The sequence below is a fragment of the Trichomycterus rosablanca genome, chromosome 8 (assembly GCF_030014385.1).
Source record: "Trichomycterus rosablanca isolate fTriRos1 chromosome 8, fTriRos1.hap1, whole genome shotgun sequence".
NCBI lineage: Eukaryota > Metazoa > Chordata > Actinopteri > Siluriformes > Trichomycteridae > Trichomycterus > Trichomycterus rosablanca.
In genome coordinates this window covers 20,608,106-20,680,194 of record NC_085995.1, presented here as the reverse complement: position 1 = coordinate 20,680,194, position 72,089 = coordinate 20,608,106, and the positions used below count along the sequence as shown (strand labels likewise).

The 72,089-nt window shown below is 40.0% G+C and overlaps 2 protein-coding genes across 2 annotated transcripts; both read left to right on the top strand.

Annotated features, from left to right (window-relative positions):
* Positions 1–10,234: 10,234 nt before the first annotated feature.
* Positions 10,235–15,609, top strand: il12ba (interleukin 12Ba). Its single transcript, XM_062999620.1, has 6 exons — positions 10,235–10,331; positions 10,439–10,708; positions 10,793–10,895; positions 14,223–14,401; positions 15,254–15,420; positions 15,496–15,609. Exons 1-6 carry the CDS (start codon positions 10,235–10,237, stop codon positions 15,607–15,609), a joined length of 930 nt encoding a protein of 309 aa, XP_062855690.1.
* Positions 15,610–24,303: 8,694 nt separating this feature from the next.
* rnf145a (ring finger protein 145a) lies at positions 24,304–71,395 on the top strand. Its single transcript, XM_062999913.1, has 11 exons — positions 24,304–24,417; positions 34,367–34,569; positions 42,154–42,262; positions 44,732–44,823; positions 53,095–53,330; positions 53,523–53,698; positions 56,273–56,413; positions 58,798–58,980; positions 60,771–60,918; positions 62,917–63,273; positions 69,894–71,395. Exons 2-11 carry the CDS (start codon positions 34,386–34,388, stop codon positions 70,170–70,172), a joined length of 1,905 nt encoding a protein of 634 aa, XP_062855983.1. The 5' UTR covers positions 24,304–24,417; positions 34,367–34,385; the 3' UTR covers positions 70,173–71,395.
* Positions 71,396–72,089: the final 694 nt, after the last annotated feature.

Here is a 72,089-nt window from a genome sequence, read left to right as displayed (position 1 = left end):
CAAGTGGTTCATTTAAGGAATTACATGAGATGAATTTTTATATGTATAGGGACCTCTATTGGACAAACTGGACAAAGTCATTACAAAATAATAATTTTGCATGTTAAATGGATTTTTATGGAGCTTTCCCCACTCTCTGCAACAAGAGTCTTCAAACGTATAGAAAGTGTTTTACTACATTTTGGAACATGATTGTAGTAAATGATTCATTTAGCCTAAAGAGAATTAGTAACAACTATTGTTTGGTTATAACTTTGAGTCCAACAAACTAATTAAAAGAGATAAAGGCACCCAACTACTACTATGATGCAAACTCAATGCCATAATCACTGTATAGTACAGTAGTATAATTATAATAGTTAGTATAATTATAATTCTCACTAGCTTTGTGTAATGTTAAGATCCATCAGTGTTTCCATCAGTTGTTAATATGGCAGGAATGGATTTAAATGGCAGGACCTGCACCTCACAATATTCAATACATGGCTACAGTCTTGCCTTAACTTCTTTCATTTAGCCTGAAATTGTAATTAAGTTTTTGCTTTATATCAATCAGCATACAGACTCGTTTGGTTAAATCCATATGATGTGGATAATTTATTCGTAACCTTTTAATGCTAAATCAAAGAGAGGAAAAGAGGAATACTATAATCCAAAAGGTGTTCGAGTGTTCCCCAACATCCCTACCAACATTTGGTCTTTTAATAGGGGATACGTTAAAATTATATATTTGTCCTTTAGGTGCCCTTAAGTATTTTTAAAGAGTAAATAAACAAGCCTTGGGTCTGACAAGTCATCGCTTTAATCAAGATGAAAGTATATGATAGTCTTTTAGATGATATGTCAATGTTTGTGTATCATTTTTTCTAACAGTAGCATGTAGTGTGTAAATAATAGAGGTCCCAACACTGACCCCTGTGGAACACCGTACTTTACCTTTGAGGCTCCAGAACATTTATTATTTACATACATGTTCAGTCAGTCTTATTAACCAAGAAAGCCCAGTTCCTTAACATGTACTGTATTTTTTAGTCTGTCTAGTGAAATACCATGATCTGTAGTATCATACGCTGCACCAAGATCTAACAGAACAAGAAAAGAGATGCATCCATGTTTGGTCTGAATCTTGATTGAAATATTTTATGGATACTGGTTTTGTGCAGATAAAAGCTTAATTGTTGAGAAATTGTTTTGTAGAATTTTGAAGAGAACAGGAAGGTTTGATATAGACAGGGGCGTAACTACGGGGGGACAGGTGGGCAGGTGCACTGGCAGGAGGGGGCCCTCCACGACCTGCACTCGCCAGGTCGTTATTATTATATTACAATATTTTTGTTAAGTACAATTAAAATAACTAAAACTGTGCATTAAAAATACCAAAGCAATTCTGATATCAGCATATACAGTATATGAGCCATCAGCATATATATATGAAATTTGTTGGGTGGTGTTTCCTGGTTCCAGTGACCAGGATAAAGTGATAGTAAAACAGACAATTCTTTGACCATCTGACCATGAGCTTGTTGGACATCCCATTTAAAATACAAATGGTATTAAACTTGAGTGACCTCTACGTGATCTTTTTAAAACATGACACATCAAAACGCCCACACTTCTGAGAAGGCTTCTCACAAAACTTCTTACAAGTATGCCTTTGGGAATTTGTGCTTATTCGCCAAAATAGCCTAAACTGATGTTCCAGTTCCTTTCAAAGCTGTTTAGTGGGGCTGAGGTCAGGGCTCTCTGTGCAGGCCACTGGAGTTTCTTTGAATCAAGCTATTCTTTAGCACAGTCATACTGGAACAGGACAAGAAAGGACCTTCCCTAAACTTTTGCTTTCAAAGTTGGAAGCATATTATTCATTTATTAAACCTGATAGCAATTGTTGTGGATGAAACACATGAATTCTTTAATTCGAAAGGGGTGTCCCAATATTTTTGTCTATAAATTTTTCCAAAATGAATCAGAAGCCGCTCAGGTGGATCTCGAGTATGTCGTATCGAATCCAGCTCTGCCTATCGAGGATGAGCGGCTATATGAACAACGATTGGCCTGTTGTTCAGATGGGCGGGACTAAGGCCGGATGTTGGTCTCTCTCTGTCAGAATGGTGCAATTACGACCTCTGCTGGCTGATTAGAGGCGCTTACATGGAGATGAGTAGGGAATGCTCTTAGGGTGTGTCTCTCCACACGCAACGCTAGGTGGCACAACACTCATCAATGTGTGGGTGGCAAAATGCATACGGCTTGCTGCTCACGTTTCGGAGGGGATATGGGTTAGCTTCGATCTCCTCGGTCAGGGCAGAGATCGGCATAGACAGAGAGACGGCGTGATGCAAATTGGGCAATTGGATGAGCTAAAGGGGGTGAAAAATGGGAGAAAATGCATAAAAAAAATCAAAATGAATCAGAAAGCATTCATTCATTGTCTGATTTACCATCTCTTTATCCTATTCAGGATCGCGGTGGGTACAGTTCACCGGGCAAAAGGCAGGAAACACCCTGAACAGGTCACCAGTCCATCACAGGGCAAACACACACACACACACACACTCATACCTAGGTGAACTGCATGTTGTTAAACTGTAGGCGGAAACTTGAGCTCCCGAAGAAAACCCACACAGACACTGTGAGAACGTTCAAACTCCTAACAGAAAGGACCCGGACCGCTCCACCTAGGAATCGAACCCAGGACATTCTTGCTGTGAGGTGACGGTGCTACTCAAAGAGCTACCATGCCGCCGCTCAGGTGACGCAGCAGTAAAAAGACACGCTGCAACCAGGGCTGGATTCTGAGTACGTGGTATCGAATCCAGCTCTGCTTCACCTGTTCGAGGCTGGGCGGCTGTATGAGCAACGATTGGCCGGTTGCTCAGTTGGGGGGGTGGGCCAAAAAAACGGATGTGGGTCTCTCTCTGTCAGAATGCGATTACGACCTCTGCCGGCTGATTAGAGGCGCCTGCACAAGAGATGAGGTAGAGTGCCCTTAGGGTGTGTCTCTCCGCATGCAGCACTAGGTGGCGCCAAACTCATCAATGTGTGGGTGGCAAAGATGCATCTGGCTGCTGCTTATGTTTCGAAGGGGATATGGGTTAGCTTCGATCTCCTCGGTCAGGGCAGGGTTCGGCATAGACAGAGAGGAAGCACGATGCAAACTGAATAATTGGATGCGCTAAAAGGGGGAGAAAAAGGGGGAAAAAAAAAAAAAAAAAAAAAAAAAAAAAAAAAAAGAGCTACCATGCCACAAATCTACTTAATTTTTTAAAACAGTAGTTCCTTTTTTATTTTACATTTGTTATGTTTAGCTGTATAGTTTCTAACCTTTAATGTGGTCACATGAGCAAATTATTCCCATTATATTCCCAATAACCTTTAGTATGATCACAGAGATCATGTGGTAAGATGTAAGTGGTACTGAAATGACATATTCGTTTCCTGGTGAGAGTGACCTACAGACTTCCTCAAAGCTAAAAGAAGAACTAGGGTTTAAGTAAAGCTGAATGTCATGGTGCTTTACTCTGGATTTACAGTTTTACTGAAACCAACTTAAATCTTTTGGTTTTAAAATCTGCATTATTTAGAACAACAAATTATAATAAAGAGAACAAGGACCAACTTGTGTCAAATATCAGTATAAATCATATGTTCTAAACCAGTGGTTCTCAACCAAGGAGCCTCAGTGAGCCTAGGCTATTGGCATATGGGAGATTTCTTATGATGTCTATTTTAGATAGATCTATTTTATACTGCTTATAGCCTATGTTGGGTCTTTAAAAATAGACACATATTTTATTCTGATACAGTTGTTGATGAAGATCCCGCTGAAGCAGGCCCAGCTGAGGAAACTCCCAGCACCAGTTCACCAGAAGTAAACCAACTACACCAACCAAAATCAAAAAATACCAAGATAAATTACCTTCATTGTGGATGCATCAAATTTCCCATGAGCAAGAACACGATACCTTTTGTCATCTTTGCTAAAAGCGTAAGAATAATACCGGATGAGTAAAAATTATGTTATCACTAATGGATCTATTCCCCGCGAAATGTGTGTCCGGGCTTTAAATGGTACTGCTGCTCATTGGTTTTTGTATGTTGAACATGATGGTTTATATACAGTATACATATATATGATCAGCCATAACATTAAAACCACCTCATTGTTTTTACACACATTGTCCATTTTATAAGCTACATTTACCATATAGAAGCACTTTGTAGTTCTACAATCACTGACTGTAGTCCATCTATTTCTCTGCATGCTTTGTTAGCCCCCTTACATGCTGTTCTTCAATGGTCAGGACTCTCCCAGAACCACCACAGAGTAGGTATTATTTGGGTGGTGGCTCATTCTCAGCACCGCAGTGACACTGACATGGTGGTGGTGTGTTGGTGCGTGTTGTGCGTGGAGTTTTTAAACACCTCACTGTCTCTGCTGGACTGAGAATAGTCCACCAACCAAAAATATCCAGCCAACAGCATCCCATGGACATCTAGAAGATGACCAACTCAAAAAGCAGCAACAGATGAGCGATCGTCTCTGACTTTACATCTACAAGGTGGACCAACTAGGTAGGAGTGTCTAATAGAGTGGACAGTGAGTGGATACAGTATTTAAAAACTCCAGCAGCACTGCTGTGTCTGATCTCATACCACACTAACACACCACCACCATGTCAGTGCCACTGCAGTGCTGAGAATGATCCACCATCTAAATAATACCTGGTCTGTGGTGCTCCTGTGGGGGTCCTGACCATTGAAGAACAGTGTGAAAGCAGGCTAAAAAAGTATGTAGAGAAACTGATGGACTACAGTCAGTAATTGTAGAACTATAAAGTGCTTCTATATGGTAAGTGGAGCTGATAAAATGGACAATGAGTGTAGAAACAAAGAGGTGGTTTTAATGTTATGGCTGATCAGTGTATATATGCTAATAAATATGAACCATATGGTCAAAACACTTGAACATGTTAGAATGTTAGATGTAACATTCATTTCCCACGGGCAATAATATAGTCACTGCCCCCTTTCCCTTTGCAGCTATAACCTAACAATGTCTTTACTCATGCTGAACCAAAACGGGGACTTCCCCAACCTACGGCCACAAAGTTGGAAGCATATGATTCATTTTAAATAATTATTGAAACCCTTTGGCACATCATCTGTATGCAATATGAATGTCAATGTCATTAATTTATACAACATTTATATTAGAATACACTGACCAGGCATAACATTATGACCACTGACAGGTGAAGTGAATAACACTGATTATCTCTTCATCACGTCACCAGTTAGTGGGTGGGATCTATTAGGCAGCAAGTGAACATTTTATCCTCAAAGTTGATGTGTTAGTAGCAGGAAAAATGGGCAAGCGTAAGGATGTGGGCAATGCTCTCCTGGGAAACCTTTGGTCCTGCCATCCATGTGGATGTTATTTGGACACGTACCACCTACCTAAGCATTGTTGCAGACCATGTACACCCTTTCATTGAAACGGTATTCCCTGATGGCTGTGGCCTCTTTCAACAGGATAATGCACCCTGCCACAAAACAAAAATGGTTCAGGAATGGTTTGAGGAGCACAACAACAAGTTTGAGGTGTTGACTTGGCCTCCAAATTCCCCAGATCTCAATCCAATCGAGCATCTGTGGGATGTGCTGAACAAACAAGTCTTATCCATGGAGGCCGCACCTCACAACTTACAGGAGTTAAAGGATCTGTTACCAACATACCTGATATCATATCTGATACCACAGCACACCTACATGGGTCTAGTGAAGTCCATGCCTCGAGGGGTCAGGGCTGTTTTGGCAACAAAAGGGGGACCAACACAATATTATGAAGGTGGTCATAATGTTATGCCTAATCAGTGTATATTTAAATGTTAAACCTTTAAGTTACTGAAAATGTAATGCATTTTTGATAGTCCTAGGGTCTGAAAAGAAGGTCTATATGCATGTTAGATTGTGAGTGCCTAGTACAGTGTACTTCACCCTGATCATGTTCATTCTACAAAAAATATAAATAAAACAAATTAAATAATAAAACTATTAAACTATTGCAGTCAGTTGTGTTTTATGAGTGTAGGCTGTTATAGCTGCAAGGAGGTGATGATCAGGTGGTTACATAATTTTGACCATCTAGTGTATAGTTCATATGCAAATACTCAACTCTTGTTATCAGTTGTCATACAAGACAGTACAGTAATCTTTAACTGTGCTTTATGGTGATGTAAATAAATAAAATAATCATTACTTGTTTCATTGTTTTATTTTTGTAATGTGTTATAAACCATTCAGAAGACAAGCTGACACAGTGTAGGTTTTAATGTTCTCTCGAAGCTGATTGGCCGCTAATTAAGCTTACAAATGTGTAAAAGGTTGAATTCCATAAAACGTAAGACCCTATGCTAAGTTTAAATAAAATTCTAATTGAAATCCATTGAAATTTCAAGACGTGTATGTAACATTTTTAACTGAATTTATTGCATCATGGTTCTTAATTAGTCTTGTATTGACGTAATATGATTTCAGTTGGAATTACCATTGTTTTTTTTCTTATACAATAAATAAAATGGAAATGGAAACAGAACGAGTCTAATTTCCTCATTAAGTTCCATCATCTATTCCTAATAAGCACAGACGTGACTGTATTGTTTTAATTGTGATGTAAGTGGAATATGTTGCTGGAAACATTGATGAGTGTATTGCCATACCTCACTACTACAGAAGACCAGCACTTCTCAACTTTTTGTGTCTCTCCCCCTAGTGCTATAGGTGCCAAGTACTTTTTTTCCTCAGGCTTGGCACAATTATTACACCAAATGCCCTCACTGATTTAACCCTTCTATTTCTATCCAGGCTTGGGGCAGGCATTAAAGGAGAGCACTGCCATCACTCCTTAAACATTAGACAATTGTGTCAATGCAGATTCCGGACCGGCTGATAACTCCCCTGAGATTCGAACCCTGGATCCCTGGATATCAGCAGTAGGGGTCTAGCATACTACATTTTAAAGTGAATGTTCTAAAAATCGCTCAGGTGGTGCAGCGGTAAAATACACCAGCACACCAGAGCTGAGATTTCGCATACATTGTATCGAATCTCAGCTCTGCCATCCGGCTGGGCTGGGTGGCTACATGAACAACGTTTGGCTGTTGTACATCCAGGGAAGGGAGTCGGATAGGGACCTCATAACTGGTGCAATTATGACCTCTGCTGGCTGATTGATGGCATCTGAACAGAGTAGAGGAATAATGCTGATCAAAAAAAATTAAATGAAAAAAATGAAAATGAAAAATGAAAAAAAAAAAAAGATCAGGGTGTGGCTCTCCGTGCACAAGGCTGATTGCATATCGCCTTGTGCAGATGAAAAGATGCGATCAGCTACTGCTCACATGTCGGAGGGGGCGAGTGTCAGTTCGCTCTCCTCAATCGGGGTGGGGGTTAGCATCAGTAGAGAGGAAGCGTAACACAATTTGGTAAAAATTGGACGCGCTAAAAATCAGGAGATAAAAGGAGAAAAAAATTATATTTTACCATCAAAGCCTCAATCCTTTTTATTGATAGTTTGGCTCTCTGCATAGAAAATATCAGAACACTTTTGGGTAAAAGAGAAAAGTTATTCTTGCTTTTTAATAAAAAACTTACTAACTTGTTTATTTTTATTATTATTTTTAATTAAATTTTCATGCTTAATAGGCGTAATGCAGTAACGCTCCCTGAACTGGATGCAAATTTAGACATAGCCAGTTAGGTCTGTATGTAGATATCTGACTGGCCAATAGCACCACTGGGGATTCAAACCCTGGACTCCGGCAGTAATGTGCTTGCATAATTTACCACTTGTCGAGCTAGGTGCCCACTTAATCATTTATTTAATGAATTATTTAGTTATTTTTACTTGCTGACCCAACACTTTCGGAATTATTATAAATATTGAAATACCAAAAAGTTTTGTTACATAACAGCCACAAAATGTTGCAAATTTACCTGTAAGAAATTGGCCCAGAAATGTCTAGAAAAGTAAAACAGGCACCAGTTTTATCTTAGCTTTCAATTGCTATTTGACTAATTTTACTCTACTTGCAGCTGCATAGCAACCCACAATTTAACCCCAAAAACTTTAAAGCGGTGCATGTCTAATTTGTATGAAAAGTGTCTTCCATTATCTTTAGATTTGCTTTGGCATATTTTGCCATACCTAAAGTTACTCTGTAGAACTTGCTGTGTGACATCAGGGTGGTTTAATGTATCTGATATTTGCCCCAATGTTATATTATATTGTTATATTATATTGATTAAGAACATTTAAAAAATGGTTTTGCATTTCTCCCGAGTTTTAGCACGCCCAATTGCCCGATTGCATCACGCTTCCTCTCCACTAATGCCGATCCCCGCTCTGATTGAGGAGAACAAATCTAACCCACGCCCCCTCCGACACGTGGGCGGCAGCCGTATGCATCTGTTCACCTGCACTAGACACACCCTGATCAGCGCACTCCTTCGTCAACCCTGTGCAGGCGCCATCAATCAGCCAGCAGAGGTCATAGTTGCATCAGTTATGGTGAGACCCTGACCGGCTTAATACTACCTCACCCCTATATGAACAATAGGCCAATCGTTGTTCATGTGGCTGCTCAGTTCAGCTGAGATTCGATACGATGTATTTGAGATCCCAGCTCCAGTGTGCAAGCTTGTGTTTTTATCTCTGCGCCACCTGTGCGGCCTACTGTTTACTGTTTTAAATGGATATATAAATACATGTTTACCTATTTTTACCTCTTTACATTACATACTACACACATTCTATATGTGTATATGTGTGTATATGTATAGTATAGATAGCATTTTCCAATAAAGTTATTATTTGTCATACTGCTGTATAACAGTAATTGCCATTATATAGTCAATATTTTTATTTTATTCTACCCTATTTTATTTACTATAGCTTTATTTACTTAGTGCTGGAGCTGCTGTAACACTGGGGTCCATTGGGGTCAATAAAGGAATCGTATATTTTCTTATCTTATCATCTCTTCTTGGGTTAAGTCTAGTGTACTGAAAAGTTAAACCCAATCACATAGTTATAGACAGAGAACTACAACTAAACATGTTGGTCAGCTTGACCATTAATCCTAACATTGGTAGTCATCTTTCAAATGATGGTGCTATGATGCTATGATTATTTTTTTATTGTTAATAATATTACTTAAGTATGTAGCACATAACACATTATATTACATACTCTGACTAGAAAGGAAATGTCTTTTATTGTGCTGAATTGGTAGAGGTTTGGAATAAATAATAAAGGGGCTTTAGGCAGTGCTTGAAGTGGGGGGAAAAGTGCCAGTACCCCACTTATTCACATGCTTGTGTGTGTGTGTGTGTGTGTGTGTGTGTATGTGTGTGTGTGTGTGTAAATCAGCCTGTATCGTCGAGTATTTGGCCTACAATCTGAATTAACATTACTTAGGCTAGCATTAACATCACTTGTCTTGTACTAAAGGTGGAGAGATGGGAAACAGGTAAGCATCACGTAGTGTCCTCTGGGTAATGCACTTTATATATGGTTATTATGAATCACCCAGAAACTGATACTGAGAGAACAAAAGCGGCTTGTGAGAGATGCACACTTGCAATACATGTATGGGAACAATGCAGTAAGTTTCTAACTGGGTGCTTACTTGTTAGTAATATATCAAGAATATACAATTCAATTCTTCATTATTTTTCATTTTCAAGTTGAAATGCACTGTCATCAAAACATTTTAATGAATAGGCATTTTTGGTTAATATAAACACATCAGTGTGTGAGAAGAGGGGTTGCCCACAGGGCCACATAAAGACCTGTGCTCTTTTTTAAGGTGGAAGTGAAAATGATCATTTAGAAAGGAATTCTTTGGTTCCACCAGCCATGGAGCCACCCTAGTTCCCCTAACCTGCTTAGCCTGGACTTTTCGAGGGTGGGGAATTTCTGCATTTCTGACACGGTTTACTTTAAAAGTGCACTTAACACTACAGCAAAGATTCATCAGGTTGTGTGATTCGTTATCACTGAGCATTTCAGAGAGGTGAGTCTAGATTTGTACCTAATCTACTAAGAACTACCTAAAACTACCAAGAAAAAGGAAGTGTCATTTTTTATTTTTATATTAAAACTGTTTGGAGTAAAGCTAGGATGTATGGAAGTCTGTTATTAATTTTAATGCCTCCAAATTTGTTTTAACAGATGACTTTAATTGTGATTGGATTCCTGATTGTTCTTTCCCATGCCTCAATGGGATCCATCAAAGTGGCTGAAAATTACTGGACTCTTAAATCAAATGGTTTGTCTGGCTTAAGTTCTCAAAATAAACCTCATTATGTACTAATTATTGATTAGTATGTTCTTGACATATTGACATGTTACGCTTTCCACATCTCTTGGTAACAGAACTGGTGGTGGTTGAAGATATGACCAAATATGGCAGCAAGGTGCTGGTTCCACTGGTGTGCGGTGAGGCTTTTGAAGGACAGAACATCATCTGGAAGACAGTGAGTGGAGAGAAACTCCAGGTCCAAGGAAACAGGATTTTAGTAATGGTGGAGGAAAGACAGGGAGGAACGTACACCTGTTACAGTACTGAGGGCAATTACCTGAACCACACGCTGGTGCTGGTGCAGTGGCCCTACAGGAAAATTATTAAAGGCACTCCTGAGCATGGTATAGTAAATATAGTCAATATTAAGTCTAAATTACTGCATATGAGCTACAATTACTGATATTTTTATTTTCTTTCTTGACAAGGTTACATTCACTGTGCAGCCAACAATTATAGTGGCTTCTTTCAGTGCTTCTGGACGTGGGATGAAACGAGAGCAGGAAAAATTGCACAAATTAAAGTAACACGGTAAGTTTTCAAAACCCTGTTTATTAATTCTTGGTCACAAATCCCACACAAAATTCATTAAAAAGTCATTAAAGTATTAAGTCTCGCTATCAAACCCTGTTTTGTGGCAGTACTGTGATTTTGTAGGCTTTCTAAAAATCCAATAAAATAGTTTTGGGTCAAAACTAGGGATGTAACGATACATTCTACCCACGATGCGATACGATTCGCGATACTGGGTTCACGATACGATTTTTTTCCCCGATTTTTTTAAACAAAATGAAATTTAAGACAAAGTATGACAAAGTTTCCTTTTATTATTTCTTCTAAAAAATAATAAAATAGTGTATTTGTGCTTATCCTTTATTTATCTAAATAATGAATGCCCTATTTCTGAGGTAGGTACAAACTATGCCAAATAATGCTTATTGTGTAAAAAAACAAACAAATAAAATTTTAAAACCAATCCAATTTTATATAAATAAATGAATAATACAAATAAAGAAAGTATCCTTACATAAATAAATTTGGCTGGAAAATTCCGAACCTGGCAACCCTGTAGTGACGTCAACCAGGCGAGGTAAATAGCGCCAGTGCCCTCTGCTGTTTAAAGTGAATATTGATTCATCTTAAACGAATAACCGATTCGAATCGTAGCACATGTGCACCAATTTCTAACTGTCTTGTTGTGCATTGTTACATCCCTATTCAAAACTCTTTATACAGCAATTTTGATTATTAACCTGGTGGCGTAGAAGGTTCTACAACATTACGTTATGGCTGGTCTCAAAATGTCTCATTACGTTTATTATGTTATTATTAATTAATAATTATAATTATACTAATATAATTGTAATGTATTAGTATTATGGTTTACTATAACTAGTGACATTGTAACATTTTATGGGCTATGACAGACAAGGGGGTGCGGACATACGCAAAGATGTATTAACTAAAGTTTATTAATAACATGACATGACAAGGTTACAAAACAAAAACACACAACCTATGCTAAATGCTACACATAAAGTCACATAAAATTGTCTCCAAAGACTTGATCCCAGCTCTCCTCTTAAATGTCCATGAGCTAATTTACTTAGATAAGGTACAGCTGGGGTTAATTAGCCAGAGACCAATCACCATGAGGGGGCGTTGGCTTATCAACCTAAACAAACACTCTTCCAGCATATGCTCCTGGAAAGGTGGGCGTGGCAGGTGCACAGGAGCTACAGCAGGAGCACACAGACATCTCTGTTCCAATTTAGATAAATAGGACAAGTTTTACTGTACATATATAAGTATATGGAACTGTTCTCTTTACAATTGACAAAAAAGACCCATTTTTTCCTTCTTGTAGTTGCTTTATCTTTAGTTTAAACCCAGCAAATTATGTCATATTTTTAAAAAATTAAACTATCAAATATTAATTAAACTATCAAATATTTTTTTTTGTTTTCAAGGGACAAAGAACTGTGTTCCAAAAAGTACTATTGCACTAGTAACTGAAACCCCAAAAATTATGAGTATACGTATACAGTCACATTAAAAAACTGATACTAAATGTTACACTGACCCTCTAATTTACTTTATTAATTTAAATAGGCTTATAAAAATTGGTACTTTTAACATAGATTTAACATAATGTCCTTGTGATGTAAAGGTTTTATCTAGGCTTGATCGTAGTGATCTCCGTTTCTCCTATTGCTACCCTGACGTTCATACAAATTCAATTTTTAATTCATGCAAATCAATTCATGGTTTAATATTATTTACCATATAAATTTGGTATAAGGAGCAGCACCAGGTTCACATGTACCCCTAATTGGAAATATATTTAGATGGATAAACTGGATAAATTGGACACCTTACCATGAGCTTGTTGGACATCCCATTTAAAAAACAAATGGTATTTATATAGAGTGACCTTTGTGTGATCTATTCAGCTATAACAACATCCACTCTTCTGAGAGGGCTTCTCACAAGACTTGTAAGTATGTTTGTGGGAATTGGTATCAGTCCAAAGAGCATTTCATTCTGGTCAAGAAATCCTTAATTAATGTTCCAGTTCATTCCAAGCTGTTTATTGGGGCTGAGGTCAGGGCTCTGTGTAGACCACTGGAATGTCATTATAGATCTTGCTTTGTGGACAGGGTCACCATCATGCTGGAACAGAAAATAGCCTTTCCTAAACTGTTGCTGCAAAGTTGGAAGCTTAGAATTTCTTTTATATTACTGATTTATTATACCTGTTAGCAATTGTTGTGTCTAAGCAGAAGAATTCAATAAGAAGAGGTGTCTTGATGCTGTTATAAGTGATAGAGATCCATGAACTCCAGCTGGCTTTTTGACATCAAAAATTTTGCACTACTAATATAATCTTAATATTTATAAGTGTATAATTCATATTGTATAATTTATTTATCTAATTAGGTTGTATTGTTTAGAATAGAATAAAATAGAATGCCTTTATTTGTCATTTATACATATACAGTTCCACGAAATTCTCTCTTCCATTTGGAAGCTGGAGTCAGAGTGCATGGTCAGCCATTGAACGGCGCCCCTGGAGCAGAGAGGGTTAAGAACCTTGCTCAAGGGCCCAACAGTGGCAATGTGGTAGAGCTAAGATTCAAAGTCTCAACTGTTCGATTGATAGCCCAAAGCCCTACCCACTAGGCTACCACTGTCCCGGAGAGTAGTTTAAATAGAAGAATGGATGGACGGATGCTTAAATAAAAATAATAATAATAATATGCATAAATAAGATTTGAAGGCAACACACCTTGGGACCATTTACAATGCACTTTGAGATTTATTCTACAAGTCTCCAAAATTCTACTTAAGGAGTGGACCATTAATTTTTCCATATAGGTTTCTCAATTACCTTAAAAAGTTTTAATGATGTTACAAAAGAGCGCTGCCTAATAGAACAGGAAAATGTGAGCATATGCTCTGAACATGGGCATTGTAATACTGGGGAAGACCACTCCCATCATTATAAAAATGTTCTATTATATTGATCAAGTTATCAATCAATTGCTTTAACTGAATATTCAGTACTTAGTGATCCTTCCCACTTACAAGGCAATCAGTCCCAAACCATGCCACAAGATCCATGTAACTGTGTAAAAGAGCCACCAGTATTTTATTACTGCATGGGGTTAAATATTCTAACTGGAATTGTTCTCTTGGTGTACATCACATTCTTCACATTCTATGAATGTCAACAAATGTCATATGGAAAAAAGATAACCATAGTGTGAACATAGTGGGGGTGACCCTTAATGCATCACAAGGGTTAATTACAAAGATTAATAATATGTACCATTTACAGTATTATTTTGATTACAGTTCTCACAGTGTAGGAAACATCAGCTGCAGTCTGGACTCCAGTGCAAACAGCATTACATGTCAGGACCACGAATACTGCCCCTATGCGGAAGAGCTGGATCACATCAATCTGACCATTTATTTCCGAAGCAACTACGTCATTGAGGCATATTTCCTGCCGTTTCAAATCTCAGACATAGGTAATTATAAGTACACAGACAGAACATGCAAAACTACTTACACACATTGGATCAAACCCAGATTCTACACACATTGCACAACATGTGTGGGTAGCACTGTCGCCTCACAGCAAGAAGGCCCTGGGTTTGATACCCATGTGGAGCAGTCTGGGACCTTTCTGTGTGGAATTAAATGTTCTCCTCATGTCTGTCCTACCACAGTCCAAAGACATGCAGTCAAGCTCATTGGAGCTACTAAAAATTGCTCAAGGAATCAGTGTGTGAGTGTGTCTGGGGTGTTTCCTACTTTTTGCCAAGTGAATTGGACCCAACACGACTCTAAATAGGATAAAGTGCAGTTTTGGTGATGTTCATGGCTAAGGGCTTTTCTCAAGTGAAGCAGTTTGAGGGTTTAAACCAACGGTCTTCTGATTACGAGAAGATCATTAATAATTACTTAATCACCCGCTCACTATCTTAATCGCTTATCCAATTAGGGTCACGGGAGGGTGCTGGAGCCTATCCCAGCCTCTCAATGGGCGCAAGGCACACAGTAACACCCTGGACGGGGCGCCAGTCCATCGCAGGGCAGACACACATACACACACCCATTCACCTACAGGGCAATTCAGTGTCTCCAATTAACTTGAGTGCATGTTTTTGGACTGTGGGTGGAAACCAGAGCTCCCGGAGGAAACCCACGCAGATACGGGGAGAACATGCAAACTCCACACAGAAAGGACCTGGACCGCCCCACCTGGGGATCAAACCCAGGACCTTTTGCTGTGAGGCGACAGTGCTACCCACTGAGCTACCGTGTAGTTAATAATTGCTTGAGCATCCTGGTCACATCCTGGTGTTTTTTCTCCATAGTGAGGCCAGACATGGTGCGTATCAGGAAGAAAAACAACACTCTTGAGCTGCAGTACCCAGAAAGCTGGAGCACACCCTTCTCCTACTTTCCCCTCACCTTCCAGGTCAAAGAGATTCGTTGTCGTAAAAAAGCTGACTGTGATTGCTCTAACCACAGATCATTGAAGGTATTCCATTCTGCACACACACTTACACACACACACTAGAAAACGTGTACTGATAAATGGTCTGTGTGTGCTCAGGTGAACCTGACCCAGGAGCAGCAGTGGCCACTAAAAAAGGGTGTCATGGTGTGTGTCAGAGCACAGGACGACCTGTGTAATTCCTCCTGGAGCAAATGGAACAAGTATAAGTAAGATCTAAGTAAGAACTTTTTAATAGATATGTACACTGATCAGCCATAACATTAAAACCACCTCCTTGTTTCTACACACATTGTCCATTTTATCAGCTCCACTTACCATATAGAAGCACTTTGTAGTTCTACAATTACTGACTGTAGTCCATCTATTTCTCTGCATGCTTTGTTACCCCCTTTTATGCTGTTCTTAAATGGTCAGGACTCTCCCAGGACCACCACAGAGTAGGTATTATTTGGGTGGTGGATCATTCTCAGCACTGCAGTGACACTGACATGGTGGTGGTGTGTTAGTGTGTAATGTGCTGTTATGAGTGGATAAGTCACAGCAGTACTGATGGAGTTTTTAAACACCTCACTGTCACTGCTGGACTAAAAATAGTCCACCAACCAAAAGTATCCAGCCAACAGCGCCCCAACGGCAGCGTCCTGTGACCACTGATGAAGGTCTAGAAGATGACCAACTTAAACAGCAGCAATAGATGAGTGATCGTCTCTGACTTTACATCTACATGGTGGACCAACTAGGTAGGAGTGTCTAATAGAGTGGACAGTGAGTGGACACAGTATTTAAAAACTCCAGCAGCGCTGCTGTGTTTGATCCACTTATACCAGCACAACACACACTAACACACCACCACCATGTCAGTGTCACTGCAGTGCTAAGAATCATCCACCACCCAAATAATACCTGCTCTGTGGTGGTCCTGGGAGAGTCCTGACCATTGAAGAACAGCATGAAAGGGGTCTAACAAAGCATGCAGAGAAACAGATGGACTACAGTCAGTAATTGTAGAACTACAAAGTGCTTCTATATGGTAAGTGGAGCTGATAAAATGGACAGTGAGTGTAGAAACAAGGAGGTGGTTTTGATGTTATGGCTGATCAGTGTATGTATATATATATATATATATATATACTGTATATATATATATACGTATATACATATATACAGTATATACAGTATATATATATATATATATACTATATATATATAATCAGGTCAGAATCAGTCATGTGTTTTTTATCCTCTCGTCTTTTTTAGATGCAATAAAGAGAAAAACAAGAAAAAAATAAGACAAGGAGGCGTCAAAAAATTGAGGAATATTTAAAGGGGAAATTAAACTGTCACTTTAAGAGTATACACTGTCTTATAAGGAATGTTTATGTGAAATTAGATGAAACATTATGCAATGTTGTCAGTTACCAATGTGCAGCTTTTTACTGTATTACTGTGTCAACAAGGGTTCTTCAAAAAATTTCCGCACTTTTTAAACTCTATTTACAAAGAATTTTGAAAACAAATTACATCACTTTTCTACATAGTCACATACCAATGCATTTTTCCCAACGTCCTACCAACTTTGATGCACAGCTGCTTTCACATCATCATCACATGAAAATCTTCTTCCCCTTAAAGCTTCTTTGAGCGTCCAAAAAGGTGAAAATCAGATGGCGCTAAATCCTGACTATAAGTACTCTCTCAGTCTCTCAGACACTACCAATTACTGCTCCTCACACCCTCACCGTTTCCAACAAAAATATAAAACTGCGGAAGCTTTTTAAAGATCCTTCTTTTATAATTTTTATATTTTGCCTAAAGTTTAGCTAGTTTAGCAAACTAACCCCTCCTCTCACTGGACTGCTGTTTTTACATCTTTTAGAGGGAAGTCCAAGTATTAACTAGGTGGGTCAGACCCCCCCATCCCCTGTAATTTGAACCATGTTTCCATGTTCCATGTCTAGAGGGTCAAAATGTCTAAATTGAAAGTCACAACGGAATTAAATTGAACTTTCATCAGATATAACTATAACATAGAAATAACTTTGTAGTTCTACAATTACTGACTGTAGTCCATCTATTTCTCTACATACTTTTTCAGCCTGCTTTCACCCTGTTCTTCAGTGGTCAATACCCCCACAGGACCACCACAGAGCAGGTATTATTTAGGTGGTGGATCATTCTCAGCACTGCAGTGACACTGACATGGTGGTGGTGTGTTAGTGTGTGTTGTGCTGGTATGAGTGGATAAGACACAGCAGCACTGATGGAGTTTGTGGTAGTCTAATAGTCTAAATGAGTGGACAGTGAGTGGACACGGTATTTAAAAACTCCAGCAGAGCTGCTGTGTCTGATCCACTCATACCAGCACAACACACACTGACACACCACCACCATGTCATTGTCACTGCAGTGCTGAGAATGACCCACCACCCAAATAATCCCTGATCTGTGGTGGCCCTGTGGGGGTCTTGACCATTGAAGAACAGGGTGAAAGCAGGCTAAAAAAGTATGTAGAGAAAAATATGGACTACAGTCAATAATTGTATAACTTCAAAGTGCTTCTATATGGTAAGTGTACAACAACAAGGAGGTGGTTTTAATGTCAAGGTTGCTTAATGTATTTCCGAAGCAACTATGTCATTAACACATATTAACTGCAGCTAACAATTGAGCCCTCGAATTGCACCTCTTTTTGGGGTCTAAGTATTAATTAGAAAGGTCAGACCCTCCAAATCCCCCCACACCCCAATTCAAACCATGGTTAGAGAACATGAAACGTCACAACTGGAAAAAAATTTAACTTTCGTTTGATTTACAAATATAAAGTGGAAATAACTGATTTATATAGAGAGTAGGAGGGGTGTCCATATCATTTTGCCCATATAGCTTTTTTCATAATATTTCACTAATATTTATATGTAATGTAAAATCAAGAGATAAGTGTGATGTTTTAATAATGTATACTATCACAAAGACTATTGTTATTTATTTGACATAGGCTTGAACTTGTATGGCAATGAACAATAACAAGCTGAAGGATTTCAACTATAAGATGTACTGCTATTTATGAATATATTTATTTAATTTAAGTAATATTAATTGATTTATCATTTTAAGATAATGTAAACAAAGCACTCTTTGCAGCATGATTATGTAACCTATCATTCACTTAATTGTGGCATTTACATGTCTAGGCAGGGGGTTGTTAGTGACAAGACTCCAATCTGAAGTATGTCTTTGTTGTACTGCAGAGCACACAGGAGAGCTCAAGATACACATGGCCTGAATCACTGCGACAGGTCTGGGTGTAGCATGGCAAAATGCTATCCCTTGGGAAAGAGATGGTGTCATGCTATGGAACTCTAAGAATAATCAGAATATCAGATATCTGTACCACTCCTAGTATGTATCAAAACAGAGGAGTGAAAACAGAGGAGAAAGGAGCGTCAGTGCACAAAAGAACTGTCTAAAACTGTCCATTATCTGGCCAAAATATTACGTGGATCGTCTCAGGTTTTCTAGTTCAACCAAAAAGGTTACAGAAGGTAAATTAGTGACTCTGAATTGTCCTTTTGAGTGAGTCTGTTGCACTGTAATGGACTAAGACCTTGACCAGGGTGTATTCCAGCCTTGTGCCAAGCATGTCATGGACCCTGATCAGAACAAAACAGTAATTGAATACAGAATGATACTTTAAACAGATGTATCAGTCTAAGAGTCTGAGATGAAGCTGTTTTTAACCATGCTGTTGAAATTAGAAAAATAATTAGCTGTTAATTTCTGTGTGGTAAATCAGATATTAGATCGTTTTATTTATTTTAATCATATGAAATTTCTGGTTTCTATATTTGTGTGTTAAAAGCCTATAAGCTTCGTAAATCTCTGGAAACCTTCAATTTATTAAAGCACTTTAAGTATGTTTATTTTGTATGTTTTATTATAATGTTAATAATTTATCCTCCTTCATTTTCGCACATTTATTATTATTATTATTATCATCATTATTATTATTATTATTGTTATTATTTTTTATTATTATTATTATTAAGACAGACTGTAAATCAGGCAAAATATTATTTTTCAGTTTTATTATGTGTTCAAATGTGTCATGAATTGTACTTTAAATGGTTACTTGTCTTTTCTAAGTAATTCTTAATATAAACCACACTACAAATCCCACGTCTCTTGTGGCCCTGAATAATGCTGTGAATTTACATTGTTAATCAAAAATTGTCTGTAACTTTGGCCAATGTTGATTAATTTTTAAAATTTTAACGACCAGTGATGTTTGCATCTTTGCACCTGTATCCATGAGTTTAATAAGTGTTAAATTTGGTGATAAATTGACATTTTATTATTCATTTCATTAAAGGTGTCATGTATCATTAGTATGAAAATACCTTTGTACAGTGGTATCTTAAAACTTGATGTCAGTTGGTTCTGGGACTGGAATGTTCAAGGTATTTCAAGGTACATAAATTTCAAGGTATGTTTTCCCGTACGAATGTATGGAAAACCTGTTAATGTGTTCCGTGTTCCTGTGGAACTGAAAATAACACAAATATAAAAACACTGAAATACAATTGAAAAACAGTTAAAAATCAATATAAAAATACAATAAAAGCTGCACGTTACCTTTACTTTATATATATATATATATATATATTGTTTCTTAATCGTGGAAATGCTTGATCTTGGAATACCGAATTCCGTTCATTAAAGGCGCATTCACATGAGAAGCGGAACAATTGCTTTTGTGCTGGTTGTGCCGTTATTTCCTATGGAGTGAGGCAGTGCACAAAACTTAACGTGACTTACTGTACTGAAACAACGAGCGAGGAAATTTATCGGGCGAGAACTTATGAGCAGTAATAATAATAGTAATAATTAATAATTACTTTTTTTTATTACATTAATTAACATCAAGCTTTTTTTACGAAAGGTTATAGACTCTTTTAGAAAAGCTGATATTCACAATTTCTCAGCACCCGAGCTATAACACAAGTTTAAAATTGAAACAGGAGAAAAATCCAGCTAAACACAGATACATGTGGATGCTTTTAGAGTGAATTTGACTGTTAATTCACACAAATGCAGATTTGTGATGTTAATATAAAATTAAATAAATAAATTAAAAGCTTAAGAGTTTAAGGGTACAACTTTCTCCCCAAAGGATGTCAAGTTTTAAAGATTTAGAGTTACAAGGTACTACATGGTATTCTGTTACATGCTATTCAGTTTATGTTTGCCCAACCAATATCACAAGTGAAGTGAATTACCATCACATAACTGACTGGAAAGCCCTCAGTGACCACTTCCTTCACTTTTCAGTCCCATCGGTCTGTTTTGGTGTGGCCAGCATGTGCTAAATCTGTAAGATTTTCATTTCCAGGTTGTTATGACTATAAGGCAGGAATGTTGAGCAATGTGTTGGTTGACCACTGTAAGTCTGCTAACCACCAACACTCTCAGGACACTTTTTTGACATAATTTATAATTCAGCACATGCTTTTTATTTAAAATGGCTTACTGTTGTGACTGGACACAATGCAAGCAATTAATGCTTAAGAGTCTTGCTTAGAGAGCCAATATCTGCAACTGTTTTAGCTCAGAAATAACAAATTAAACTATTTTTTTTTCTTTAATGGTAATTTTAGAGCATTCTTGGATGTTTATACCAGTCATTTGTTTTTAACTGGTATACCAGTCAATAACAGTAATATATACACTGATCAGACATAACATTAAAATCACCTCCTTGTTTCTACACTCACTGTCCATTTTATCAGCTCCGGTTACCTTATAGAAGCACCTTGTAGTTCTACAATTACTGACTGTAGTCCATCTATTTCTCTACATACTTTTTCAGCCTGCTTTCACCCTGTTCTTTAGTGGTCAATACCCCCACAGGACCACCACAGAGCAGGTATTATTTAGGTGGTGGATTATTCTCAGCACTGCAGTGACACTGACATGGTGGTGGTGTGTTGGTGTGTGTTGTGCTGGTATGAGTGGATCAGACAAAGCAGCACTGCTGGAGTTTTTAAATACTGTCAACTCACTGTCCACTCTATTAGACACTCCTACCTAGTTGGTCCACCTTGTAGATGTAAAGTCAGAGACGATCGCTTATCTATTGCTGCTGTTTGAGTTGGTCATCTTCTAGGTCTTCTAGGGTCACAGGATGCTGCCCACGGGGCGCTGTTGTCTGGATATTTTTGGTTGGTGGACTATTCTCAGTCCAGCAGTGACAGTGAGGTGTTTAAAAACTCCATCAGCGCTGCTGTGTTTTATCCAATTTTTCACCACCCAAGTAATACCTGCTCTGTAGTGGTCCTAGGAGAGTACTGACCATTGAAGAACCGCATGAAAGGGGGCTAATAAAGCATGCAGTGAAACAGATGGACTACAGTCAGTAATTGTAGAGCTACAAAGTGCTTCTATATGGTCAGTGGAGCTAATAAAATTGACAGTGTACAATGTAGAAACAAGGAGGTGGTTTTAATAATATGGCTGATCAGTGTACAGTATAAAGATTAAAAAAAAAGTAGATTGTTTTAGTTCATCTAAAAACATAAATTCACACAATTGGAAATGAGTAAAATATCATATCACTTATGAGGCACTCTGGTAGCGCAGTGGTCTATTATGCTAGTCTACCACCATTGAAATCCAGGTTTGAATCTCAGCAGACGTAGTGTTATAAGTCAGATGGGTGTCTACACAGGCATTACTGGCTATGTCTGAGGGGGGTGGCCCTGTGATGAATTGACACCCTGTTCCCATGGTTTTCCCAGAAACTGGTTGACAGTTATAGGAAATCACCTTCTACCAGTTTTTGCCATTCACCTGGGGGGGAAGCCAAAGGGGGAAATACCAGCTACTAGGGTAACCTTGTCACTTAGCATTTGAAGTCAATTATTCATTGTTCTTACAACGGTGATTATATAACCTTCATCGATATTGTTGAGGCTGAGTCCTTTGACTTCTTGTTTTGTTGTTTGGTTGATGATTGCAGCTTTCTGATTTTGTAGCTGTCGCGGGCACACTTCTGGTAAGTGTCTTCCTCCAGGGCTTCTAGATGAAGGACAGAGCAATGGTTCCATAGAATGATTTTCATAGAAACAACATATTTTAAGTTGAATTTATCTGAAAGCTAAAGACGAAAACTAGTTAAAGAGTAGTTATTTTGTAATTAGGCTAATAGTGTATAGTGTTATAATATAGGACATAAATCTGGCCAAAGAAGATAGTATAATGAAAACCATAAAATAGAAATGCAAACCTCCTAATTCATTGCTCTCTCTCATTTCAGTTCAGATTAATGGAGCTTTACTGGCATGACAAATATTTACATGTGTATTGCCAAAGCTGTGATAAAAAAATACATGGTAAAAAAAGTAATAATAACAACACCACAACCAACAACACTATTATTACAGCTACCAATTATGGTAATAACAACAACAATAAAATATACTACAACAGCAATACAGCCATTATCATTATGACTTCTACAACTATGTCCATCACCATTAATAATACTACTAATAATGTAACAATATAATAATAATAATAATAATAATAATAATAATAATAAATAAACTACAATAATAATATAACAATGTAATAATAGTAAATAATAAGAAAAGTAATAATAACAATTAAAAGAAAAGTAATAACAGTAGTAAACATAATAGTAATAAATCAACTACAATAATAATATAACAATGTAACAAGGGCAAGCTGTAGCCTAGCGGTTAAGATACTGGACCAGTGATCAGAGGGTCGCTGGTTCAAGCCCCACCACTGCCAGATTGCTGCTGTTGGGCCCTTGAGCAAGGCCCTTAACCCTCAAATGTTCAGACTGTATACTGTAACTGTAATGTAAGTCGCTTTGAATAAAGGCGTCTGCTAAATGCCAAAAATGTAAATGTAAATGTAATAATAGTAAATAATAACTAAATAATAATAAATCAATAATAATAGTAATAATAATAATAATTATTATTATTATAATAATAATATAACAATGTAATAATATTAAATAATAAGAAAAGTAATAACAATAGTAAACATAACCATAATAATACAATAATGCAATAATATCAGTAATAGTAAATAATAAGAAAAGTAATAATAATAGTAAACATAATAATAATAATAATAAATCAACAACAACAATAATAATATAACAATGTAATAATAGTAAATAATAAGAAAAGTACTAACAATAGTAAACATAATAATAATCAATCATCAACAACAATAATAATATAAAAATGCAATAATAGTAAATAATAAGAAAAGTAATAAGAATAGTAAACATAACAATAATAATAAATTAACAACAACAACAATAATAATAATATTAATAACATAACAATGTAACAATAGTAAATAATAAGAAAAGTGATACCAGTAGTAAACATAACTATAATAATAATAATAATAATAATAATAATAATAAATCAACAACAACAATAATAATAATATAACAATGTAATAATAGTAAATAATAAGAAAAGTAATAAGAATAGTAAACATAACAATAATAATAAATCAACAACAACAACAACAATAATAATATCAATAACATAATGTAATAATAGTAAATAATTTGAAAAGTAATACGAGTAGTAAACATAACTATAATAATAATCATAATAATACAATAATAATAATAGTAAATGATAACAAAAATAATAATAATAGTAAACAAAACGACGTTAATAATAGTAACTCCCACGCGCGCTCTCTCTCTCTCTCTCTCTCTCTCTCTCTCTCTCTCTGTAATCCTCTTTCCCGGCAGTGCGCATGCTCAGTAGCGTCCCCTACTCCTCCAGTCCTCTCAAATGGCTGCGGGATGAGCTGAGCCGAGTCGAGGTGTCCGTCTCTGCGCTATGGATGCCGCTTCCCTCAGGCCTCCACAAGCCGTTCTGCCCCGCCAACATGGCTGACATTCGACCAGAGAAACGTCGCGAGTCGTAGTCGGGAGGAGTTGCGGCAGTTGTTGTTTCGGTAAGTGAATTCTATTTTGCGGTTGTGCGGAATGTTTGATTCAGCAGTTAGTAGCTAGCAGCGCTCGTGCGTTCGGCTCGTATGCGCTGGGTTACTCGAGTTCATCTGAGCATCTCCCTGGAAGACGCAGTACGACCTCACTACAGCAACAGGAACCTGAATGTAATTCAACACGTGTGTTAGAATTGGTTTTATAATAAACATGGCTTAATAAAACAACAGCAATATGTGCTGCAAAGATTTATGGCTTTGTATTTGAGTGCCTCGTATAGCAGGCAGCAGTTATGACAGCGAACAGTGGCTCATTTACTATCATTCAGAACATGCATTACATAATATAACATGATATATACACATTATAACGTTTTTTGGTGTTTTTTGCATTGACAACTGATACCTTAAGTAGGTTTGTTTAGTGATTACATTATCTTATTACATAGTGATGGCTCATATCGTGATTAAAATGTCCATGTTATTGGACGGTCACACGCGCATGAATGTTTAATTCATGCGGGGTTACTAGAGTTCATTGCTATTTTCTGGCTTAGGCTGTAGGTTTAATGCAGTTAAAGATCATTTAAATGACCAGCCATCACTGCTACAGTGTTAACTTTACACCTGTTGGTTTAACACTTCAGGTCAAATGTTTAATGTTTACATGCACCTGTAAGGTACGAGCAATGTAATTGCTTATTGTCATACATACATACATACACTGATCAGCCATAACATTAAAACCACCACTTTGTTTCTACACTACTGCCTGTAGTCCATCTGTTTCTCTGCATGCTTTGTTAGCCCCCTTTCATGCTGTTCTTCAATGGTCAGGACCCCCACAGGACCACTACAAAGTAGGTATTATTTGGGTTGTGGATCATTCAGAGCACTGCAGTGACACTGACATGGTGGTGGTGTGTTAGTGTGTGTTGTGCTGGTATGAGTGGATAAGACACAGCAGCGCTGCTGGAGTTTTTAAACACCTCACTGTCACTGCTGGACTGAGAATAGTCCACCAACCAAAAATATCCAGACAACAGCGCCCTGTGGGCAGCGTCCTGTGACCACTGTTGAAGGTCTAGAAGATGAGCAACTCAAACAGCAGCAATAGATGAGCGATCGTCTCTGACTTTACATCTACAAGGTGCACCAACTAGGTATGAGTGAATGGACACGGTGTTTAAAAACTCCAGCAGCGCTGCTGTGTCTGATCCACTCATACCAGCACAACACACACTAACACACCACCACCATGTCATTGTCACTGCAGTGCTGAGAATGATCCACCACCTAAATAATACCTACTATGTGGTGGACCTTTGGGTGTCCTGACCATTGAAGAACAGGGTGAAAGCAGGTTAAAAAGGTGTGGAGAGAAACAGATGGACTACAGGCAGTATTTGTAGAACTACAAAGTGCTTCTATATGGTAAGTGGAGCTGATAAAATGGACAATGAGTGTAGAAACAAAGAGGTGGTTTTAATGTTATGGTTGATTGGTGTATACAGTGGGGCCAACAAGTATTTGGTCAGCCACTGATTGTGCAGGTTCTCCTACTTAGAAAGATGAGAGAGGTCTGTAATTTTCATCATAGGTACACTTCAACTATGAGATATAAAATGAGAAAAAAAATCCAGGAAATCACATTGTAGGATTTTTAAAGAATTTATTTGTAAATTATGGTGGAAAATAAGTATTTGGTCAATAACAAAAGTTCAACTCAATACTTTGTAACATAACCTTTGTTGGCAATGACAGAGGTCAAACGTTTCCTGTAAGTCTTCACCAGGTTTGCACACACTGTAGCTGGTATTTTGGCCCATTCCTCCATGCAGATCTCCTCTAGAGCAGTGATGTTTTGGGGCTGTCGCTGGGCAACACGGACTTTCAACTCTCTCCACAAATTTTTTATGTGGTTGAGTTCTGGAGACTGGCTAGGCCACTCCAGGACCTTGAAATGCTTTTTACGGAGCCACTCCTTTGTTGCCCGAGCGGTGTGTTTGGGATCATTGTCATGCTGGAAGACCCAGCCACGTTCCATCTTCAATGCTCTCACTGATGGAAGGAGGTTGTGGCTTAAAATCTCACGATACATGGCCCCGTTCATTCTTCCCTTAACACGGATCAGTCGTCCTGTCCCCTTTGCAGAAAAACAGCCCCAAAGCATGATGTTTCCACCCCCATGCTTCACAGTAGGTATGGTGTTCTTGGGTTCTTCTTCTTCCTTCAAACACGACGAGTTGAGTTTTTACCAAAAAGTTCCATTTTGGTTTCATCTGACCACATGATATTCTCCCAATCCTCTTCTGGATCATCCATATGCTCTCTGGCAAACTTCAGACGGGCCTGGACATGTACTGGCTTAAGCAGGGGGACACGCCTGGCACTGCAGGATTTGAGTCCCTCTCGGCGTAGTGTGTTACTGATGGTAGCCTTTGTTACTTTGGTCCCAGCTCTCTGCAGGTCATTCATCAGGTCCCTCCGTGTAGTTCTGGGATTTTTGCTCACCGTTCTCATTATCATTTTCACCTCACGGGATGAGATCTTGTGTGGGGCCCCAGATCGAGGGAAATTATCAATGGTCTTGTATGTCTTCCATTTTCTTACAATTGCTCCCACAGTTGATTTATTCACACCAACCTGCTTGCCTATTGTAGATTCACTCTTCCCAGCCTGGTGCAGGTCTACAATTTTCTTCCTGGTGTCCTTCGACAGCTCTTTGGTCTTGGCCATGGTTGAGTTTGGAGTCTGACTGTTTGAGGCTGTGGACAGGTGTCTTTTATACAGATAACGAGGTCAAACAGGTGCCATTAATACAGGTAACGAGTGGAGGACAGAAGAGCTTCTTAAAGAAGAAGTTACAGGTCTGTGAGAGCCAGAAATCTTGCTTGTTTGTGGGTGACCAAATACTTATTTTCCACCATAATTTACAAATAAATTCTTTAAAAATCCTACAATGTGATTTCCTGGATTTTTTTTTTCTCATTTTGTCTCTCATAGTTGAAGTGTACCTATGATGAAAATTACAGACCTCTCTCATCTTTCTAAGTAGGAGAACTTGCACAATCAGTGGCTGACTAAATACTTTTTGGCCCCACTGTATGTACATTTAAAATATACAGTACAGTGAAACAGTTTTCTTTGCATATTCTTGATTGTTTGGAAGCTGGGGGTTAAGGAAGAGGGATTACTCTTATTGTCATATATACATACACACATATACAGTACAGTGAAACAGTTTTCTTTGCATATTCTTGATGTTTGGAAGCTAGGGGTCAAGGTATAGGGTTTGTCCGTATTGTCATATATACATACACACATGTACAGTACAGTGTTTTCTTTATATTGAAACTTAATATTAAGACTTGTAAGCTGGGGGTCAAGGCACAGGGTTAGCCATTATACGAAGCCCTGGAAGGTTAAGGGCCTTATTCAAGAGCTCTAAAGTTGGTGCTTGGCATAGCTGTAATTTAAAGGCTCAGCCTTTCGTTTGATAGCCCATAACCACTAAATAACAGATACTTTGCCAAAAATATAAATAAATAATGCATCTAACTTTCAACAATTGTGTGTAATCTGACTTCTTGATTATTCCTCTCACTTTCTGCAATGCACCAGTTGCACTGGTGGCTTAACAACCCCAGAGCATAATACTACCACTACCAAGGGTAACAGTATGTACACAGTTGTTGGATTTGAGAACATACACTATATAGCCAAAAGTATTCACTCACCCATCCAAATCATTGAATACATCACCAAGCGCAATGCAAAGCGTCGGATGCAGCGGTGTAAAGCACACCACCACTGGACTCTAGAGTAGTGGAGACGTGTTCTCTGGAGTGACGAATCACGCTTCTCCGTCTGGCAATCTGATGGACGAGTCTGGGTTTGGTGGTTGCCAGGAGAACGGTACTTGTCTGACTGCATTGTGCCAAGTGTAAAGTTTGGTGGAGGGGGGATTATGGTGTGGGGTTGATTTTCAGGAGTTGGGCTCGGCCGCTTAGTTCCAGTGAAAGGAACTCTTAATGCTTCAGCATACCAAGAGATTTTGGAAAGCAAGGCCTTCTCGTCCAACATCAGTGTCGGACCTCACAAATGCGCTTCTGGAAGAACACTCCTAAACCTTGTGGAAAGACTTCCAAGAAGAGTTAAAGCTGTTATAGCTGCAAAGGGTGGGCCGACATCATGTTAAACCTTGTGGGTTAAGAATGTGATGTCACAAGTTCATGTGCATGTGAAGGCCGATGAGCAAATACTTCTGGCAATATAGTGTACTTCTGGTCAGTTTTACCAAATCCCTAACCTTTATTTTATCAAACCACAAGGCATTTTTACCCATGTGATCAGCAACAAAACTTAAGTCAACGTGTAAAGGTGTAGGTTTTTTTTACATACCAGCAGCCTTTATGGCAGCATAAAGCTTACTCAACTGTGGACAGCAATGCTTGTGTAATTGCAACTTCTACTTCATGGCAAACCTGTTCTTGGATAGTAAATTATAAATAGATGATTCATGAGGCATAGTTTGACGAGTTTGGTGTGGAGTTCCGGAAGTTGGAATATAAATTATGAGCCAAATTTTCTCACCCACGATTAGTGCCTGTTCTGACAACATGGTCACACAAGTTCGGCAGACACACTCAAAATTTTTTGGGGGAGATCAATTCCATATTGATGCCTGTGATTTTGGAATGGAATGTTTGACAAGCCTATGTTTAGGTGTCCACATACTTTTGGCAATATAGCGATTACCAATATATTACAAAATGCATTTTACTTAGATAGTAGAGGAAATTGGATATTGGGAGGCATGATGACTTGTTGGGTAGCACTGTCGCCTCACAGTAAGAAGGTCCTGGGTTTGATTCCCAGGTGAAGCGGTCTGGGTCCTTTCTGTCTGGAGTTTACATGTTCTCACTTATGTCTGTGTGAGCTTCCTCCCAGAGGTCTGGTTTCCTCCCACAGTCCAAAGACATGCAGTGAAGTTAACTGGAGATTCAAAATTGCCTGTGACAGGTTGGTCGGGTTGGTTTGGTTGGTATTAATGGATGGAAAACACTTAATTTTGTCATTAAAGATGATGCCATTGGTTGAGAAGGTTGGAAACAAGTGGCAATCATGGTGAAGGTTTTTTTTAGAGAAAGTTATTAAATATAACACCTAAATTTGAAAAGCTACAGTAATAACAGATACCTAAACATCTATATAAGTAAAACTGGTTCAATAGTTGGTTTCAGGTGGCCAGATGATAAACCACAAATCGTCCCTGAACAAGTGCACCAACAAAGACCTCAATGATTCTATACTTACAAAGGGGAAGCCAAGAGTCATTTAAAAAGAGTTTCAGGACAAACCTACATCCCACATAAAGCTTTTATGCTATAAAGAAGCCTTTTTAAATTGAACAACAATAAAAGCTATTCACAATAATTCTGACAAAAGAGTTATTGGAACAGTATACCAACAGTGAAGTGGAATGTAGGAGCATTAGCCAAAACTGAACCACCGTAAACATCACCAACAGTTTTGCAACAAAGTACTTATGAATTAGTTATTAGTTATGAATAGTGTTTGTGTAATGACATTTATGTATCTTAAATGTATTTATCTGCCCTTACAAATACATACTCTTTTGTTCAGTCTGTCAGCAACAACGCTAAAAGTCATTGTGTATATACACCGATCAGCCATAACATTAAAACCACCTCCTTGTTTCTACACTGACTGTCCATTTTATTAGCTCCACTTACCATATAGAAGCACTTTGTAGTTCTACAATTACTGTCTGTAGTCCATCTGATTCTCTACATACTTTTTTAACCTGCTTTCACCCTGTTCTTCAATGGTCAGGACTCCCACAGGACCACCACAGAGCAGGTATTATTTAGGTGGTGGATCATTATCAGCACTGCAGTGACACTGACATGGTGGTGGTGTGTTAGTGTGTGTTGTACTAGAATGAGTGGATCAGACACAGCAGCACTGCTGGAGTTTTTAATTAACAAGTCCACTTACTGTCCACTCTATTAGACACTCCTACCTAGTTGGTCCACCTTGTAGATGTAAAGTCAGAGACGATCTGTCACCTACACCTACACACACTAACACACCACCACCATGTCAGTGTCACTGCAGTGCTGAGAATGATCCACCACCCAAATAATACCTGCTCTGTAGTGGTCCTGGGAGAGTCCTGACCATTGAAGAACAGCATGAAATGGGGGCTAACAAAGCATGCAGAGAAACAGATGGACTACAGTCAGTAATCATAGAACTACAAAGCGCTTCTATATGGTAAGTGGAGGTGGTTTTAATGTTATTATTGATCAGTGTAGATTTGTTTGGACAAGGTATTAAATGCAGGGGGGGAATAATTGTGCAGTAATTAAAATAATTAGTTGTAGATGAGGGCTTTTTTTAAATTACCCTCAACTGAAGGTTGGATTGCTGAACGCTTATTACTCATATTTACCAGAACTGTGAATAATTGTGGAGGGTACTGTAAGGTATAAAGGTATATGTATAAAAAGCAAATTGAACAGGGTGTTCAGACACAGCTTAATTATACAGTCATGGCCAAAAATTGGCACCCTGCACCACTTTTTTCAAAAAAAATGTTGCAATTACAAATACTTTCATTTCATTACACTCCAGAACTGGCTCCTTCAGCCTTTTGTTTGGTAGCATCCGCTTTGAAAACTACTGAGATGTTCCTGAAACCATGAGAAAACACATCTATAATAGGATTTTGGACCACTCTTCTTTTGCCAACTGCTTCAGGTATCTCAGATTTGAAGGATGCCTTCTTCTCATAAACATGTGAATGGGTAGGTGGTAACTCAGTGGTTAAGGTACTGTAATAGAAATCAGAAGACCTCTAGTTTGAGCCCCATTGGTTTGAGCTAAGAAAGACCTTAATCCTCAGTTGATTAAACTGTATTAGGTCACAACTGCAATGCACTTTGGATGATACAACTGTTTGTTTGTTTGTTTGTTTATTAGGATTTTAATGTCATATTTTACACTTTGATTACATTCATGACAGGAAACGGTAGTTACTCATTACACAAGATTCATCAGTTCACAAGGTTATATCGAACACAGTCATGAACAATTTAGCACCTCACTTGCATGTCATTGGACTGTGGGAGGAAACCGGAGCACCCAGGGAAACCCATGCAGACACGGGGAGAACATGCAAACTCCACACAGAAAGGACCCGGACCGCCCCACCTGGGGATCGAACCCAGGACTTTCTTGCTGAGAGGTGACAGTGCTACCCACTTAGCCACTGTGCCGCCAGGATGAAACAACTGCCCACTGCCATAAGTGTTAATGTAAATGAATGGTGCAAGCTGGGGTGGCAATTTGATGTCATGGTAATGGTGTACATTAGTGGTTAGATGGGGGTCCTGTTGAATCTAATTGAGAAAATTAATGCAATTAATGCATGTGATGTCATATAGATTGGATGGTGACTACGAAAGATTCAATTTTAGTTGTAGATGAAGATCCCGCTGAAGTAGACCAAAGGTGAGGAAGCTCCTGCCACCAGTTCACCAGAAGTAAACCCACTACATCAACCATATCAGAAAATACCTAGATAAATTACCTTCTTTGTGGATTTATTGAATTTCTCATGAGCAACAACACAATACTTTTGTCATCCTTGATCCTTGCTGAAAGTTTAAGTCACAAAATACGAGGCCGAGTCAAGTCACGAGTCTTTAGGCTAGAGTCTGAGTCCAGTCACGAGTCTTTAGGCTAGAGTCCGAGTCAAGTCACGAGTCTTTAGGCTAGAGTCCGAGTCAAGTCACGAGTCTTTAGGCTAGAGTCCGAATCAAGTCACGAGTCTTTAGGCTAGAGTTACAAATCCCAAACAGCAAAAAATCCATAATACTGCTTACCTTAACTTCTGTTCTTCTAGTTGCTATTAAATTTATAACCGTGTGTTGTCCCATTAGGAATATAATCCATTATTTTGTAAATGTGCTTATAATTAAAAACCTCCAAACTTTTCCCTGTTGTGAAGTAAAACACGAACTCGTTAGAAAGCCAATCAAGCGTTTCATTGACACATAGTCTGTGTGACGCAAACTGAATAAATGCAAATAACAGCATTTCTTACAAAAAATTAGTCAGAAGGTCTGATTGGTTCAGAAAGCGGTTCTTCCAACCATTAGCGCCAATTCTGTAGGAGCTCTTCATTCACACCAGCTGTTCCAGTGAAGTGCACTACGTGGGGTATTCCACCATTTTAAGTGAGATTCCAAAGGTAGGGAGCAACACTTTCATCGCTACGCCGGATGGTGGCTGGCACATTTACCTATTGAGTGCGTTGCGAGTTAAAACGGCCAGAGCGTTATTAGAGAGCAGAAAATGACACGATCAGAATATAACATACACTGCCTGGCCGAAAAAGAAGGTCACCAGCTGGATTTAACTAAGCAAATAGGTAAGAGCCTCCTATTGGATAATTACTGCATGGGTGATTATGTTTCAGCTGGCAACAAGTTATTTAACCCTAACTGATGCAATGAGTAGCTTCTCATTTGTTAAACAACCATGTGGAAAGACACATCATGTGGTTGTGGAAAAGATGTTCATCTGTTTCAGAAGGGTCAAATTATTGGCATGCATCAAGCAGAGAAAACATCTAAGGAAATTGCTGAAACTACTAAAATCTACTAAAGAACTGTCCAACGCATTATTAAAAAGTGGAAGGACAGTGGGGAAACATCATCTTCGAGGAAGGAATGTGGTCGGAAAACAATCGGCGATCACTTAAACGTTTGGTGAAATAGTGAAAGTAAGAGCATTTCCACACGCACAATGCGAAGGGAACTCAAGGGATTGGGACTAAACAGCTGTGTAGCTTTAAGAAAACCACTTGTCAGTGAGGCTTCAATTTGCTAGGGAGCATAAAGATTGGACTCTGAAGCAATGTAAGAAGGTCATGTGGTCTGATGAGTCCAGATTTACCCTGTTCCAGAGTGATGGGCGCATCAGGGTAAGAGGAGAGGCGGCTGAAGTGATGCACCCATCATGCCTAGTGCCTACCGTACAAGCCTGTGGGGGCAGTGCTATGATCTGGGGTTGCTGCAGTGGGTCAGGTCTAGGTTCAGCAACGTTATGTGCCCAAAGAATGAGGTCAGCTGACTACCTGAATATACTGAACCACCAGGTTATTCCATCAATGGATTTTTTCTTCCCTGATGGCACGGGCATATTCCAAGATGACAATGCCAGGATTCATCGGGCTCAAATTGTGAAAGAGTGGTTCAGGGAGAATGAGACATCATTTTCACACATGGATTGGCCACCACAGAGTCCAGACCTAAACCCCATTGAGAATCTTTGGGATGTGCTGGAGAAGACTTTGCACAGTGGTCCAAATCTCCCATCATCAGTACAAGATCTTGGGGAAAAATTAATGCAACTCTGGACAGAAATACATGTTGTGACATTGCAGAAGTTCGTGGAAACGATGCCACAGCGAATGCGTGCCGTAATCAAAGCTAAAGATGCATAGTAGGCTATAAGGTTGTAGAAAAGATGGCTGATGTTTTTCTCTAAATGTTGAATTTTTAAAGCAGAAACAATATATACAGGACGGATCTAATACACCTTTTAATTACCAGCACAGCTCTAGTGGTCTATTTTTACTCCAGGCAAATCTGGAAATCAGTTTCCATGGTTTAAGGCACGTGTCATAATAATACACATACTGCACAGTTTCCAGTTTCCACATTGCCATCACTTCTACGACTTTGAATGTCATAAATTTGGCAAGTCGTGGGTCTCCAGGACTGCTTTAGAGCCTATTTTGCTAAATATGCCTTGACCACACGGAAATTCAGTGTAACTCGTCTCTCTGTGCCTCTTTCCTCTGTGTGTATGGGGTAGTTCAGTTGTAATCTGTGGGTGTGTGCTGTGTGTGTGTGTTTAGCGGGAAAGCCAGGTCTGCCATGGCGGTAAAGGAGCGCCTAGAGGCTGTGCTAAACGTGGGCCTGCGGGTGCCCAGCATCATGCTGCTGGATGTGCTCTACCGCTGGGATGTAAGCTCATTTTTCCAGAAGATCCAGAGGAGCAGCCTGAACAACAACCCCGTGTTCCAGTACAAGTATCTGGCCCTCTACTTGCACTATGTGGGTAAGTGCAGTTTTATTCTTTTTTGGGAGGGTGGGTGACAGTGCTACATAAAACTAAGGGCAGTTGTAGCCTAGTGGTTAAGGTACTGGACTAGTAATGGCAAGGTTGCCACTGTTGGGCCCTAAAGCAAGGCCATTAACCCATTTTATCAGCTCCACTTACCATATAGAAGCACTTTATAGTTCTACAATTACTGACTGTAGTCCATCAGTTTCTCTACATACTTTTTAGACTGCTTTCACCCTGTTCTTCAATGGTCAGGACCCCCACAGGACCACCACAGTGTAGGTATTATTTAGGTGGTGGATCATTCTCAGCACTGCAGTGACATGGCAGTGTGTGTTAGTGTGTGTTGTGCTGGTATGAGTGGATCAGACACAGCAGCGCTGCTGACAGCCACACAGACAGGAAGTGAAAGATTTTTGGGTAGAAACACACACACACGCGCACGCACACACACACACACGCGCACACACACACATACACACAAAGGAAATTCCATGAAAAGGTCATCATAACCCTGGAAATGTCATTTATGCCAGTATTTAACAGCACTGAGAGAAATGTATTCACCTAACAGCCAAATATGTTTACAATAAACCTTAGCCCCGCCCACTTAACACCCTGTCAAAAAGATATCTAAGAAGAAGAATGCTTTTATTCGTCATATGTACATACACCGAACAGCCATAACAATAAAACCACCTCCTTGTTTCTACACTCACTGTCCATTTTATCAGCTCCACTTACCATATAGGAGCACTTTATAGTTCTACATTTACTGACTGTAGTCCATCTGTTTCTCTACATACTTTGTTAACCCCCTTTCATGCTGTTCTTCAATGGACAGGACCCCCACAGGACCACTACAGAGCAGGTATTGTTTAGGTGGTGGATCATTCTCAGCACTGCAGTGACACTGACATAGTGGTGGTGTGTTAGTGTGTGTTGTACTGGTAAGAGTGGATCAGACACAGCAATGCTGCTGGAATTTTTAAACACCTCACTGTCACTGCTGGACTGAGAATAGTCCACCAGCCAACCGCGCCCTGTGGGCAGCGTCCTGTGACCAGTGATGAAGGTCTAGAAGATGACCAGCTCAAACAGCAGCAATAGATGGGCGCTCGTCTCTGACTTTACATCTACAAGGTGGACCAACTAGGTAGGAGTGTCTAATAGAGTGGACAGTGAGTGGACACTGTATTTAAAAACTCCAGCAGCGCTCATACCAGCACAACACATACTAACACACCACCACCATGTCATTGTATAAAGTGAAATAAAGTGACATAAGTGTATAAGTGGTGTAAGTTCTAGGAAGAACAACCCTAACACAGGTTAAAAAAAAAAAATTTCAAGAGCTGTTTTGGTTATTACACGTAATCTTTATGTTTTTGGGTGCGCTGAATCCGAAAATGACCTCCATTTTGTCATAGGACATCACATTTTCTGACAATTTAACTATGTTAAATAAGGCAATACCTCAAAATAAATGAAAGTAGACTTATAAAATTAATTTTTTATTACAAATTTTTCATTAAATTCATTTTTTTAACTGGAATGAGCTCGCTAACACACACTAAAATCGATTCTTCTTCCCTGTGAGGCTCCTCTTGGTACATTTACGCTTGTGAGTAGCATCTGCAATGTCTCTCTGAAGCAGTAGTCTGCCATCATTGTACTGCTCCATCTTCCCTGGTATCTTCTTTCCATCTCTTTAATGTCCTGGTGGAATCGTTCACCTTGCTCTTCACTCACAGCTCCCAAATTTTCAGGAAAGTTGTCAAGGTGGGAGTGGAGGAAATGCACTTTCAAACTCATCAGGCAACCTAAAGCTTGAAATGCTTTCAGCATTCGTCCTACGATCTTTTTGTAGTCAGGATCTTTGTTATTGCCTAAAAATTTCTTTATGACTTCTGTAAATGCAAACCACCCTTCTTTTTGAGGATCCGTCATGGTATTGATAAACTCTTGATCAGCTATAAGCCTTCTAATGTCTGGTCCGACGAACACACCTTCCTTCAATTTTGCCTCCGAGAGGCCTGGAAACTTGATGACCAAGTATTTGAAGCATTCTCCATCTCTTGGAAGGGATTTTACGAATTGATTCATCAATCCCAATTTTATGTGGAGAGGTGGTAGAAGAACTTTATCGGGAGGTACCAAAGTTTTCCTGCTTTTGAACCTTGATCCGAGTAAGTGTCTTACCAAATCATTCATCTCCTCCTGGGAAAACAATTTTGGTCTTGTATCATCTTCAAAGTCAGAACTTGATTCATCATCTGGTTCAGGTATGACTCCATCTTCATCGGAGCTAGTTATCTCTTCCAAGGTAGCAGGGGCCTTGGGTACTGGTATATCTGTGCCATGGGGGATGGGACGAATTGCTGAGTGAAGATTGGGGTATGAAATGGAATGCTTCCATTTTGAATTATACCCTTTCACATCGCATGAAGAAAAGTAACAATCGTCACTATGGTTCTTTTGCTCTCGCCATACCATAGGAATCCCATAACGGAAAGCTTTTTTCTTACCCTTGAACCAATTTCGGAGGTCCTCAACACAGCGTTTGCACACTTTATGAGGCGCCCAAGCTTTATCTTGATCTCCAAGCTTTAGTCCGAAGTATGCGAAGTATACTTTTTTTCACAAAGTCTGTAATATTCAGCTGTTGCTTCAACACTGTATATTCACCACAAATGTAACAGAAACTGTCAGGCGAATTAATACACTTCCATTTCATTAAATTCATAAAAGTTATATTTTTTTGGCATTGTATATCTTGAATGCACTGATGTGAATTAATTAATAGTAATTTTGACTTTAAATTTGGTTAAAAACCCTAAGATCAAAAAATACCAAAAATTGAGAAAAATTTACTAAATTTTAAGAGAATTTTGCATTTTGTGGCAGGCAAATCCTAACGTCCAGGATTTTTTTCAATATTTTTTTCGTTTTCAGCACACCAAAATACATGGAAATTAGATGAAAATAATCAAACAGCTTTTTAGTCGCACACCTGTGTAATCAGTCCAACAACATTAGGTCTGGTCAACTGTAGAGAGACTCGTTGTACAGTTTGATGGGTCATTCTGCTGACAGACCAGAGGTGCTGCTTTAAAAAGGTCTGTATAGATACTTTTAGAATAGCGGGACGAATTGCAACCGATGGAGGTGGAACGGAGTCACAGAGATAGAGGAGGACTGATATAGATACATTAAGAATGTCTACAGTCAGCAAATCTCATAAACTGCTGAACTGCTCTGAGTAATGTATCACATATATTACTTTTATTTCCTTCATTTCTTATTTATTTCTTTTTATTGGGGTTCGGTTGGAACAGTGTGTGTTGTGTGCTATTTTTGGCATTGGAAATTCAGCAGGCTGGCAGTTTTCTGTTCCATCCTCTTTTCCGAATCCATCGCTCCTTTAACAAGAAGTATTATGTTTGATTTTTCTGTGATTTTATTTGGTTTTCATTCTCATGTTACCTTCTCATTGACTAATTGACTTTGTGCAACCGCATTTGTGTGTGTGTCAGTGTGTGTGAGTGCGCTGGGAGCCTGTGAATGGATGTAGGCGGAGCTGGAAAGGATGAAACGTTTAGCGCTTGCAGAGAGATAAAGCTCTCCCAAGGTTGTGTAACACGGCAGATCATGCAGACAAAGGAAGTGGAGTAATGATACTCTAATCTTCTGCCTCCTGCAGCTTACCGTGCTCTCTCTCACACACACACACACATGCTTGCACTCATTCACATGCAGTCACATACAGACGGGGGGAATTTGAACTTATTGCACTTAAGGCCAATGTAAATACAGGGTTAACTTTACTTGTAATGCCCGCTTCACGTGGCACTTGGTTGGGTAACACACTTTCACCCCCCTGACAGTGCTACTTGCTGTGAGGCGATAGTGATACCCAGTTGATTTAGTACGGCAAAAACTCTTTCTTTAGCAATGTTCATGCCCCACCTGGAAGGCCAGCTAGATCCAATGCTCCACCTGGGAATCGAACCCAGGACCTTCTCACTGTGAGGCATTAGTTCTACCCACTGAGCCACTCAAAAAATATAAATGTGTTGCCCTTTAATTTTGATACCCAGATGATTAAGTACTACAGAAACTCTTGCTTTAGCAATGTTCTTGCCCCACCTGGGTGACCAGCTAGATCCAGTTCTCCACCTGGGAATCGAACCCAGGACCTTCTCTCTGTGAAGCATTAGTTCTACCCACTGAGCCAGCGAAATAATATACATTTGTTGCCCTTTATTGTTGATACCCAGTTGATTCAGTATGGCAGAAACTCTTGCTTTAGCAATGTTCTTGCCCTACCTGGGTGACCAACTAGATCCAATGCTCCATCTGGGAATCGAACCCAGGACCTTTCCACTGTGAGGCGACAATGCTACCACAGAGGCATCAAAATAATATAAATGTGTTGCCCTTTAATGTTGATGCCCATTTAATTCAGTATCGCAGAAACTTTTGCATTAGCAATGTTCTTGTCTTGCCCAGGTGACCAGCTAGATCCAGTTCTCTACCTGGGAATTGAACCCAGGACCTTCTCTCTGTGAAGCGACAGTGCTACCACTGAGCCACTGAAATAATATAAATGTGTTGGCCTTTAATGTTGATACCCAGGTGATTCAGTACAGCAGAAACTCTTGCTTTAGCAATGTTCTTGCCTCTACTCGGGAGGCCAGCTAGATCCAGTTGTGAAAGTATATTTTATGGGTTGTTTACTGGAACCAGGTGTTAACAGCAGACTTTAACAGATGAGGCATCCTGATCAGGATAAAACACAAAATGAGACTCTCTTATTTATACTGGACAAGTTGTTGGACATGCGTATTTGTCATTTCTTTATAGACCAGTACAATTCATTTAAATGGTCGGGAACTCATTTGAATTTTTCTAACAATGGCCTTGCTTTCTTTTTGTCCTTTCAGTTTCTATATGATGGCCTTGTGTAACCTTTAGTGGCTTTATTCCTTCTTCATAACCTTTTTATTGTCTTTTCTTTGATCAGAGTCACTGTCAGTCGGCTGGAGATTTTATTGTGTTTTGTATTTTAGCTCTCCAGCACTTCTTCCCACATTAAAAGACGATTTTTTTTCTGTTGTTATGTGTACTTGTAACCAGGGTTTTTCAAACCACAGGGTTGAGAGACAAAAAGTGGTCACAGAGAATAATAATACTAATTAAATAAACGCATTTTAACAGCACATTAACACTAAATAAACTTGGACGTGATCTCCCCCTTTGTGGAGGCTTTATGTTACATTTTGCAAACCACAGTGGGACCAGATTGTCCAGAGCAAAACAGAGAGAGTAAGATGCATTGTTTGTGTTGCCTGGGTTGCATAAAAAATTCTGGACATAATGTGGGTCACAGAGAAAAATAATAATAATGAAATAAACACATTTTAACAGCACAAAAACATAGAATTAACTTAAATGTGATCACCCTCTTTATGTTACATCTTGTAAACCACAGTTGGACCAGATTGTACAGAGCTAAGCAGAGAGAGTAAGATGCATTCCACACAGAAAGGACCCAGACCTCAGAGATCGGAATCGGGGCCGATCAAGGTATTTTTTAACTGATCGGTATACTAAGGCCGATCTTAAGCCCGATCCTTTGTTTTACGTCAGCATGTCCCCTGTGTGGAAATACTTTAAATTGGAAAGTGAAACAAGTCCAACAGTGAAGTGTAATGTCTGCAATGCGAGCGTTTCACGAGGCGGTAAGAGCAGAGCTGCGTTCATTACTGTAGAATTTTACTATTTATATGGTGTGTGAGTCGAGGATCACACCGGTTTACAAAACAATAACTTTTAATCCGAGTATGAAAACTTCAGGACCATAACATACAGCTTTTACGAGTTTACGTGTTACAAGACTGAACGACATCTCAGTATCAAGCACTCTGATTGGCTTAGTTATGTAACCGAGCGTCATAGTGATGCACTTGCTTAATAAAGAAATAAATACACGGTATATTCACAAATTGTCGGGAGCAAAACACTTTATTAACTTCTTCTGTTACGGTATCGAATAGCGGACAGCTAGAGCCAAGCACGCTATTCCATGCACTATGGAAGCCCCAAAGGGTCAAAACACACTCACTTCGTGTAGAAACATCCATCAAACCATCATCACAATACAACCACAGAAAAGTTTGTTACAGTTACAACATGCATACAAGTACGGTGGCTCATAAGAAACAAACCAGATATCATTTAACCAAACGATCTACAATTACTACCAATTTGATACGGCACCTAAAAAATAAACACTCAGTCGAATACAGTGAGTTTATTATTATATGATGAGAAGAGGAACCGGCTGTCCTATAACACGGCAGAGATGCTGATTTTCCTCAGAAAGAGCCTTCACAGTTGGACCAGATTGTACAGAGCAAAACAGAGAGAGTAAGATGCATTGTTTGTGTTGCCTGGGTTGCATAAAAAATTCTGGACATAATGTGGCTTATAGATAATAATAATAATAATTAAATAAACACATTTTAACAGCACAGAAACATGAAATAAACTTGGACGTGATCGCCCCCTTGTGGAGGCTTTATGTTACATCTTGTAAACCACAGTAGGACCAGATTGTACAGAGCAAAACATAGAGAGCAAGATGCTTTTTTGTTTGTGTTCCCTGGGAGGCGTAAAACATTCTGGACATAATGTGGCTTGCAGATAATAATAATTAAATAAACACATTTTAAACATAAACACTAAATAAACTTGGACGTGATTGCCCCCTTGTGGAGGCTTTATGATACATCTTGTAAACCATAGTCGGAGCACATTGTACAGAGCAAAACAGCAAGAGTAAGATGCATTTTTGTGTTGCATAAAATAATACTGAACATAATGTGGTTTATAGATAATAATAATGATTAAATACACATTTTAACAGCTTTATGTTACATCTTGTAAACCACAAGAGAGTAAGATGCATTGTTTGTGTTGCCTGGGTGGCGTACCAAAATTCTGAAAATTATGGCATTTTAACAGCACAGAAACACGAAATGAACTTGGATGCGACCCCCCCCCCCCTTGTGGAGGCTTTATGTTACATCTTGTAAACCACAGTAGGACCAGATTGTACAGAGAAAAGCATAGAGAGCAAGATGCTTTTTTGTTTGTGTTGCCTGGGTGGTGTAAAACATTCTGGACATAATGTGGCTTACAGATAATAATAATAATTAAATAAACACATTTTAACAACACAGAAACATGAAATAAACTTGTATGCAATTACCCCCTTGTGGAGGCTTTATGTTACACCTTGTAAACCACAGTAGGATCAGATTGTACAGAGCAAAACAGGGAGAGTAAGATGCTTTTTTGTTGGTGTTGAATGAAAGAATTCTGGACATAATGTGGCTTGATGAAATTAACTTTTACACGATTGCCCCCTTGTGGAGGCTTTATGTTACATCTTGTAAACCACAGTGGGATCAGATTGTACAGAGCAAAACAGAGAGAGCAAGATGCATTGTTAGTGTTGCCTGGAACATAATGTGGGTCACTTGTTTACACTGTGCTCTGATTCTCTTTCAGGCTACATCCTGAGTCTGGTTTTACTGACCCTGCCTCGTCAGCGCCTGGTGCAGCTCTACCTTTATGTCGTCACTGCTCTGTTACTATTTGCAGGTCACCAGATTTCAAGGTAAGTCTCTAGGACCTGCACCTGTAATTACACCATGTCTTGTCTGTCAGAAGCTTATTTACTCTGGCATCGGGCATCTCTCTCTCTTGGAACCATGGAAAGTCAGTTTTGCAAATTCAAATTCTGGTCATGTGTCGTATGTAAATAAGAAGGAATTGATACTGACCAGGCTGCCTTGCTTTGTGCTGAAAGAAATATTGAGGGGTGGACTAGAATTCTTGTTCAATGCACAACTATATACACTATATTGCCAAAAGTATTCACTCATTCATTCATTCCATGGCCGAGCAGCTGCATCCAAGCCTTACATCACCAAGTGCAATGCAAAGCGTCGGATGCAGTGGTGTAAAGCACGCTGCCACTGGACTCTAGAGCAGTGGAGACGTGTTTTCTGGAGTGACGAATCACGCTTCTCCGTCTGGCAATTTGATGGACGAGTCTGGGTTTGGTGGTTGCCTGGAGAACGGTACTTGTCTGACTGCATTGTGCCAAGTGTAAAGTTTGCTGGAGGGGGGATTATGGTGTGGGGTTGTTTTTTCGGGAGTTGGGCTCGGCCCCTTAGTTCCAGTGAAAGGAACTCTTAATGCTTCAGCATACCAAGAGATTTTAAACAATTTCATGCTCCCAACTTTGTGGGAACAGTTTGGGGATGGCCCCTTCCTGTTCCAACATGACTGTGCACCAGTGCACAAAGCAAGGTCCATAAAGACATGGATGAGCGAGTTTGGTGTGGAAGAACTTGACTGTCCTGACCTCAACCCGATAGAACACCTTTGGGATGAATTAGAGACTGAGAGCCAGGCCTTCTCGTCCAACATCAGTGTCTGACCTCACAAATGCGCTTCTGGAAGAATGGTCAGAAATGTCCATAAACGCACTCCTAAACCTTGTGGAAAGCCTTCCCAGAAGAGTTGAAGCTGTTATAGCTGCAAAGGGTGGGCCGACATCATATTAAACCCTATGGATTAAGAATGGGATGTCACTCAAGATTAAATGTGTGTGAAGGCAAACGAGCGAATACTTTTGGCAATATAGTGTACATTTTTTGCAGTGCAATGTTGGTGTTATGTTTTGTAGAGAACGATAAGGTCAGAAGTACTGTAAAACTTAAGTGTGTCCCTGCCCCACCTTTTTACAACTCCTTCCCTGCGTTTCCCCTCACCCCGTATCTTGCGTTCTCATTGGCTGTTCGACACCGCACTCATTGCCAGTCGGCCGACTCATATCCAGATATCTAGCATGAGCCGCTCGGAGCTTCGATTGCCGAGCGAACGCCGAGTTGCTCCCGAGCCAGCAAATCTAGCGCCGACCAATCGGCAGGCAAAAATCAGGGCAAAAATCGTGTAGTGTGAACTAGGCATAAGAGGGCGTTGATGGACTGGGCGCGAAGTTGTGTCAGGCGAATATACACAACGATGAGGCATAACATTATGACCACCTTCCTAATATTGCTTTGGTCCCCCTTTTGCTGCCCCATACACAATAACTGTGATGCACTGTGTATTCTGACACCTTTCTATCAGAACCAGCATTAACTTCTTCAGCAATTTGAGCTACAGTAGCTCGTTTGTTGGATCGGACCACACGGGCCAGCAAATCGCTCCCAACGTGTATCAATGAGCCATGGTCGCCTTTGACTTTGTCGCCGGTTTACCACTGTTTCGTCCTTGGACCACTTTTGCTCAGACCCAGTCGTCTAGCCATCACAATTTGGCCCTCGTCAAACTCCCTCAAATCCTTACACTTGCCCATTTTTCCTGTTTCTAACACACCAAGTGTGTTAGAACTAGTAATAAGATATAAAATTATACGGGGATTGATGTGATGAGGTTACATAGCACACACTTAAACAAGCCCAGCGCTTGTTTAACTGTGTATTTTGGAGAGAGTATAAAATGCTTAAGAAATGAGAAGCAACACAGGGCTGTACCTTTGCGCTAATGTTTCTCTTTTTGGCACTGTTAAGTGTGCAGGTATAAAGTGGTATTTCACACCATACAGGTGGTGGTTTAGCGTTGGATTAACAGTGCACTTTCCATGTCCATCCTCTCTATAATATGTTTCCTTTGGCAGCAGGCAGCTCAATTAAAATCATCCAAGTGTGACAAAGCCATTACAGGCGACTCGTAACTTACCCTCTGTCTTCAATTATGGTGTTCTTGGAGCTTAACCTTGCTGTGTGTGTGTGTGTGTGTGTGTATGTGTGTGTGAATGCACGTGCTCGTGTTTTCCCAGTTTTACACGCAGCACAAACAGTCTATTACAAGACTTACAAAGTACCACTGTCAGCCTCAGAGTGACAGAAAGCTAAAGCCAGGTTCAGCTGACTCATGTGCACCGGAATTTCATCAGCACAAAATTTCCACCAGTCATATGACAGTGAAAGAAGTGACACGTGCCACGTGTTTGCCGGCGTGTTGTTTTCAGTTTCAGGAACTAAACACGCTCGCGTTGTGCTCTTCCTTTCAGAGACTATGTATGCGGAGAGCTGGAGTCTGGCTACGAGGGTCCGCTCTACCTGGAGCCTCTGTCTATGAACCGCTTCGCCACAGCACTCGTCTGTAAGCACTTCTCGCCGGCTTCTCACTCCGGTCTCACTGACTCAGTAATAATTCCCTAAATATGATCCAGTACTTCAGTCTGACATGACCTATTAATGAGGTCACTGTTTCAGTTCTCACAGTTTGTACTGAATGTTGAGCCGAGCACAGGGAAGTTATTGTTAGCACGAGTGATGAAATTATATTTAGTTCCACTTTCAGTAAAACATGAGTAACAATGGGTATTTTTAACCAAACACAATGATTAAACCACTATTAGCTGAGCTCTATTAGCTCTATTCTCTATAAAAACTGTTTTTTAAATATGGTAATATTCAATCTAAGACTTGCTTTTCTCTAAACCATGACAGAAATCTTCAACAAAGTTAACGCTGGAACTGTACTCAAACTTTTTATAAATATAAAACTGAATGCACACATACAAGGGATCTTCAAAAAGTTTCCACACTTTTATATTTTGGTTGGAAAGTAATTGGTCGTTCCTGAGAGACTGTTAACGCTTTTCCACCAAAAGAACCATGGTTCTTGAACCGGTTCTGTTCAGGTTTCTTTGAACCTGGGTTTTTTTTTTTAGAGCAGGGGTTTTCAACCTTTTTGGACATGCGCCCCCCTTCATGTACCCCCCCACCTTCGTCAACTACCGCACAGAAACCATTGCGAAAGCTCTTGACAACCTAAAATAACATAATTAACGTTGTACACATCACACATACGATGCAGTTTTGCTGATTGAAAATATTACTTCGAAAAGATAATACAGCCCCATCCCATCTGAGCCGATTCTATGAGCACATTCGTGGTTCACTTTGGTAAATCGTAAGCGGTTCTCGCTTCTGATGTAGATGAGAGCAGAAAACGTTACTTCACAGAGCCAAGCAGAGGCAAAAGTTCATCAGTTACTAAGTTTGTTAGTTCGGGATAATTAATCTGCTCTGACTGACAGAAAACTTTTAGCTCCACAGGCAGAACGAGTCTGGCTCGGTTACAGATCTGTGGTAATAGCAGTTTAATTAAGCCTGTAGCTTTAGCTGGTGTTTATTTAAAACCACAACATTCATTAATAACAGTAAGAACGATGAGATGTCTGAGAAAAGAAACTTACGCTTCGCATAAAATGAATCGACTACTAAATCACTTATATCGATACAGTGAACAGAGCGTCTCTCTTAAAGACACACACACGCCTATAACAGCAGTCGTTGCTTTTGTCACCGGTTTATCTTCACTGTTAGCCCTATTTTTAAGGTTTTTTTCAGACTGAACTGGATCACATTAAACGTGCGTGTGTGCGTGGTCAGTGAGACTAATCAAATGTGTTCCCTGTGGGTGAAAAATGAATTGCTTTAGTTTTAGAAGTAACCAAGCCTTCCCAGGCTTGGGAACCAAGCATGCGTCATCAACGGTGGGCGTTACACAACAAAAGTAAAGAGTGGTAACATGATGCCAGAGCATGTAGATTACCTGCGAGCATTTGTGCTGTTGTTACAGATGTTCGTTTTTATGCAAAAAGCATCGATCAACTATTGGTAATAAGGAAGCGTAGACGTGTTTGTCACAGTTGTTGTTTTCTTTAGTTCACTGACGTGAGAAGCGTTTTGTGCTGCGCTCTCACCACGACCCTCGGCGCAAATAGCCGATTTGCTCAGCACTTGACTTGAGCGATAAAACATCATTAAAGTTCCACGACACGAACATCCATCTGTGTGAAATAACCATCAAGTCCACTCTAAAAGCTCCACATATATCTGTGTTTAGCTGGATTTACTTCACGTGTGGTGGTTATGCAGCTCGGGGTTCTGAATCCACAAAAAGCTTCACCTAAATAAAGCGTAACGTGGCTTAATGTACTAAAGTACTACACAGGAACATTAAATTTCTCTCCGTTATTACTGGTTATAAGTGCTCTGTACTGCCCAAATGTATCGGTCACTGTTTTAATACAACAGACCACGTTACGCTTTATTTTTCACGTTAAACGTTGTTCGTACTCTCCGAGTCACTTTTACCACCTCATATCAAACAGTTCATCGCTTTGAAAATATCAGCGAATATCAGCAGCAAACTGGATCAAAATTGAATCAGGTGAACTTTAAAAAATGAAAGTGGTTTAAATTCTATATAATGTTATAATGTCTCGTGAAAGCGTCCAAACCTCTACACTTTGACACGCCCACAGATGACGTCACGGTTCACACTGAAAAATTAAGTATTTTGTGGTGCCAGAGTAGAACGCAAGTTCGCTGTCTGGAACCTCTTTTTTCCGGTGGAAACACGCAGAACCGGTTCAAAATCAAGTTCGCGTCGCTCAGGTGGCGCAGCGGTAAAGTACGCTAGCGCACCAGAGTTGGGGTTTCGAATACACGTATCGAATCTGGGCGGCAGCATGAACAAGGATTGGCTGTTGTTTGGGGTTAGAGGGTAAGAAAGTTCGCTAACCGGAACGGAACCGGATCCGCGTCGGTGGAAAAGGGGTAAGAGAGAGACGCTTATAGTCCGGATTTAGTGCCATCTAATTTCCACCTATTTGGACGCCCAAATAAGCTTTAAGGGGAAGAAGATTTTCATGTGATGATGATGTGAAAGCAGTGGTGCATCAGTGGCTACACCCTCAACCAAAAACATTTTATGCTGATGGCATTAAACAGTTGGTACGATGCTGGTACAAATGCAATAGAAATATAGCAATATTAATGAACATTGTACTCGTGTACTCAAAGCATGAGATTTGTCTTTCCTGGTGAGCCAACCACTCAGAGCTGTATGTTGTTTTCCATTGTGGCACGTTGATAGCGTGAACAGTTATTAAAACTTATGCCGCTCAGGTGGCGCAGCGGTAAAAAGACACGCTGCAACCAGAGCTGGATTCTGAGTACTTACCAATTCGAGGCTGAGTGGCTGTATGAGCAACGATTGGCCGGTTGCTCAGTTGGGGGACGGGACAAAGAACCGGATGTGGGTCTCTCTATGTCAGAATTCGATTACGACCTCTGACGGCTGATTAGAGGCGCCTGCACAGAGATGAGGAGGAGTGCCCTTAGGGTGTGTCTCTCCGCATGCAACGCTAGGTGGCACAACACTCATCAATGTGTGGGTGGCAAAAATGCATCCGGCTGCTGCCCATGTTTTGGAGGGGATATGGGTTAGCTTCGATCTCCTCGGTCAGGGCAGGGTTCGGCAAAGACAGAGAGGAAGCACGATGCAAATTGAACAGTTGGATGCGCTAAAGGAAAAAAAATAAAAATAAAATAAAAAAATTAGTAATTAACTAGCATTTCAGGGCAAATTAATTATGATTGTTAAAAGCATCGTTGACTTCCTAAGGCATTGCACCGGACTATGGACAGGCAGATAATTACCACTCTGACCACCCTAAAACCGGACATATGGACACCCTGGATAGTAAACAGGAACACTGCATTTGTAACAGGAACCAGTTCCTCAAACTGTTGCCACAATAGCTGGAAACATTTTATATACCATTGACTTGTACAACAAACTCAATAACCTTACATCCTTATACAGTGGTACAGTAGACCCTTGACTTACGAATATATTTGGTTCCAAAGGGCTGTTCTTAAGTCAAAATGTTCGTTAGTTAAACCTATTTTTCCCATAAGAAATAATGTAAACAGAAGTAATCCGTGCCAGACCTCCCAAAACACCCCCTTACCTAACCTTTCTAATGTCTTAAAAGGTTTTTTTTGTTATAAATACAAGTATATTTCCCTTAATCTTAAATTATAGAATAGATAATACTGTAATAAACAATAATAAACAACAATACACAGTAGTACTGTACTGTACATAAAACACACATTCAGTACTGTACATGTGCTGTACCATACATCATAATAAATTTCCTTCTTTTTTATAAAATGTATCTACCAGAAACAACAATAATTCTTATATTTCTCTATTATTTCCTTCTTTATTTCAATAGTGTTGTATTTTGTAGGTGTAATTGCACGAAAGAAAGAATACTTTACTGAGCCGAATTCCTTCTTCTCTCTCACTCACTGTCCCCGCTGTCTGATACACAGTGACAGCTACTGGCAGGAGTAATTATACAACAACAACAAAAATGATTTTTTTCATTTTATCACCACTTCCTCTGCAGCTTCTTTGGGAATATTTTAATATAGAATTTTACAAAATATAAAGAAAACACCGGAAAAACACCGTCCTCTGTCCGAATGTTCGCTCACTGTAGATATATATATATATATATATATATATATATATATATATATATATATATATACAGTATATATATATATATATATATACAGTGTATCACAGAAGTGAGTACACCCCTCACATTTCTGCAAATATTTTATTATATCTTTTCATGGGACAACACTATAGACCTGAAACTTGGATATAACTTAGAGTAGTCAGTGTACAACTTGTATAGCAGTGTAGATTTACTGTCTTCTGAAAATAACTCAACACACAGCCATTAATGTCTAAATAGCTGGCAACATAAGTGAGTACACCCCACAGTGAACATGTCCAAATTGTGCCCAAAGTGTCAACATTTTGTGTGACCACCATTATTATCCAGCACTGCCTTAACCCTCCTGGGCATGGAATTCACCAGAGCTGCACAGGTTGCTACTGGAATCCTCTTCCACTCCTCCATGATGACATCACGGAGCTGGTGGATGTTAGACACCTTGAACTCCTCCACCTTCCACTTGAGGATGCGCCACAGGTGCTCAATTGGGTTTAGTCCATCACCTTTACCTTCAGCTTCCTCAGCAAGGCAGTTGTCATCTTGGAGGTTGTGTTTGGGGTCGTTATCCTGTTGGAAAACTGCCATGAAGCCCAGTTTTCGAAGGGAGGGGATCATGCTCTGTTTCAGAATGTCACAGTACATGTTGGAATTCATGTTTCCCTCAATGAACTGCAGCTCCCCAGTGCCAGCAACACTCATGCAGCCCAAGACCATGATGCTACCACCACCATGCTTGACTGTAGGCAAGATACAGTTGTCTTGGTACTTCTCACCAGGGCGCCGCCACACATGCTGGACACCATCTGAGCCAAACAAGTTTATCTTGGTCTCGTCAGACCACAGGGCATTCCAGTAATCCATGTTCTTGGACTGCTTGTCTTCAGCAAACTGTTTGCGGGCTTTCTTGTGCGTCAGCTTCCTTCTGGGATGACGACCATGCAGACCGAGTTGATGCAGTGTGCGGCGTATGGTCTGAGCACTGACAGGCTGACCTCCCACGTCTTCAACCTCTGCAGCAATGCTGGCAGCACTCATGTGTCTATTTTTTAAAGCCAACCTCTGGATATGACGCCGAACACGTGGACTCAACTTCTTTGGTCGACCCTGGCGAAGCCTGTTCCGAGTGGAACCTGTCCTGGAAAACCGCTGTATGACCTTGGCCACCATGCTGTAGCTCAGTTTCAGGGTGTTAGCAATCTTCTTATAGCCCAGGCCATCTTTGTGGAGAGCAACAATTCTATTTCTCACATCCTCAGAGAGTTCTTTGCCATGAGGTGCCATGTTGAATATCCAGTGGCCAGTATGAGAGAATTGTACCCAAAACACCAAATTTAACAGCCCTGCTCCCCATTTACACCTGGGACCTTGACACATGACACCAGGGAGGGACAACGACACATTTGGGCACAATTTGGACATGTTCACTGTGGGGTGTACTCACTTATGTTGCCAGCTATTTAGACATTAATGGCTGTGTGTTGAGTTATTTTCAGAAGACAGTAAATCTACACTGCTATACAAGCTGTACACTGACTACTCTAAGTTATATCCAAGTTTCATGTCTATAGTGTTGTCCCATGAAAAGATATAATGAAATATTTGCAGAAATGTGAGGGGTGTACTCACTTTTGTGATACACTGTATATAAGAGAGAGAGAGAGAGAGAGACGGTTGGAGTCAACTTGTTCGTGACGTCACGTATTTCGCGAATTTCAGTTCGTAGTCCAAAATTTGTTCTTTCGTTAAATTGAAAATGATCGTTCGTAACTCAATATGTTTGCATGGTAAACCGTTTGTAACTCAAAGTGTCTACTGGGCCTTGAAACTCAATGTCAGTTGGTTCTGGTAGTGGCGTTGAGTTTACAAGGCATCGAGTTCGAAGGTATTTTTTCCATAAGGATGTATGGGAAACCTGTTAATGCGTTCCATGGTCCTGTGGAACTTCATATATTTTAGACTTATGTAAAATAATGGGGTTGTTTTGGACACTTATACACTGAAAATAACACAAATATAATATAATTAAAACACTGAAATACAATTGAAAAACAGTTAAAAATCAATATGAAAAAACCTGGACTTTAGCTTTACTTCTTTATTGTTTCCTTATGCTTCTTAATTGTAGAGATGCTTGATCTCGGAATACTGTATTCCTTAGCTAGTTCAGTAAAGAAGCATTCACATGAGAAGCGACAAAAATGCTTTACTACTGGCTGTGCCGTTACTTCCTATGGAGTGACGGTGCACAAAGCTTAACGTGACTTGTTGTACTAAAACAACAAGGGAGGAATTTCATTAGTGGAGAGAGCAGTAATAATTCTTTAAATACATTGTCACATTAAGCTTTTTTTAAACGATAAGCGTTTTAGACTCTCTCAAAAAAGCTGATTCTTACAATTTCTCAGCACCCCGAGCAATGACACAAGTTTAAAAGTGAAACAGGAGACAAATCCAGCTAAACACAGATACATGTGGAGCATCAGAGTGAATTTGATGGTTATTTCACACAAATGCAGATTCGTCTCATATTCACACTTTCATTTTACTGCACCACTCCAGCCAAGCGCTGAACAAAGCGGCAGTCGCACAAACGTCAGGTATAAGGGTACAAACTGAGTGTCAAAGATTTCGAGTTTAGAGGACGTCGAGTTACAAGGTACCTTTGTACTTATACTTTTTGTCATGCCATGCTATTTTAAGGTGTTAGGTGGATATAAATGTCTTTAATGTGAATTACTACTCATACAGACATCCCAAGTCCCCCGGAAGTTCCAGGAGTCTCCCGCATATACATAGCGGCTCCCTGATGCCCGCAAGTCAGATAAAATCTCCCAGAATCTAGAATGAGCGGCCAAGAGCAACACACAGACTTTTTCCCCTGATCGCGTATTAAATCCGTTATCTGATATACAATTTAGTGCACTATGTAGGGGACATAATTAATTATGTAATACACTATCTAGTGCACTATGTAGAGAACATAAATTCGTGATCTGATATACAATCTAGTGCACTGTGTAGGGAACATAAACCAATTGTCTAATTCACTATCTACTGCACTACGTAGGGAACATAAATTCATATCTAAAATACTATCTAGTGCACTAGGTAGGGAACATAAATCCGTTATCTGATATACAATTTAGTGCACTATGTAGGGAACATAATTAATTATGTAATACACTATCTAGTGCACTATGTAAGGAACACAAATCATCATCTAGTTATACTTTCTAGTGCACTATGTAGGGAACCTAAATCCGTTAACTAATACATTTAAATTTTCGGCATTTAGCAGATGCCTTTATCCAAAGCGACTTTCATTACCGTTACAGTATACAGTCTGAGCAATTGAGGGTTAAGGGCCATGCTAATGGGCCCAACAGCAGCAACTTGGCAGAGGTGGGGCTTGAACCAGCGACCTTCTGGTTACTAGTCCAGTACCTTAACCACTAGGCTACGCTACCTAAAGCACTATGTAAGAAACATAAGTCTATTTTCTATTACACTAAGTAAGGAACATAAATTCTTTTCTAATATACTGTACAATCTAGTGCACTATGTAGGGAACATAAATCTACTATCTTTCACTCTATCTAGTGCACTATGTAGTACACATTTATGTGTTTGTAACGCGAACAGTTATCTTAGTAGCTCAGTTAGCTCCTAAAAGTTCTGTTATCACCTATATCCTTTGGTGTGTGCGAGAGGTTTTTTTTTTTTTTTTTTTTTTTTTTGGGCTTGGGGGGTCGGGGTCGAGGTACGGGTCCGGGGGTACCTCCCTGAAATGAGTTTTTGCAACTTAGAATGTCTGCTCATAAATCTTGGTATTTCAAATAAGGGAAGATGACGTTGAGAGGTTTTCCTGAGATCAATCTCTAATAATTTGACACAATCAAGTAAACAAACATGCTAAAATAGAATTCTGTACTGATTATTTGTTATATCAGGTAATCTGATTATTCTTCACTGCTCCCATTTCCTGTGTTTTCCTGTGTGCTGACACACGTGTGTTTGCATGTGTGATTATGCAGGTCAGTTGGTGGTGTGCACTCTGTGCTCATGCGTCATGCAGACCAAGAGGATCTGGCTCTTTTCCGCCCATCTGCTCCCCCTGGTGGCCAGGCTGTGCCTCGTTCCTCTGGAGACCATCGTGTTTGTGAACCGCTTTGCTATGATTTTCACCGGACTGGAGGTCATCTACTTTATGGCTTCCAACCTGCTGGTGCCCTTCAACCTTGCCAAGACTGCATACAGGGAGCTGGCACAGGTCAGGGAGAGCAATAATCAGCACACTAACATCCAACCTTCTTTTTCCTTTTTTTTTTTTTATCAGTAAAATAAAGCTTCAAGACAACTCACAAATTCTTCTTTATTTTGCAATTTACAAATGTTCCAGCTTATCCAGAAACTAGGTTTGTATTTCCACTGGTCAGTTTTTTTTTTTTTTATGTGCTTTCAGGTGGTTGAGGTGTACGGGCTTCTGGCCCTCGGCATGTCCCTCTGGAATCAGCTCGTCCTGCCCGTGCTTTTCATGTGTTTCTGGCTGGTTTTGTTTGCCCTGCAGATCTACACCTATATCAGCACACGGGATCAACCCACCTCCAGAGAGAGGCTGCTCTTTCTGTTTCTCACCAGGTACCAAACTGTCCATTTTCATTTCTGTGTCCTGTATTGGTTTAGTTGTGTTTTACTTTTGCTGAATTTAGCAGATGCTTTTATCCAAAGCAACTCACAATTATGTTTGAATACTGAATACATCAGTGCCCTGGCAACTTGGCATTGGTGGGGGATTGAACAGACAACCTTATGATTACTAGTCCAGTACCTTAACCACTGAGCTACCTAGTCTGCACACCCCTTTCACCTTCTTCATGTTTTATTACATTACAGACTCATTCTATAATAGATTGAGTTCATTTTTTTGCCTCAACAGGGCTCTAGACTAACTTTTTGCACTGGTTGCACTGGTGCGCCTAACTTTTTTTCTTAGGTGCACCAGCACAAAAGTTAGATGCACCCAAATTTTTGACCGCATCGCATTCAACACAGGTTCACTTTTTTTTTTTTTTTTTAATAACTGTCCATATAGGCAGTATTAACTTGTAAATGATTAACTAACAATCTGGTCAACATGGCCTCGTCTGATGATCTGTTTGCTGCTGCCTGCCGCTGAAAGGCAGTGGGGAGAGGGGACACTCGGGCAGTGCATTTATCATGGCATGTAATGTGTTTTATAGATGCATTGTGCTTTTTCAGCCTTTCAATTCAAAATGTATTAGAACCAGTCACAAATACACTATTGCAGGCCATGGTCTTCCCATGCTCTTTACAGTTAATTATAGACTTATAGTCTAATTATAGTACACTATTATAAAAATTATAACAATAATAATAGAGTAAATGTGTGTGTATGTATGTGTGTATATTTAAAATTATATGTATATATATTTGTGTGGGTTTGTGTGTGTGTATGGGGCTCTAGAGTGTTAGAGTGTAATCTTAAATGCAGTGCATTATATTATCGGCTTTACTGGATCTTTTACACAGAATCGCTTGCTGTGCACTCACTGTGTATTTTGACTACATGTATTCTAATATTTCATGGTCTTTTAGTTATTTTTATATTTTACTTAACGAAAATATAGTCGTGTTTTTACTTTCGCTATCGCGGCACTTTACCGTTAGCATTAGCCACTTGCTACTAGAGGGTCGGCTCACCTAGTCGCTGTCCGGGATGTTACGGGTCTTTTGCTGCGTGTGGTGGTGGAGGTGTTGGAATAAAGGCACACGACAAGAAAGAGTCACTTTAACTGTTTAGTCAGGACTTCAGTGAGCGTTACAACACTTTAGACTGCCTAGTTCCAGCACCCGAACTTCAGTTCTGGGGCCATCCGACGAGTCTCATATACAAAACTAACTGCAGAACGTCCGAACGCACATGTATAAACCTGGTGCTGCATTCTGATTGGCTGAGCTGAATGTCGCTCACATATCGCCGCTACAATATTGTCCCGCCCCTCACTATCTCTGATTGGTTTAGACCATGATATTGGCCTGATGTGTGTTTGTTGTTGAACCTGAGACTTTTCAGAGTCGCGGAGACTTTTTCCCCCTCGAACGGCTGGTCGCACCGGTGCGACCTCAGATTTTTTTTAGTCGCACCATTGAAAAATTAGGTCGCATGTGCGACCAAATTGGTCGCACTCTAGAGCCCTGCTCAAACATCTACACACAATCACCAATAATTACGAAGTGAAAACAGGGTTTAGAAAATGTTTTATTGTTTAATGGTTTATTTAGGGGTTACATATCTGTACACACCCTTAGCCTGATTCTTGGTTGATGCACCTTTGGCAGCAATTACAGCTTCAAGACGTCTTGGGAAAGAAGCTACGAGCTTGGCACACTTGTTTCTGGACATTTTTACCCATTCCTCTTGGCATATCCTTGCAAGCTCCGTCAGGTTGGATGGGGAGTGTCGGTACACAGCCATTTTCAGCTCCTTCCACAGATGTTTGATTGGGTTCAGGTCTGGGCTCTGGCTGGGCCACTTAAGGACATTCACAGACTTTCTCCGAAGCCTCTCCTTTGTTCTCTTGGCTGTGTGCTTCAGGTTGTTGTCGTGTTGGAAGGTAAACCTTCGCCCCAGTCTGAGGTCCAGAGCACTCTGGATCTCGGTGTACTTAGCTGCCTTCATCTTTCCCTCCATGAGGACTAAATGAATGATGGTGGTTACTGTGCTCTTTGGGACCTGTAAAGCTGCAGCTATTTTTCTGTACCCTTCTCCAGATCTATGCCACAATCCTGTTTCTGAGGTCTGCAGATAATTCTATTGACCCCATTGCTTGGAGTTTGCTCTGATATGCACTGTCAACTGTGGGACCTTATATAGGCAGGTGTTGGCAATCCCCAATCATGTCCAATCAATAGAATTTACCACAGGTGGACTCCAATTAAATTGTAGAAGCATCTCAAGCAGTATCAGTGAAAACAAAATGCACCTCAGCTCAGTTTTGGGTGTCATTTCAAAGGGTGTGCACACTTGTGTACATATGATATTTTACATTTAGATCTTTAATAAATTAGCACAAATGTCTAAAAACCTGCTTTCACTTTGTCATTGTGGGCTATTTTGTTGCTATTTTGAAAGGGGTGTGCAGACTTTCCGGCTTGATAATGATCAGTATGTGATGATTGTGTATTTTACAGTATTGCTGAGTGCTGTTGTACTCCATACTCTCTGCTGGGACTGGTGTTCACTGTGTCATTCGTGGCTCTGGGAGTGCTCACACTCTGCAAGTTCTATCTGCAGGGCTATAGGGCCTTCATGAACGACAACACCATGCACAGGTATGGGAATCCTAGTGAACCTTTTTTTTATTATTGTATTTTCAGATCCAATACAGAGATTCAGATATTTACTAGAATCAAAAGGAATTTCTGTCCAAGATTTGGCCTGAACTTTACTGTCTTGCTGGGAGCTTTGGCTCAGAGTTCCTCCTTTATTAAAATTATTTGTTTATTTTTATAGTCATGTATGTGGACAGTCACCATATGAACATACATGAACCATTCCGTGTTACTACAGTCTATTCCCCAACTTTCTCTAATGTGCTCTGGTAATGAAAGTGTAGTGTAGTCAGCTTTATAAGCTGGAATATCAGGGGTGTAAATGATCGACCTACGAGGAACCTAACAGACCTATGGGTGCATGTTGCCTTTTTGTAGGAGACTCATTTAAAAAACGGTGATCATAAGTTAATCAGTGGTAAATGGGTGGGTCAGACATTTCTATATACAGTATGTTTGTAAGGTAAGAGGGAAAAAAAAACCTGTTTTCCCCTTACCTCTGCTGTCAGACTCATAATATTAAATCTGGAGCTTTGCATAATAGCTTTTTTAATATAAAAATAAATCTTCTTCCAGATTTAAATTCATATTTAATTATTATGTGTGGAGACTTAAACCTAGCCTAGATTGCTTGCGCCCCAGTCTGAGGTCCAGAGCAGTCTGGAACAGGTTTTCTTCAACGATCTCGGTGTACTTAGCTGCATTCATCTTTCCTGTTATCAGTACTAGTCGTCCTGGTCCCACTGCTGAAAAACATCCCCACAACATCCTCCCCGATCGCTCAGTAGACTTCTTCCATTTATGAATGATGGTGGCCACTGTGCTCTTTGGGACCTGTAAAGCTGCCTTGATACAATCCTGTTTCTGAGGTCTGCAGATAATTCCTTTGACCCCATGGCTTGGAGTTTGCTCTGATATGTACTGTCAACTGTGGGACCTTATATAGGCAGGTGTTGGCAATCCCCAATCATGTCCAATCAATTAAATTTACCACAGGTGGACTCCAATGAAATTGTAGAAACATCTCAAGCAGTATCAGTGAAAACAAAATGCTTTTGGGTGTCATTTCAAAAGGTGTGCACACTTACGTACAATATCGTACCAAATTACAATAATGCAGATTCTTTTTTAATATAAAAATAAATCTTCTTCCAGATATAAATTCATATTTAATTATTATGTGTGGAGACTTAAACCTAGCCTAGATTGCTTGCTTAATAAGTCCCACATTTTTGGTGTTTTTCCATCTTAATACTAGACAGTATTCCTTTTTTCACCTGTTTGCCACACCTACTGCTTTTTCCTAGAGTGCGTGACTGCTATTATGGCAGTATTGTTATTTCAGACCATGCTATTCTTTCTTTGCCTCTTTTATTTCCCGAGAAGTTTCCCAGGTGTTTAAAAGGCTTGGGATTAACTCCCTTCTACTTTCAAACAAAGATTTGACTTGGACACCTTCAAGTAAGAAAGAAAGTTTAAAGTCTGGATATTGATATAACACTGACATAACTCCTTTCATGATCTGGGAGTGCCTGAAGGCCTATGTTTAAGGTCAGGTAATGTCTGTACGTCTTTTAAGAATCTCCTCAGAGGTCTAGACACACTCTACATCACTGTAGCTGTGTTACTTATGTGCTACTTATTTTGCACAGTACACAAATTTTTATGAACTATGCTGTACTTACTTTTCTTTAAGACATGGCACGTCTGCGGTTTGCTATAGCTATTGGAGCGACTGGCTATTGCTATCTGCAATAATCCCGGGGTGCGCGGCCTAGACAGAGGAGGCCTGGAGCATAAGAATTTCACTCTGTGTGGATGATGTGGTGCTGGTCATTTCTAATCCAGCCTCCACATGTGCTAAAGACCATATCTACATTTAGTACATTCTCTGGATATAAATAATATATCTATTATGCTTAAAACATGCTATTTTCCATTAATGTTTTGGCTCGCCACCTACCATCTGTGATCAGAGGTAATTAGGCAAACATGTAGTGTGTACAGAAATCATATATTGCAGCCCTGTATGATCTACTTGAATAAAACAACATTGTTTTTAGTTGACAGCATAGTGTGAATGATCTGGCTTGTTTTGCCAAAGACTTTATAGTCAGGTCTTTACAAGCAGACATGCCTAGATTTAATCTTCTACTTCTACCCCAGAATCAGACCTGCAGGATCAGACTTTATCTCGTATAAGAAACTTATAGGAGATTCCAAAGCTGCTTACAATCTTCTTTTGATATAACCATGGATGTAAGCTGGTCAGACTAGGTCAGTTAAGCGTAAAGTTTAGACCTGTGACTATTAAAAAACGGCACCAGTTTATGTTCTTGTTGTCTTTTGCTTTTCCAATATCTGTTTTTATCTTTCTTCATCAGGGGAATGACGGAGGGCATCACTCTTTTAATCCTGGCCGTTCAGACAGGACTGATCGAGCTCCAGGTCATTCACAGAGCTTTTTTGCTCAGCATCATTCTCTTCATCGTGGTCGCTTCCATTCTGCAGTCCATGCTGGAGATTGCTGACCCCATAGTGCTGGCACTGGGGGCCTCCAGGGATAAGTAAGAGCTTATAACATCTTACTTCCAAAACTATGTATTAGTAATTTTTATTGTGTGATCTGATCAGTAAAGGTATTTGTGCTTTTGTCAAAGCAGAATGACAATTTACAACTATATAGGATAACACTACATATGCAGGATATTTTATGTGTATATATACACACATAAAACAGGGTAGAATAAAATAAAAATATGAACTATGTACAGCAGTATGACAATTTACAACTATTTACAAGCCCAAATCAGAAAAAGTTGGGACAGCATGGAAAATGCAAATAATAAAGAAACACAGAGTTTCCTACATTTACTTTGACTTTTATTTGTTTGCAGACAGGATGAATCTGAGATATTTCATGTTTTGTCCAGTCAACTTCATTTCATTTATTAATAGACCTCAATTCCTGCATTGCAGGCCTGCAACACATTCTAAAATAAGTTGGGACAGTAAAGCATTTACCACTTTGTAATGTTGCCATTCCTTTTCACTACACTTAAAAGACGTTTTGGCACCGAGGAGACCAAGTGATTTAGTGTTTCAGCTTTACTTTGTCCCATTCTTCCTGCAAACACGTCTTAAGGTGTTCAATAGTACGGGGACGTCGTCGCATTTTCTGTTTTAAAATTCTCCACACATTCTCTATTGGGGACAGGTCAGGACTTCAGACAGACCAGTCCAGTACCCGTACCCTCTTCTTCCACAGCCATGCCTTTGTAATGTGTGCAGCATGTGGTTTTGCATTGTCTTGTTGGAACATGCATGAACGTCCCTGGAAAAGATGACGTCTTGAAGGCAGCACATGTTGCTCCAAGATGCAAATGTACTTTTCTGCATTAATGCTGCCATCAAAGAAGTGTAAATGGCTTTTGCCAAGGGCACTGGTCTTTGGTCTGGATCACATGGTGTCCATTTTTCCAAAAAAGACCTGGAATGCTGATTCATCTGATCCTAGATGCCTCCGAGCCCAGAGAACTAGACGCTGCTTCTAGACATGGTTAACATAAGGCTTCTTTTTTGCACAGTTAAGTTTTAAGTGGCATTTGTGCTTGTGACTCTGTATTGTAGTGCTTGACAAAGATTTGCTAAAGTAATCCCTCACCCATGTGGTTATATCAGCTATTGTTGAGTGGCGGGTTCTTGATGCAGTGCTGTCTGAGGGATATCACGGGCGTTCAGCTTAAGCTTGCGCCCTTGCTCTTTAAGCACTGAAATTCCCGATTGCTTGAATGGTTTAATGATATTATGCACTGTAGAGGGAGAAATATGCAAATCTTTTCCAATCTGTCCTTAAGGTTTATTGTTTTTAAACATTGCAATATTTTTCTCATGCATTTGTAGACAAACTGGATATCTTCTGATCACATTTGCTCCTCAAAGACTCAGCCTTTCCTGGATGGGGTTTTGTAACAAACCATGATTACAATCACCTGTTGACATCACCTGTTTGGAATCACATCATTATTTAGTTTTTTCACCTTATTACTAGCCCTAAATTGCCCCTGTCCCAACTTTTTTGGAATGTGTTGCAGGCCTGAATAAAGTTGAGCAGATAAAACATGAAATATCTTGGGTTCAAACTGTCTGGAATCAGATAAAAGCCAAAGTAAATGTAAGAAGCACTGCATTTTTATTTTATTTACATTTTCCATACTGTCCCAACTTTTTCTGATTTGGGGTTGTATTTCTATGATGTAATGTATAGTTAATAAAGAACCACTCTAGCAGTTTTTAATTTTTCTCTCTAGTATTTGCTGTATTGGACTTTCTAACTTGAAGCTGAATATGTTTGCAGGAGCTTGTGGAAGCACTTCCGTGCTGTTAGCCTGTGCCTGTTTCTACTAGTGTTTCCAGCGTACATGTCTTATATGATCTGCCAGTTTTTCCACATGGACTTCTGGTTATTGATCATCATCTCCTCCAGCATTCTCACATCTCTTCAGGTTTGTCACACTATATTAGGGTGACCATATTTTGTTTTTTAAAAAAGAGGACACTTGTGGTAAGATGGCAGCTAAGGGAAGAGTGGGGGGTTAAATATTTGACAAATGTATCAATAATGCAACTATTGTAGATAACAATTTGTTAATTTTATTGATCTTCAAATAGTGGTCTGTTCACAACCGAACAGACACTTTACATAAATTTGCCATCCCATTATTTTAATTTACTACAGTAAATTTGTCCCAAAATCACACTATGGGTGTGTTCGAAATCCTAGGGAGCTGCCTTGCTGTCTTACTGTCTACATAGGCATCTGCCTCAGTAGAGAGGATTCTAATAAGTCAATGACTTATAAGGCAGGTTATTCGAACGCGCTACTTAGACAGCGATTCCATCGGTTTCGCGTTTAGCATTTAGCATCTTGCCATTAAAACCAATGGATTGAGGTAGCACAGCATGCTAACAAGTCAATATAACATCTCCCTTCATGTACTGATAACGGTTACATTTCCTGACAAGCCCGAACTTACAAAAAAAAAACTCGGTACAAGTTTATACAAGTTAAAAATCAGTAATATTTTATTTACGTTTGAAAATAACTCCATTTGTTCGTCCATACCGTCAGCCATGTTTATTTTTCTGTGAGAGAAGAGCACCCGACCCGCAATTAATTCTGGGATTGCCTTGATCACTAAGGACGCTTCCGATGCTCACTCGTTCTTGAGTCAAAATAACATTGAAATATTAAGATGCCTCAGTAGTGATATTAAGGCATCTAGGATTTCGAACAGCCTCCTTCTCGGGAGCGCGCACAGGATGACGTAAAATGCTGCCTATGTAGAGAGCTCCCTAGCTTTTCGAACACACCCTATGAGTACTAGATTAAGTGTTCTTCATGACAGTATGAACTTACAATTTGATTTGTTAATTTTATTGATCTTCAAAGAGCGGTCTGTACACAACCATATAGACACCACTCAAGTTTATCACCACATTAAATACATAAACAGCTACATTTAACAAGACAACTAACAAATGCATTTATAGTCAGATAATCTTATTCCTTTCTATTCAGGGTCCTAAACAATAAAAACAACAAATAACACATTTCATCAGTAGAGCTATTTCACCAGAATGTGGCGCTATCACGGCGTTGACAATAACCTTTATCTTAGTACTCGCCTTTGGAAATTTTTATGCTGTTTCAGAATCGGGTAAAGACTTTTAACAAGGCAGACGTGCAGTCCATTGATCTGTAGCGGTTGTGATGCTTTGTGGTGGGAAATGCAAAAACTCCCTCTGCAGCAGTAACATCAGCCAACATTTACCTGATGAACTCGTTCCTTTAGCTGCAGTTCTGTGTGCACCGTGGCTTAGTGGGTAGCACTGTCGCCTCACAGCAAGAAGGTCCTGGGTTTGATCCCCAGGCGGGGCAGTTTGGGTCCTTTCTGTGTGGAGTTTGCATGTTCTCCCCGTGTCTGCGTGGGTTTCCTCCGGGAGCTCCGGTTTCCTCCCACAGTCCAAAAACATGCAGTCAGGTTAATTGGAGACACTGAATTGCCCTATAAGTGAACAAGTTTGTGTGTGTGTGTGTGTGTGTGTGTGTGTGTGTGTGTGTGTGTGTGTGTGTGTGTGTGTGTGTGTGTGTGTGTGTGTGTGTGTCTGCCCTGCAATGGACTGCCGTCCCGTCCAGGGTGTTACTGTTTGCTTTGCACCCATTGAAAAGCTGAGATAGCATCCCCCCCGCCACCCTAATTGGATAAGCGAATAAGAAAATGAATGAATGAATGTACTGGCACTTTTAATGGACACTTTGCAGGTCATGCATTCTGCTTCCCTGGACATTTTAGGTGATTTAGATATCACCTAAGTACATGTCCAGGAAAAAGAGGATGTATGGTTACCTTACTTTTATACACATTCTTTGTACACTCTAAAAACAGCTAGTAGTGCTGGTGTCTGAATACTTTCTGAACCTCCTTCTGTCTGGTCTTCAGGTATTGGGCACACTGCTGATCTACGTGCTCTTCATGGTAGAGGAGTTGCGCAAGGTCCCGATGGAGAACATGGATGACGTGATCTACTGTGTGAATGGCACGTACCGGATGCTAGAGTTTGTAGTGGCTCTGTGCGTCGTGGCATACGGCGTATGTGAGACGGTATTCGGCGAATGGACTGTTATGGGCTCCACCATCGTGCTCGTACACTCTTACTACAACGTGTGGCTACGGGCACAGCTGGGCTGGCAGAGCTTCTTACTGAGGCGCGACGCTGTCAACAAGATCAAGAGCCTGCCCACTGCGTCCGAGCAGCAGCTGCAGCAACACAACGACATTTGTTCCATCTGCTACCAGGTACGAGCGTGGCTGTGTGTTTGTTGGGGTGATATGTAATGTAGGATTTGTGGCACTTTATTAGGTACACCTACTTAATAAAGTGCCACACAAAGCCTTATTTTGATCCATTTGATAAAATGCAGTGAAGTGAACAATATGTGATTTTGTTAATTCTCTTAAATCTTTATTTAACTGACCAACTTGAATGTTTTAACGGGGTGGGCTGATACAAGAGAGGTGTACCAGCTGTGAGAAACAGGACCCAAGGTACAGAAGAACCTTACTATAAAACTAAAGGAAGGGGAAAAGTCCTAGGTGGGACCTGCGACCGCAGTCAGCCAATCAGCTACCCAATTCACCAATCAGCTGATGCACAAGCAGAGATCCCGAATGCTTATTCCCAGAGATGGAAATTCGCACACACAGCGACTTCAGACTCGACTCCTGACTCTCAAAAAAGTGACTGGTAAACAACAAGAGTCCCTAGCGTCAGCATGTGTTAACATTAGTTACGTGTGACATTACATATACAGGGGTTGGACAAAATAACTGAAACACCTGTCAATTTAGTGTGGGAGGTTTCATGGCTAAATTGGACCAGTCTGGTGGCCAATCTTCATTAATTGCACATTGCACCAGTAAGAGCAGAGTGTGAAGGTTCAATTAGCAGGGTAAGAGCACAGTTTTGCTCAAAATATTGCAATGCACACAACATTATGGGTGACATACCAGAGTTCAAAAGAGGACAAATTGTTGGTGCACGTCTTGCTGGCGCATCTGTGACCAAGACAGCAAGTCTTTGTGATGTATCAAGAGCCACGGTATCCAGGGTAATGTCAGCATACCACCAAGAAGGACAAACCACATCCAACAGGATTAACTGTGGACGCAAGAGGAAGCTGTCTGAAAGGGATGTTCGGGTGCTAACCCGGATTGTATCCAAAAAACATAAAACCACGGCTGCCCAAATCACGGCAGAATTAAATGTGCACCTCAACTCTCCTGTTTCCACCAGAACTGTCCGTCGGGAGCTCCACAGGGTCGATATACACGGCCGGGCTGCTATAGCCAAACCTTTGGTCACTCGTGCCAATGCCAAACGTCGGTTTCAATGGTGCAAGGAGCGCAAATCTTGGGCTGTGGACAATGTGAAACATGTATTGTTCTCTGATGAGTCCACCTTTACTGTTTTCCCCACATCCGGGAGAGTTACGGTGTGGAGAAGCCCCAAAGAAGCATACCACCCAGACTGTTGCATGCCCAGAGTGAAGCATGGGGGTGGATCAGTGATGGTTTGGGCTGCCATATCATGGCATTCCCTTGGCCCAATACTTGTGCTAGATGGGCGCGTCACTGCCAAGGACTACCGAACCATTCTGGAGGACCATGTGCATCCAATGGTTCAAACATTGTATCCTGAAGGCGGTGCCATGTATCAGGATGACAATGCACCAATACACACAGCAAGACTGGTGAAAGATTGGTTTGATGAACATGAAAGTGAAGTTGAACATCTCCCATGGCCTGCACAGTCACCAGATCTAAATATTATTGAGCCACTTTGGGGTGTTTTGGAGAAGCGAGTCAGGAAACGTTTTCCTCCACCAGCATCACGTAGTGACCTGGCCACTATCCTGCAAGAAGAATGGCTTAAAATCCCTCTGACCACTGTGCAGGACTTGTATATGTCATTTCCAAGACGAATTGACGCTGTATTGGCCGCAAAAGGAGGCCCTACACCATACTAATAAATTATTGTGGTCTAAAACCAGGTGTTTCAGTTATTTTGTCCAACCCCTGTATATATATCACAGGAACGCCACAGGAACAACTGGGGTGAATGGAACGCTCCTACAGAATTGGCGCTAATGGTTGAATGACCGCTTTCTGGACCAATCAGACCTGATTTGAATTTTTAGTAAGAAATGCTGTTATTTGCATTTATTCAGTTTGCGTCAATTGGTCAATGAAACGCTTGATTGGCTTTCTAACGAGTTCGTGTTTTAATTCACAACTGGGAAAAGTTTGGAGGTTTATAATTATAAGCACATTTACAAAATAACGGATTATATTCCTAATGGGACACACGGTTATAAATTTAATAGCATCTGGAAGAACATAAGCTAAGGTAAGCAGTGGTTATGATTTTTTTTTTTTGTGTTTTGTATTTTGGCCGCTGTGTCGTGATTTATCGCACTTTTGTTTTGCAATGAAAACAAAACGTATCATTTTAAGCTTTTAACTGGTATCTTCTTGTTACGGGAATTATATTCGTTTGCACAATGACTAGGAAAGTAAAGGCACGAAGTAAAACGGCAAAGTACTGTTGCTAATCTGTTGTTGTTTTTTATCTGAACTTACATATTATGTGTTTATTTCTATGCTACATTAGTAATATACTGGTGCTGGTCATAAAATTAGAATATCATGAAAAAGTTGATTTATTTCAGTAATTCCATTCAAAAAGTGAAACTTGTATATTATATTCATTCATTACAAACAGACTGATATATTTCAAATGTTTATTTCTTTTAATGTTGATGATTATAACTGACAACTAATGAAAACCCCAAATTCAGTATCTCAGAAAATTAGAATATTACTTAAGACCAATACAAAAAAAGGATTTTTAGAAATGTTGGCCAACTGAAAAGTATGAACATGAAAAGTATGAGCATGTACAGCACTCAATACTTAGTTGGGGCTCATTTTGCCTGGATTACTGCAGCAATGCGGCGTGGCATGGAGTCCAACCGTCTGTGGCACTGCTCAGGTGTTATGAGAGCCCAGGTTGCTCTGATAGTGGCCTTCAGCTCTTCTGAATTGTTGGGTCTGGCGTATCGCATCTTCCTCTTCACAATACTTATAGATTTTCTATGGGGTTAAGGTCAGGCGAGTTTGCTGGCCAATTAAGAACAGGGATACCATGGTCCTTAAACCAGGTACTGGTAGCTTTGGCACTGTGTGCCAAGTCCTGTTGGAAAATAAAATCCACATCTCCATAAAGTTGGTCAGCAGCAGGAAGCATGAAGTGCTCCAAAACTTCCTGGTAGACGGCTGCGTTGACCTTGGACCTCAGAAAACACAGTGGACCAACACCAGCAGATGACATGGCACTCCAAACCATCACTGACTGTGGAAACTTTACACTGGACCTCAAGCAACGTGGATTCTGTGCCTCTCCTCTCTTCCTCCAGACTCTGGGACCTTGATTTCCAAAGGTAATGCAAAATTTACTTTCATCAGAGAACATAACTTTGGACCACTCAGCAGTCCTTTTTGTCTTTAGCCCAGGCGAGACGCTTCTGACGCTGTCTCTTGTTCAAGAGTGGCTTGACACAAGGAATGCGACAGCTGAAACCCATGTCTTGCATACGTCTGTGCGTGGTGGTTCTTGAAGCACTGACTCCAGCTGCAGTCCACTCTTTGTGAATCTCCCCCACATTTTTGAATGGGTTTTGTTTCACAATCCTCTCCAGGGTGCGGTTATCCCTATTGCTTGTACACTTTTTTCTACCACATCTTTTCCTACAGAACTAGACTGAGAGACCATTTAAAGGCCTTTGCAGGTGTTTTGAGTTAATTAGCTGATTAGAGTGTGGCACCAGGTGTCTTCAGTATTGTACCTTGTCACAATATTCTAATTTTCTGAGATACTGAATTTGTGGTTTTCATTAGTTGTCAGTTATAATTATCAACATTAAAAGAAATAAACATTTGAAATATATTAGTCTGTGTGTAATGAATGAATATAATATACAAGTTTCACTTTTTGAATGGAATTACTGAAATAAATCAACTTTTTCATGATATTCTAATTTTATGACCAGCACCAGTATGTTTTGTGTTTATTATATTGACTCGTGACGTGACTCGGACTCTAATCTAAAGACTTGTGACTTCGACTTGACTCGAACTCTAGCCTAAAGACTCGTGACTTGACTCTGACTCTGTATTTTGTGACTTGTGTACATCAGGGACAGTGGTAGCCTAGTGGGTAGAGCTTTGGCCTATCAACCGGAAGATTGGCGTTTCAAATCCAGGCTCTGCTATGCAACCACTGTTGGGTCCTTGAGCAAGGCCCCTAACCCCGTCTGCTCCAGGGGTGCCGTACGATGGCTGACCTTGCGCTCTGACCCTAGCTTCCAAACAAGCTGGGATATGCGAAGAAAGAATTTCATTGTACTGTTCATCTGTATATGTATATGTGACAAATAAAGTATATCATCTCTGCTTATTCCTAACTAAGCTGAGGAGAAAAAGGGGAAATATTTGTTACCGTGAAGAATCGACTCGTGAGTTAGATTCAGAAAGAGAATCGATTCGCAAAAAGGATTCACTTTCACCAGAGTAGTGGCTGCCTGAGACGGTAGCAGAAGCACTACTTTATTTTAACTTTAACATGAAAAGCACTGTTCTCATTCTTTAAATAAGAGCGCTGAGCGCTGAGACTTTTGGGAAATGTAGTTTGCCTGCCATTGGAACGGGCCGACAGTTGTATTGAGTAAAATAAGCAAATTTTTTTGTATTTGCCTGCAACAAACCCCCCCCCCTGGATTTTTTTTATACAGGACTTCACCTGCCAAATAGTCTGTGGTTGCCATTGTCTGATTCTCCTCTTCAAGATTTGTCACAGCAAGAATGTCCTGGGTTCGATCCCCAGGCGGGGCGGTCCGGGTCCTTTCTGTGTGGAGTTTGTTCTCCCCGTCTGCGTGGGTTCCTCCGTAGCTCCGTGTTTGGTGTCATATTGTCATATTTATATTGTACTCCTTTACCACCAATACTGCCTCATATTACAAAGACACACTGTTTTTTTTTTATCTTCAAGCACAGTTTCCACTTTTTGAAGAGCCACCAAAGTTAAACGCTGATGTGGAAACACTGCCATCTAGTGGCGGGATGCAGTCACTTCAGGGGTTACAAAATTGATATACTGTATGTTGGTGGAAGATGTACAGGGTGTCCCAAAATGAACATTTTTATTTGAACAATAATGTTTTTGCTTTATTTGAAAGTGAAGACATGGAGGTTATGTATGAAACAAAACATCTGACAAACGACCGTGGCAGCACATGATTGATGAAATTTTCCATGACACGTTGACATAATTGCTGAGAAATTTCAGCAATGTTGTGTCCAATTTCTTCTTTGAGGTCCTCAATGGATTGTGGTTTGCTGGTGTACACTTTATCCTTAAGATAACCCCAAAGAAAGAAGTCTAACGGCGTCAACAGTCTCCGCAAAAGTTAATTTGTACAATTTCTACGCGTTGTTCGATTGTGTACCTTTTCATGATTTAACCTCAACATTTACTAATGACAGCAATTTTTAAATCTCGAACTCTGGTTTTGCCGCGAATAAATGGCGGCAAATTTTTAATGTCAGTTCATTTTGGGACACCCTTTAGTTTAGGCAGGATTTTACAATGTATTTTAAGACGCCTTTTAAGCTCTTTTAAGAACTGCTATCATTAAACGCCTAGACTGAGTCCTGACCAACCTGAATGTGATCATGTGACCCTCAAAAACAGTGCTTTGGTGCTGTGTATCCTAAAATAGCAGTAGCCTATATTCCAGTTATTATATATATTAATATTTATTTGTTTTATATATATATATATATACAGTATATACTGTATATATACACCGAGTTAGCCTAAACATTAAACATAACATTAAAACCACCTTCTTGTTTCTACACTCACTGTCCATTTTATCAGCTCTACTTACCATATAGAAGCACTTGTAGTTTTACAATTACTGACTGTAGTCCATCTGTTTTTCTACATACCTTTTTAGCCTGCTTTCACCCTGTTTTTCAATGGTCAGGACCCCCACAGGACCACCACAGAGTAGGTATTATTTAGGTGGTGGATCATTCCCAGCACTGCAGTGACACTGACATGTTGGTGGTGTGTTAGTGTGTGTTGTGCTGGTATGAGTGGATCAGACACAGCAGCGCTGCTGGAGTTTTTAAATACCAAGTCCACTCACTGTCCACTCTATTAGACTCTCCTACCTAGTTGGTCCACCTTGTAGATGTAAAGTCAGAGACGATCGCTCATCTATTGCTGCTGTTTGAGTTGTTCATCTTCTAGACCTTCATCAGTGGTCACAGGACGCTGCTCATGGGGCGCTGTTGTAGAGTAATACCTACTCTGTAGTGGTCTTGTGGGGGTCCCGACCACTGAAGAACAGCATGAAACGGGGCTAACAAAGCATGTAGAGAAACAGATGGATTACAGTGAGTAACTGTAAACTACAAAGTGCTTCTATATGGTAAGTGGAGCTGATAAAATGGACAGTGAGTGTAGAAACAAAGAGGTGGTTTTAATGTTATGACTAATCAGTGAATAAATGCCACTACATTTGCACTAATGTCATATAAACCAATATAATATTTTAAGACAATCATACACCTTTTAAGCTCTCGCGGGCCACATAAAATGACACCACGGGCCTTGAGTTAAGCGAAAGTGGCTAAATTTGCATCTCAATTTAACACCTTGTAATAGATGCCAGACATATTCCTTCCTTTCGCCCAGTGCATCTGGATGACGCTGGACCCACTGCAACCCCCTATCACGATGAATTTCTCTGCTCTGAGCACCTCTAATATTTTTCTCCTTCTTCCTGCAGGACATGACTTCAGCTGTCATCACGCCGTGCTCTCACTTGTTCCACGCTGGCTGCCTAAAGAAGTGGCTGTACGTGCAAGAAGCCTGCCCTTTGTGCCACAGCCAGCTGAAAAGCACAGGTCAGAGAGATACGGGTACTGACACACCATCACAGCCGGACACCAGCAATCACGATGTGCAGCCAGAAGCGTCCATGCCGGCCTCGACTTCAGCTGAGGCAGCAAACGGCCAGGAGGGGAAAGGAGAGATTGAACTTGCTCCCTCCCCCTCCACCGGCTAATAGCTGTTCCATCGTTATTAGACCTGAAATTAGCCTCACTTCTGTGATGTCATACTTAATCATACTCAGTTAATGCTGGTCATGTTTCTGAACCTGGAATGAAGCGGGTAGCTGTGTTACCTACTAACTGATGTCCTTACAATCAAACCATACGATTCCATTTTTTGTACTCATCTGTAAACATGTTGTTACGTTCCATTTTTATTTATTGCAGAGGCATTTCGCTAATGGAAATGTCTGAATATTTAAAACACACGCTTAGTAACCTTTCCTTGCCACCTTTAAGCACTTCCATGTCAACCCACGGCCTCAACGCCAGAACTGCTAACACTACACTAAACGTCTAGACGTCTAGATCCCCGACCAACCTGAATGTGATCATGTGACCCTCAAGACAGTGCTTTGGTGCTGTGTAAGCGCCCGGTATGTATTCACTAGCACGCTTTCAGTATCCTGAAATAGCAGTAGCCTATATTCCAGTTATGAATATTGATTTGTTTTCTTTAGATATATATGTATATGCCACTGCATTTGCACTAATGTAATATAAAGCAATGCTCCAAAGTCGTCTTGTCAGGTACCAAATATTTTGGTGTGTATGCATCGACACAGATATTCGAGTCCTAGATATACAACCATAGCTGCGTACAAACGTCCGTGTTAAGAGGTTTCGATATGCAGGAGTACAGTGTCAACGCGGCACCAGACGTGGTGAAGTGGCCGAGGCTCGCGTGAACACTTTACTGACCTCGTGAGGTAAAAGTGGGAAGAGCTGAAGGCTACGGATACGAACTGGTGCCAACAGGTGATCAAACTCTGTTTTATCAGTATTATTTTGGCATTAACTGCATTTGTGAGCATGAATACATTGAACAATGTATGAGCAAACTCGGCAATGCCATGTTTTATTTATTCGTTCGGGATTTTGGCCTATACAGAAAGTGGTTTTTACATTTATCGATGGAGGGATTTTTTAAACAGAATGTTTTCAATATATTTTGCCATTTGAATTCTATCTTTATGGAGGAACGGAGAGCCTGATCTTTGCATCGTTCTGATTTTCCTTCTCTCGGTTGCTAGTTTACTATATGAACGTGCAAACTGATGTCTTGAGAAAGCTGACTACTGTTTGAACTGCAGCTGAGCTCAGTAAAATATGCCTGAGGTTTGATATAACTAAACCTGAATGTGACAATAAATCAAAACCTACTGTACCAACAGTCTTCCTTGGTCAGCTGTCGTTCTTCGTCTCTTTCGCAGGCATTTTGAAAACTTAACAAGACCTCGAGGATATTTAAACTGTGTGTGATGAATCCAGCAGATACACACGACCTACACCTACACGCACACCCAGGCACTGTCTACACCTGTCTGGTGAGGTAATGCCAGACTGGTGAAGCCATTAACACAAGAGTTCATGTGCGCTTGTCTTTTTTATTATTTGAAGTAATATTAAATAATATACACTGACCAGCCATAACATTATGACCACCGACAGGTGAAGTGAATAACACTGATTATCTCTTCATCACGGCACCTGTTAGTGGGTGGGATATATTAGGCAGCAGGTGAACATTTTATCCTCAAAGTTGATGTGTTAGAAGCAGGAAAAATTGACAAGTGTAAGGATTTGAGCGAGTTTGACAAGGGCCAAAATGTGATGGCTAGACGACTGGGTCAGAGCATCTCCAAAACTGCAGCTCTTGTGGGGTGTTCCCGGTCTGCAGTGGTCAGTATCTTATCAAAAGTGGTCCAAGGAAGGAACAGTGGTAAACCGGCGACAGGGTCATGTCACCATGTATTCTACAAAGGTTTCTACAAAGAAGGTCCTGGGTTCCATCCCCAGGTGGGGCGGTCCTGGTCCTTTCTGTCTCCCTGTGTCCGCGTGGGTTTCCTCCGGGAGCTCCGGTTTCCTCC

Excerpts from the sequence above, each read along its gene's own strand:
- il12ba (XM_062999620.1), top strand. The coding sequence starts at position 10,235 with ATGACTTTAATTGTGATTGGATTCCTGATTGTTCTTTCCCATGCCTCA. Across the intron at positions 10,709-10,792 it reads TAAAGGCACTCCTGAGCATG|GTTACATTCACTGTGCAGCC; the intron begins GTATAGTAAATA and ends TTTCTTGACAAG. Across the intron at positions 14,402-15,253 it reads GTTTCAAATCTCAGACATAG|TGAGGCCAGACATGGTGCGT; the intron begins GTAATTATAAGT and ends TTTTCTCCATAG.
- rnf145a (XM_062999913.1), top strand. The coding sequence starts at position 34,386 with ATGGCGGTAAAGGAGCGCCTAGAGGCTGTGCTAAACGTGGGCCTGCGG. Across the intron at positions 44,824-53,094 it reads CTTCGCCACAGCACTCGTCT|GTCAGTTGGTGGTGTGCACT; the intron begins GTAAGCACTTCT and ends GTGATTATGCAG. Across the intron at positions 53,699-56,272 it reads CTCTTTCTGTTTCTCACCAG|TATTGCTGAGTGCTGTTGTA; the intron begins GTACCAAACTGT and ends TGTATTTTACAG.